Here is a 72089-nt window from a genome sequence, read left to right on the forward strand (position 1 = left end):
TTAACTAAAACCTGAATAATTGATATATTTTTCATGATAGGAGAAAACTAAACAACAAATAAACTTATTAATAAAAAATCAAATTTCTTCCACAGCCTTGAATCACTGTTTTTCTAACTTTCTCAATCTAATTTAAAAAATATTACAGAAGCAAAATATTTTAAAGATTGCTGGAAAACTTTCTATATTTTTGAAGTAAGTTGCTTTACATCAGGATTTTTTCAAATATTTTACAAAAGGCCATCTTGTACAATATTAAAAAAAAGCATACCCCTATGTTCTTTTTTGCTCATCATCATCAACTCCTGAATATCTTGCTTCAAACTATTATCTTTTTAAAGTTTCAAATTATGGCCTTATGGCTCCCCCTCCCCTCTTTTGCAGCTTATGACCCCCTAAATTTCTTAAAATTTTCCACAATATCTACTAAAAGTTTCATAACTACCCTTAAATACGCCCTAGACATTTTTTTACTCTTCATCATCAACTAAAGAATATCTAGTGTAAGTTTCAAATTATGTTTTTGAGGCCCCCTTTTGACCCCTTTGTTGCTCACGGCCTCATAATATCTGAAATGGCCTCCAAGGCCATATGTGCCTTATTGGGAAACCCTGCTTTACATGCATGAAAGGAGATAAATTTTAAGTAAATTTTTTAAAGTTAAAAGGAAATTAGCTGTAAAAAATTTCTCCTTCATTTGTTTTTGTTATTAATTTTTAATAAAACTGACCATTATTTTATTAGTTAAGTAGTTGTATTGTTTCATAAAATATATCCTATAATATGTACTAGAAGCTTTTAAATAAAGGACAACAATAGTTAAATAAACTGATATATATATTGCAATACTATTGTTTATTGTCTAACACACATTAGACTGAGGGAGTTTGAAGATAATTGCTTAAAAACTCTTAGAAAACATGTTTTTAATAAAACAGTTTTGTTTATAATGTTAGTATCCTTTTTTTTAATGCCACTATTAAACTTACCAACTTTGACCTATATCAAACAGTTTTTTAAATTCTTTATAGCAGTAAAAAACAACTTTAAGCTTGGTAAAAAAACTAAAAATTAAGAACAAGTTGTAAAAAACTATCATATCCAATTATGGTCTTAACAAGTCATTAGAAGGAAGTCTATATAAAATTCAACATTGTACTGTTAAGTTTAGACATGTATAGATAGCTTAAAACTTTTGTAATAGTTTTTGTGTTTGTTAAGTTCAATTTAATATATTTATAAAATTAAATATACTACCTGTTTAACAATTTTAAACTTAACTGTTTACATACATTTACATTTTTAATTTAATATATTTGTATTATAAGTAGTTTTAATTTATTACTTTTACAATACGTAAGTAAATTACTCTCACAAACTGAGCAACTTTTTATTTGTAAAAATCATAAATTGAGTTGACCACAAAATTTTCTTTACATATAGGCTAGTTTCAAGCTTATATAAGTTTATAGCTAGTTAAAATTTTGCTTAAAAAGCTAAGGTTGTCTCAAGTTACTTTTGGGTGCTAATTTGATTAAATTCATACTGTCTTCTCCAACACTGTTTTTTCCTTTTCTGCTAGCTTATACTTTTTGGTTTGCTTTAAGAAACATAATTAGATTAGAAAAATGGTTTTATATGTATTTTACAACTTATGTGAAATTAAACCAAAAAAAAGTTAATTTAATGATTTGTGCTCATTAATTTGAAGTAATATGTATAAGAACATAAGCTCTTATACACACTTGATTAAACACTGAAGTCAAGGTGAACGCTCAGTTTAAACATTTACACTACTTATCTATTAGTATAAAAAATATTTGGCTGTAACTTGAAACTTTATCAAAAGCTTATAATATTAAAACAGTTGTTATGAAAAAAATTTGTCAATATAACTAAACCATATTCAATGGTAAGAATATGGTTTTAAGCTAATATGCATTATGTGAACAGCTTTTTATTCAATCAAAGTTATATATATTTTTTGAATGACTGAAAATCGCAAGTAATCAAAAGTCTTATCACAGTACTGATTTTTTTATTATAAAAAATATTTTTTTAAAGTTTTATGTCAATGTATAAATTCAGTTGAAATAAAAACAAAATAGTGCTCATAACAAAATAATATAATTTATATAGACTTTTAATTTTTTTAATTACATTTAAATCTATCAATAAATTAGTTAAAACAACTTGAATAAATTTTAAGCCATTAGTTTAGTTGTTTTTTAGTATGTATTAGATAAAATAATTTGTGTAGTGAAAGATATGTTTAGTAAGGTTCCCTAATTTAAAGCTTGTTATGGTCTACTTGCCAAGCTCAAAAAGTTTTATGCAAATCTTTATTTTTGAGTTTAAGTGCTTTTATTAAACTTAATACTAGTTTTAATGAAAGTATATCTTTCTACAAAAAGGCTGAAAAGTTCTTTCACATTGTGAAACTTTAGATTGTGGTCTTGTTACAAAAAAAACTTGAGTGACTATACTGATTGTGCGTCCCAATGTCAAAAACAAAAACATCATTTAAATCGCAGGTTTCATGTAATAGTTTGTACAATAGTTTGTTCACATATGTACTCAAACTATTTACATATTTTTTTTAACAACAGTAATCCTGATATTTTAACTTAAATTACTTAATTTGATTAGCTAGCTTATATGAAGGTTATTAAAAACCTATTTGTAAATTTATTCAAGTTTCTTTTTACTAAAAAAGTTATTAGTTTTGTATTTTTAATTAACACATACTATTATATTTTACTTTTAGGAAATTAAAATAACCTGTTTCTAGTGAAATATTAATTGTTTAATAAAAAAGTTAATTAATTTGTAAATATTTTTATTTCAGGGCCAACTTATTTAAATTTAATTTAGTGTTTTGATTATATAATTTTTTTTTTTGTGAAAGTTGGAATAGAATGATTGACATGATTGGCTCTACTTTTAATGACCAGGTTTGTAGTTTAAGAAAGAAAAAGTTAAACTTTAAATTAAAATTATAACTAAAGAATTTTATTATGGTGAAACTTGTCATAATGCTTAGTGTATAAGTGTTTGCATGTCTTACTCAAAACTAATTTTTACCATAGTTAAACTTGATTGTTATTGTTATAACTCATATTGAGTTTTAAATGATTCATTTAATTTTATTTCATGAATAGCATTTAATTGGTTATGCCCATGTAAGAAAGTTGAATAAGGTAGTTGTTAATCAAATTAAGTTGAAAAAAGAAAGGTATTAGTGACACAATTTATATGTATGTTAATTACACTTTTTTTAAAGCTTTTGATTTTAGTGTATTCACATACAGAGTTATTCGTACAGTTTAAGTAAAGATGATCTTTTGGTATTTTAAAAATTTCTGGATATATTTCACAAGTCTTCTATTTCAATTATTGCTCTTTTTTCAATTTTATTTTAGATGACATTGAAAAATGGTATATATACATTGTAGCCATAAAACCTGGAATTTGACAATTTAGGTAAAAAAAATACTGGAAAAAAAAAATTTAACACTTGGGATATTAAACAAAAAACAATAAAAAGCTTGGAAAAACCTAAAATTTATCCAATTTATTCATTGAAAGTAAGGAATTTTTTTTCTTTTAAAAACTTGGATGAAAATTAAAAAAACATGGATTTGTTTTCTCAGAAAACCTTTGCCAACCTTGTATTTATAATTTAATTTCAATGTTTTTTTATGACTTTTAACCTTTAATGTTTAACTACTTGGCTTTGTTGTTAAGGGGGTTACAACTATACTAATAAAAGTTTTCATGATCGGCTTTCTTTTAATTGGTTTTTTTCTAACTTATTAAAAATAGATAATATTCATGTTTATTTGTTTGAACTAATTTTTTTGTAGTATTTGAAATTTAAAAAGGTTTAAATCTTTTTTAAAGTTACTTAAACTTTCAATTTTGTTCAGGGTAACCAAATAACCTGGCATCTTAGAAAAACTTGAAAATTAACATTTTAGGCTAAAAAAAACCTAGAAAAATCTGGAATATCAAGCAAAAATCACTATAACCCTTGTAACTTGAAAGAAATTTTACATGTAAACTTATTAAATTTAGATTAGGTATAAAAGTTGTCATAAAGAAAATAAAGTGATCAAAAGTTTTATTTATAAAAAAATATATATTGTGAGTAACTTGACAGTATCTTTTTAATGTATTATATAAGGCAGCTCTTTACTTTAAAATGATTTTAAACTAAAAATAGACCAAAAAACTTATTCTTTTAAAACCTGTAAGAAAGTCAGAAAACATAGAGAAAATTTACTTAAAAACCTTTAGCAACCCTGCATATAGCTTAAATCTTTTTTTTTTTCAAAGCAAATTGACATCCTTGATAAGTAATTAAATTTATCTGACTTTTTTTTGTAGTTTTTGGCATTTCAAACGTTATCAGCCGGCTGGAACGATTGCGAAGTCACACTTGCTGCCTACTCATTGTTACAAAAGAGTAATTTATTTCAAGTGAGTTGAATGTAAATAAAAAGTATTTTAAAGTATATAAATAAAATTTCAAAGTTATAGCATACTGGTTTTTACACAACAGTAAAATATATTACTTAAACATAGGATAATTTATTTTAAATACAAAAAATCTAATGAATGTAGCACTTTTGTTTTAACATAAAAGTAAAGTATTTAAATTTAGTTTAAATAACACAAAACAAAAAGTTATTAATAATACTTTATAAATTCACAATTGCAGCAATTTGTTTGTATAAAACACACTTATAAAGAAAACATTGTTTGTGTATTATTTGGCATCAATTTAATAAATTTAGAAGCATAATACAAAATCCATCTGTAAGATATTTTTTGCTGTTAAGTTTTGATTATACTTGTAGTAAGCAAATTTGACTATAGTTTTGACTCAACAAGTATAAACTTTTTCCATTTTTACATGATAAGTAAACACCAAAATTTTCCTTGTACTAATATTTTTACTGTTTACGCGGTCACACACATGTAAATTGCTTCATGTCAGTTGATTTTTCAGGTGAAGTTCATGATAAACTGCCTGCAGCACAGCTTCAAATGCAACAGCAACCACGGGGAGGTTGAGAGGTGCGAAAAGGAAGCTAACGATATCGGTTGGTTGTATGATAAATTTTTTTTTCAAGATGTGTTTTCAGTTGGAAACGTTAATATGTGGAAATAAAGTTTACACCTTTGTGTACCTTTTATAGATATAAGTATGCTTGTTGGTATAAAATATTATACTTGTAGTAATATAAAGTGCTACTTTGTTATTTAGTATAAAACCTACATCTAAAAAAATTACTCAACTAAAAATTTTGATATCATGTATAAAGACTTGAGGCATGAAACCATTTCTGTAGAGTACTTATGGTTTTTAGATAAAAATTTTATAAAACCACATAATAGAGTTGTGCTAAAACACATAAACATTTCTTAGGTTGATGAAAAAATGTTAAATACCATAGTTAATAAATGTTAAGAAATAGTTGTTCAGTATGTCTTAAGAAAAACATTGAAACACATAACTAACATTTACTTATTCGATTCTACTCGTGAGATAAACAATGATGATAAATATTTTTACTCCTTTATTTACAACCCGTCTGTAACAACATACTTTTCTCACCTTGTCATGTGATGTGCATATTTCTTTACTCGTTCACTAACACAGCTTTGTCTTTGTAGACTTCATGGAACGGGCGGTGAGCGGCGAGACGAAATACAACATCACCCCGGAGTTCCTGATGAAGAGGCTGTTGCTCCTCAAGCCCGCCAGCGAGCGAGTGAAGATGATACTGTTGCAGTTGTTTCCAAAACATCTCAACAGGGTCGACACCATCGGAGAGGTGAAGTTTTACAATTGGTTGTGAATAGTCAGGCATTGCTAAAAGGGTCTTTACTACTTTAGTATGGAATGATAAGTATGTATGTTACAAAGTTTTAAAGTGTGAAGATAAAATAAAAGAGAAAATTATATTCACATAGTTTATAATAAAAAGTTTTGCATGAAATGAAAATCTCACTTATAACTTTTAATTTTCACAGATGAGGGAATTGTTATCTTACGGGTTGATTCACCCTGCCATCACTCCGCCTGAGAGAAAGCAGATCGAACAGTGGGCCAATAAAATCAGCAACATTGCGCTCAAAGGCAACAATGATGGTGAGTGAATCAAACTTTTATGTAACTTATGGTATTTTTGATATAATTTAAGTCAAAATTAAACTTACTAAAGTAGATTATGAGAACTGCCCTTTAAACCAAACAAAACTGTGTACCAAAAAAATTTATTTTTACTACCTAAAACTGTCCTACTTTAAAATATTTTAATTTTTACTTATCTTGATCAACAAAACTATTTTCTTCCACAGCGACGGTCGTAGCAGCGGCGATCGATCACAACAATCAAAACGGTCAGTTCACAAACAACATGAACATGAACAACATGAACGCTGGTAACATGACCAACATGAATGCTGGTAACATGAGCGCTATCAATGGCAACAATATGAATGGCATGAACGCTGGTAACATGAGTAATATAAATGGCACCAACATGAATGGAAACATGAATGGTATGATGAATGGTAACATGAATAGCATGATGAACACCAACTGGAACAACACTGCGCCGGCAGGATCCATGATAACCCAGCTCGAAAACGATGGTTCGTTTGACTCTTGATTTGTCGTATGCAATTAGTTGGAAGAGTTATGTATCTGACTTTATAAAATTCTTGAAGTTTATTTTGTTTTGTTTTAACTTATTTGGAATTTAGAAAAAATAATTTAGAAGGTGATAGCATAAATTATTGTGGTCAAGTATTAGTTTTAAATTCAACTAAAAGAGAAGAACTAATATTATTTATTATTGTTTCTGCTAAAAACTGTACTACATTAGCACATTTTAGTTATAGTACAAGCTTTGATTACCATTTCAGCAATGATAATAACATGTGTATTTTTTTTGTACTTTCTCGCACCAAAACAGCCCTGTTACAATCGACAGCCTTCCTGCAAGGCATGAGCAACACGCTGGGGGCCACCAACAACCTGAGGAACTTCAACGGCACCTTCAACAACCAAGCCAACAGCTACAACCAGCAGTTGCTCGGCAACAACCTGATGATGCAGCCTGGCAACGGCATGGTGATGGGTGGCAACGTCGGGGGGTTGAACGGGAACATGGGGCTGTTGCGTGGCAACGACTTGATGGGCGGCAACTTGAACAACCAGCTCAACTTGCAAGTTAGTTGAGAATCTGTTTTTATTTATTTTTAAACAAAGAAATGAAATGGACTGTTTATGATATAGAAAAAAATAAATGCTCTTAGTTTGGGCAGCTTAGATTATATTTTTTATATAGAAAAGTTGGTGGTCTGCATATTGTTTTCTTTTTCATAAAAGTTATTTTAAAGTATCGAATTAAATTACACAACAATAGGAACTTTTTCAATATACTGTAAGAATTCTGCTGCCTAAAACTAAGAGCTTAAAGTCATTTATGAACTTAACCAAAAATTAATTCAAAAAATAACAAAATCTTTTTGTATACTTGTAAGATGGGTTTGATGGGTTGCAACCTGAATAATCCACGTTTTTGGGAGGTTAGTAAAGTTAGATGTATTTGTGATTTTGTATCATTAAGTATGAAAAAAAATGTTTATATTTATATCAATTAACACCTTTGATAGAGGTAGATATAAGATCTCAATTTCTAATAACTCAATATTTTTTTTTGAATATTAAAGTTTTCAATAACCAAAAAACTAAATTATTTAAATTATCCTCAACAACATCCAGTTAACTTTTAATTTAATTGCTTATTTATTCTATGTATATAAACTGAGAGTCTTAACAGACTTTGTAAAAAGCAGTGTTTGATTCTCCTGGCAGTAGTATTTTAGTTGAAAAAAATAATTAAAACCCTACTGCTGGAAATTTATATAACATTTTAACGCTGCTTTTCACCAATTCTGGTTTAAATGAGATTCTGGTCAAAACTCCATGTATAATTAAAACCACCAAACAATAACCAAATGCAATTTGTACGAACCGTAAGAACTACTTCCGCTTCCACCAGAACGAGTTCACCGTGACGTCGTCTTCCCAGCAACTCTCGAACGTTGTGACCAGCACCAGCGCCGGTCAGCAGCAAAAGGACGCCAAGAAGGAGAAGAAGAGGGAACCGGAGAAGTCCGAAGAGAGGACCGTGACGTCACAAAAGACCGTTACGTCACAGATGAAGATGACGTCGCAGCAAATGAAGCTGAACGAGAACCTGAAGGCGTGCAAGAACAAGAACATGGGGACCCAGAACAGTCAGTTTTTGTTGAATGTTAATATTATTCACTTAAATGTTCTACTATTTATTGTATATTAAAGGAGTAAATACTTTATAAGGTAACATACATTATACCTTTTATATCTTTAAGAACATGAGAACCAAGATCAGTTGGTTTTTGTTGAACGTTTGTTTTTGAAAAATAATGTATTTTTTGCAATTAATACCTATTTATTTCATAAAACATGTTCATAATTTAAAAGTGTGAAATAGTTTATTGTTATGTTTTCAAAAAAAATCTTAAATACTTTGTTGTGTTTATTAATAGTATTAATTAATTATAGTTACTAAAAATAAGTTATATTTAAATATCATTAACACTTTTATGTCATTATAAAAATGTTACTTTTTTATCTTACAATAAGTTAAGTTATTTTAGTTATGAAGTTTAAAGTTTTAAATATATTCTTTCGTTTCAAAGTCCATCGTAGTTAATTTTTTAAACTTGTAAAATTTTACCATTGTAAAATAGCTTCGTTGTATACCAAGTATGTTGCTTGTAAAATTTATGAAAAAACTAAAACTTTTTTTATTAAAACATACAAAAAGTTTAATAAATCAAAATTAGCAACTTTTGTTGTTAAACAATATCATGCTGAACGAAAATAAACATCAACAGAACAATATCGAACATTGTCGTCGGGTGTAAACTTGAAAATGTCGAGTTTATTTGCATTCAAGCTCATATTTGCCATGCGAAAACACACACGCTGGCTTTCATTTGCTCGAAATTCAATTCGGTTGCGCTTTTGTTTGCCCAACAGGGTTTACTATACTGTGTGTGTGTGTGTGTGTGTGGGATATGATTGAACAGAAACCATTCGCACGCTGCGGTCGAAATTTCCCATTGTGAATTTTGTAGTATTGAAATTAAAAGTCGTTATGATATTTGTTACAGTTGTCTCCAAAGTGTTTGTTTAAGACATTGGTTTGTAGTTTTTAAACTAAAGTGTTAAAAGTTAGCTGATTTCAACCTCCACTTTTTTTTAAACAAGTTAAAAATATGTCAGTATTTATACAACAACTTCAATTTGTACACAACTCAATTTTAGAAACTTCAGACATGAACTGAACTTTTTGCCTGAAGTTTGTAAAATTGAGTTGTGGAAACAAATAAAATTTAATTTCTACACAACAACCATCATTAAAAGCCAGACTGCCAACGAAAAATAACAATATTGTGCTTAAAAGTGTAGGAGTTGTACATGATCAATCAAAGAAAGGTAGCTGTAACTTTGGTACTAAAACAATTGATAGAGCTTCATATAGCTTTAACAATAAAAAAATATACTTGAGAAAAACCTATGTTTTGGCAAAATATTGACGATTAGCCTAACATACTTTTAGCAAACTCGTAACTCAGTGTCTGACATCTGTGTCCTTTGATTACTTCAAAAATATTTACACGAGTGTCTCAGTGAAGCAAAATAGACTGCCCTATTGATCAAGTCTGATTTGGTCTAAAAATTTAATTATCAAGCCATGATAAAATTAATGGCAGCATTTTTTTCAGACGCTAAAAGAAACTGTTGCTCTGTCTTGTTAATTTTGTAGTTGAACCTCTATCTAATAGCATAAAAAATAAAAGTTAAAGTAATGACGGCACAACAGACGTTTGTGACGTCGTTATCTTAACAGACATTGATCAAATTTTGTAACATTGTCTGAATTTTATGTGTGTTGATCAGCCAATAATGTTTATACGAGCGAAATGGATTAAGCTCATCTGTTATGAGTCACTTATTGACGCTGTGTGTAATCGCGTCTCCTTTTTAAATCAAATCTTTTAACGAGTTTGCAAATCACAAAAAAACTGTGTCTGCTTATAAATGATTTGAAGCGTTGAGTTCAATATTCAGTTTTAATACGCTAGTTAGTCTTGAATGTGTAAACATTATCTTGATTTTATGAAGCAAAATGCTTATTAAATTTTGTTAGGTTATAAATATATACAATTTGTTATTATGTTTTACAGTCACCTTAGTTGCATGGTTATTTATCTCGTTCCTAAATGAATTAATTTTTAATTTTGCATCCAATTTCACACAGGTCTGTTCAATGAAGTGCAGGCGTGGCTGAAATCTCTGAGGCTGCACAAGTATTCCGACTTGTTCGCCGACCTCACCTACGACGAGATGATGTCGCTGACCGCCAAACAGCTAGATGAAAAGGTTTGATACAATTGCATTTAAAATATTGTGAAACATTTTGATAAAATATTTAATTTTAGCTTATATGTTTGCTGATAATTCAAGTTTTAGAAAGCCTGTTTTTAATAGTAATAAACGATAGTTTTGGAATGGTGGGATGCGTTATAAATATTATGAATTAGATTAGTAAGAAAAAAAAAATCAGTTTTATTAAGTGTGTGAAAAATTACACTGAATTATGTTTTAAAAGTTTGAATTCTTTAAAAAAGTTCTCCAAAAATGTATATTAAGTCTTACAGCTGGAAAAGCTAGGAAACATTTATTTTAAACCGCAGTTGCAAATTCCAATTGACAAAATGGTAATTAGAACAAAAGTTTATTGAAGGTCAATGAACTTTTCTTTCTGGAATGGGATTTAACAGTTTTCAGAATTCTACATGTAAAGATAGAAGTTGTATTTATAATTGGCCTTGTAAAGTGTCAAAAGTTTTACGGTTTGGCACGCGGCGCAACATTGTTAATTAACCAATTATATTGTTGGACAAATGTCACCACATTGGCATAAAACAAGTTACATAAAGTGCACAAGTTTTTGTGAGAGAAGGCGACGTTTAGCTGATTAAGTCAACCTTAATTATGTGATTATGGAGTACATTTTTTTATGCAGGAAGGCAACGTTATGCTAACTAAATTAACATTAGCTTCTGATTAGAGATTACATTTTTTTGTTTAGTTAACATTTTAAATGTTATACCTTAGTCTAGCAGTATTTAAAGCCTTAACAGTAAATTATAAACTTTTAACAGGTTAGGTTTTGTTATATGTCTTGTTTGCATGTTTAAACCATGAAAACTGGGTTAAACTAATTTTTTCTACAAATTTTTATTTTCAATTTAAAAAAAAGTGCGTTACAACACCGAACAATAAAAAAACAAATTAAAAAAACCGTCAAAGTTTTCCACCGAAAAACAAACAAAGCAGACCACCGAACTTCAAATAAGTGTCAGAAAATTTTCTTTTGTGCTTCACCGTTTTTGTGCGAAATGTGTTTGAGAACCACACACACATAATGCGAATGTGTTTGTTATTACCAAAACACAGTGCAGACCACATGTGTGTGAGGTTGAAAAATAAAAATAACATTTGACATCTGATTGTTAGAAATAACTTGTATTTGCACTTAAAATAAGCTTTTGTGAGAATGGATTGAGGTCCAAAATAAATATGTACGCGGTGAGTGTTTCTGTTCACTGAAACATCGTTCGTTTGATTTTTGATATTAATCTATTGAATTTAAATAAAAGTTTTGCTTTATAAATATATTTCCAATATTTCTATAGAGTACACAATAATGTTTAAAACAATATCATGGCTACTCAAGAATTTTATTTAACCTAAGATAATAAAAAAGTTGTTTATGTTCAAATGTTTTTTGGTATTTACATAAAAAATAAGCTCATCGTTTTGCTTAAGTCTATAAAAATACATAATATTTTGAATATAGATCAATAAATTTTCATTTAAGAGATTGTTGGTGATATAACTCCATCTTAACCTAAGCATGAATTTATTTTGAGTGAAATGTTTTGTAAACACCAGTATTATATTATATGTCAGACCTAAATATAGGTTGTCTTGTTTATAATAAAAACATGTTTTTTTTTGCAATAACATGCAATGATGTTTGAAATCATTGTATATGTAATAGTTTTATTGTAAAATTAAAAGTTGTTCAGTTGGATAAAATTAAGTAAAAACAAATATTTCACTACAACTATTTGATTAAAATTGTTTACATTGTAAAAAGATTATTTAAATGATAAAATTAAAGCTTTATATTCAAAAAATAAGTAAATATTAATAGAAATTCGTTAAGTGACAACCGACATCTAAATGTAGCATGTTTTTTAAACAAAATTTGTGCCATATAATAAGATTTTACCAAAGCTTTGTAAATCTATTCTAGTCTTTTAATAAAATCGTAGCTCGATTGTGAATAAATTAAGTAAACATTAGCAACAATACAAAGCTATTTATAGTATTAAAATAATAAACAACACATTTCAACCACAATCATATTTACAAATGCTCTGATAGACGTATAAGTTCCAAGTTTATTCTTAGTTTTAATTTTCCGATATGATAATAAACAAACTGAGAATGACAATACGACTGTGGAAATATAATAACACAAAGAACACATGCCAAATTGTAACATATGTCCTTTTATTTGAATTAAATTATATTCCTTATGCTACAATTGAATGCCGTTGTTTGATGATTGATGCTTTGGAAGTGTGTTTTGTATCAGTACTTATGAAATTGTATGTATGTGTGTGTTGAACATTATTTCCTATACTGTTATTTCGAAAATAAATTTAAGTTTGAATAACAGAGCTTTGTGAGTTTTTTACTTAAAATGAGTTGTTTTTATATTATTAAGCTCTTTAAATGTCTTACTTTAATAGTTTTTATTTGTAAATAAAGTAGAGTTTTACCTCATAGTTTTTGAACAATATAGATATTTTAAAAGTGATAATCTGGCATTGGCATTCAGTTTGTTGATGAGCATTCCTACTCGTTAGAATTATCTTTATTACGCACAAGTCTTCAATACAATCGGTGTTTTTGCGGTTGACTGTTATAATAATGATATTGGCATTGTTTTAGTTTGTTTTCCAAGGCGCTACACGTGGTTTTCTGATAATTTGTGCTTATTATAAATGTGTCTGTTTTGAAAATTGTACTATACTTGATATTTAACTTACTGATATATATTATAGTGTTTTAGTTTATAAATATAGTGAAAGTGAATCTCAGTTTGTATGGTGCTATCTTATTAAAAGTATATCATTAAATTCAATACAGCTTATTTCTATGATTTTTCAACACACCAAATAAGTATTGTCATAATTTTCCACGTTTCGAATACAAAGGGCCATGCTGTAACAACAATTCAGTTGTCAATACAAGAATGATTGATGGCGCATAAGTGTGTTCGAAATCCATTAATATTCAAAATTGTGTTGCAAGTCCAATAAGTTTGTTCAAAATCTATTAGTATTGTCCAATGATATGATTGTGTTTTTTATTAACTGGTTTTTGTTTAAACGCGCTTCATATTTACATGGCTTTTTATTGTTTTTTTTGAAAGATGTACAAAATAAGATCTTAGTATTCTTTGTACATATTCTAAGATTTGTTTAGAAAACTATAAAATGTTAGTCATTAAGTTTTTATAAAGTAACATACACACATGTAAATAAACCAGTAAATTTTTTGTAAAATAAACCACAAATACTCAGAATTGAATTTTAAACCTTATTCAAAATAAATCCTTTATGACAAGTCTTTAGATGAAGAATAAAAAAAAGATTTAGTACATTATGAATTATGATGTCAAACGTTTGAATATACACTCTATTCAACGTTGAGTATTTAGGCACTTAATCTCTTTTATAAAGTTTTACTAACACAACATACTTACTATGTCTAACAAACTACATGGAGATTAACTGTGTTTAATATTAATACTTTTCAAGAATTTATTATGACAATCTAAGCTTCTATGATTAATCTAACTACTTCTAATGTCTTTTTGACATCTTATTCTTATTTCTAATCCCAGGTAAATATTATGGAAAGAAGGATTAAACAAAGATATCTTCAAAATCCATAATGAATTCTTAAAACGTAGAATCAATATATCTGTCAAATTGAATTCGTTGTATAAATTTAATATTTAAAACAAAGTCTATAGTAATCCAAATGGCCACAACTTATTTCTTTATATCTAACGGAATCAATAAAACTGACAGTTTTTATTTTTATAACTGAATTGTTTAATCCATATGTCTTTTGCTTAATGCAAGATGACTTAAAAAAGTTGACAAAACTGCTAATTGATGGGTATGTGCTGCTTAAATAAGCTTATGTGGTATTTGATGTATAATTCTTATTGATTTTGGAAAAGCTATTAAGCCTAATGAAGTATTTTTCCTGTAACTACAGGGTTTTATAGTAGTCTTTGGAGGTTGAGTGTCAGTTTTAAGCTTGTAATAGCTATTGAATTTTATTGAAAGCCTATGCTTGTCAAACTTTATAAAATATTTTTGCTTTATTAGTTTTCTCAATTGCTGACGTCAAAGTATAAGTAAAGCCATAAAATTTCAAATAACCAAGTTTGAGTCAACTTTGTAATGATAAACTCATTCCATAGTTTGATATTAACATTGTTAAAAAAGCACTTACTGTCATCTGCATCAAGAACTAATGCGTTTCGAATCAATACATTTGCCGATATACGTCCCATCAACTTTCCAGTATTGGCATTTCGACATCTTTTAAGTGCATTAATTTTTTATATAAAGTCTTAATTGAAATCTAATCTCCACTTTCCGCTTGCCCATTGTCTGCAACTGCAGTTGTTTGTTTTGATCGTTTTAATGGAATCTTTCAAAAAAAATATCAAACACGCTTTCAGATATTAAAAGAAGCTTCTCATTGCTGGATTAGGAAAAGTAAATTGTTTGGTTAAAGACAATTACCGTCTTAATTCGTTGTGATTGTAGTTTATTGAAAACTTTTGTTGAATATAGAAGTAAAATCAATATTTTGATGTCTTTTAAAACAACGTTTTTTTGCTCATGTAAAATTTTGTAAAGAAGCAATTAAGCCATTTGTCGTTGTTTAATGAAATCCTTCGACATGTAAAGTTGACATTCCATATACACCATTTAAAACAGGGTAATGGTCATAATGCTAATTAGTACTTACACTTGCTAAGCAATTGAACTTTTTGTATTACTTGAAATAATTTTTTCTGAGTTTAGTATCGTTTTGTCACAGGTTAACTTAAGAATTTTTTCAATAAATTAGAAACTACTAATATTGGTAAAAATGTATTTTTATATTTAAATATTCTGTTAATGTATTGTAATTAAAATTATCAATCTAATAATGTTTCATTGGACTGAGTATAGAATTTTCATTTGATTTTATCAATATTTTTTTTCCATTAAAGAAAACCTTATTGTTTATCTAAATTATTTAAATTACTAAAAATCCAAAAGGTCAAATTTAAACTAAATTAAAATCAATCTGATATTAAGAAATATTTGTATTGATTTTGGTTGTCTTTTTCCTTGAGATTTAAAAATCCATTAGTTTAACTTTTAAAAGTTCATTATTTTATTATTCAACAAAAAGAAAAGATAACATTGAATCGAACCGTTTTACAACATATTTGATTTTTTGCAAGAATATGTATTTAAGTAGTTTATATTTCTCACACAATTTTTTACCTACACAATAGATCAACACATTTTTTATTAAATAATTTTTTTAGAGCATAAAAAATATAATTTGAACTAACAACTCCATTAGTTGCTCTAAAGATGATTGAAAAATCATTAAAACACAATTTTAAATCAAATAACACACATAAAATACGTACATTGAATGATAAAACTTTTCTTATTGTTAGTTGAAAAACTACTTTATTTAATTTCAATTTCAATTAGTAAATCCATTAGCAAAAAATTTTTCCCCACCAACCTACATGCAACTTCTGTTCAAACACAAATTTAATTTCTCACATTTTCAATTCTGCGCAAACAAACACTAAAGGCTCGTAGTAGAAATTCTCAGAAATTCGTAGTATTTCTTGTTGTTTCGTAGTAAGTTCTCGGAAAGTTTGCTCTCGCATGATTAATGTGCTTGAATGCGAAGTGTTAGAAATGAAGCTGTGCAGATTTAAACTACTTGTGAACACTTTAGAAAGTTTAAATCACTTAACCTTTCGGGCAACTAAAAATAAAACTTTTGAGTGAAGTAGATTTTAAATTTATTTCTATTTGGTTTTCATGTGTTGTTAGAAATATATCTAAATTTCAAAAAGGTAATCAAACAGTTATGAAAATTACAAATGAAAGATTGAGTAGAAAAAAAAAACTTATTAAAGAATACAGTTTACAGTGCATCATCATCCTATACGGGTTTTAGTTGATTTAAAATTTTTACAGCAAAAAAAAAAATAATTATTTTGTTCTAATTTAAATCCTCAAATAACAACCATGTCTTTCCAAACATTTATAAATTTTTCCTTATAGCGTCATAGACGTCACATGTGTTTTCAGCGACTTTTAAAAGTGTTCATCACATTTTTACGCGCAGCCGCGATCGTATTTAAATTGTAAAACTGAAAGCGAAATATGTTATTAAAATGCTGAACTCCAACGTGAAATTATGTTTGGTGTTTGGCATTTCACGAATGTACAAAGCTGAAGTACTTTTGAACTTTTGAACAGAAAGGTCATAACAGCAAAATCAACAAGTTTGTTTTCATTTAATATAGTTTATTGTACTTTTTATTGAATGTACTTACATGTTTAAGTGGCGTGGTAATTTAACTTTTAACCTTTCGGTGCTGAGAATTCCAAAAAATTTATAATGTTATAAGTATTTCTAAGGTAGGCTGCTTAAAAAAAAATGTAATTTTTAGTTTTGTGTTGAAAAAGAAATTGAGCAGTATAGTAATAGTTGAAAGCTAGTTAATTCAAATGCACCACTTTTTAAGTTACATAGATAACACCGTTATACTGTTTAAATCAGGGTTTCCCAAACTTTTTTGCAAATGGCCCCCTTTGAAGAAATTGAAAAAGAAATGGCCCCCTTCAACAAGATTACTCATAAACTACAATAAAAAACACAGAAGACCTTTTTTTTTCTCTTCATCTGCAACTCAAGAATATCTAGTGTAAGTTTCAAGTTATGGCCTCATGGCCCCCCCCTGTGGCCCCTTTGCTGCTCGTGGCCCCCTGAGTATCTGTCATGGCCTTCTAGGGGGCCACTTGGCCCACTTTGGGAAACCATGGTTTAAATAGAAAAGTTCAAGCATTTATAAAATTAAAAAAAAAAAACAGCCTAAAAATTCAGAAGGAAAACGAATTTTTCGACAAGATGATTTTATCATGAAAGTTCTTAAACGAGTACGTCATACTTTGTTTTATATTACGTAAAAAAGCTGCACATGTCTTATATAATTTTCCCCAAACAGAGAGTTACCCAGAGGGCGAGGTACAAGATAATCCTTTCAATTGAAATCTAAGAAATTAAATACTGAACATATCTTATTGAATGTAACACAAATTTAAAGACTGCAAACTAAATAAATTTTAACAGAGAGTAACGCAGGGAGCTAGGGACAACTAATCCTGTTCAAAAGAAATTTAAAATAACCAAAAATGTTTTATATCATTCAATTTACATATTATAAATACACCATGTGAAAGGCTTCTTAAAAACTACTTCCTTTTCGTTTAATTTAACCTAAAAATAAAATCCCTTTGCAGAGAGTGACGCAGGGGGCGAGGGGTAAGATAACTCTTTCGATCAAGATTTTCAAATTAAAACAAGTTAAATACTGTACATAATTACTATTTAATGTACCAAGTAAAAAAAAACTAAAAGCTAAAAATAAAATCCCCTTTGCAGAGAGTGACGCGGGGGGCGAGGGACAAGATAATCAAGGCGATCGAGCGGTTGCGCGCCCGCTACGACGACCTGATCGAGATCGAGCGGGAGGTGCGGGACGCCAAGGACCTGAAGGAGAGCCTCGAGAAGATCAAGGCGCGGCTGCACACGCCCGTCAAGCACTACCAGAGCGGCCGGATATTCGAGGAGTGCGAGGAGGACGGCGACCTCGATAACAAGCGGATAAGCGAGGACGACCTGCCCTCGCTGTTCACCAGGGTTTTGAGTGAAGGTTTGTAAATTATATATATATATATATACAAATATATATTAATTTACTTTTTAAGGTTTATAATGATTAATTAAAATTTTCGGAACGTTTAAAGCTTTTTATACTTGATTGAAACCAAAATGTCAACCAGGGTTTTATGTAATGGTTAGTATATGAAAATTTGCTGTTGTATCTAAGTTTATTTGTCAATATATACTGAGTAAATGTTTGTGGTGTTTTGACTGTATTGCATAGTTGAAATGTTGAAACTTTTTTTAAAGTGTAAGTTTGTTTGAGACCCACGTGTTGACTAGAGTCCTCAGTAAAGGTTGTTATGGGATTGCTTGTTTGATTTTTTTTGAATTAAATTTATTTTCAACATAGTTTTAGAATTTGTTTCAAGTTGTTGTTGTATAAATTTAAGCCACTAACGATTTCTGTAAATTATTTATAGAATTATAGTTTGCTCATATTAAAAATAATCTGTGATAAGTTTCTTTATGAGAATACAGTTGTCCACTTTAGAAACGGTTAAATTTTCTTTCTAATAGAACTAAAGCTTAACAGCGTTTAAAATACCTGCACGTGTAAATTTGTGCGCAAGTATTTATTAAAGTTCAACTTACAACATTAATGGTACAGACCTGTCTTTTTTTGGTTGGCATTCTAAACAAATGTTTGTGTAATTTAATATTTTCAGCGTAATTAAATTTGTCGGTTAACCCAACATTCTTACAACCCTCAAAACTGACCGTAATAGTTTGTTTTAATTAAATTAACCACCGACTTAATCTGCCAAAAGTTTTTTTTTTCCAAAGCAAAGAAATATTAAAATACTTCAAATGTTTAAGTTTGATTTTTGTTGAAAATGTAAAAAATTAATCTGTTATCCTAAAAATGAATGAAAAAGTTAGAAATATGGTCTCTAAATTAGATTACCAAAAACACTTTACTTTATAAAAGTTAAAGAAACTACATTTCTTATCATCTATATTCAAATCCCATGATTAATTTTGTTTGGTTTTGAAAAAATTTAAAAAAATCAATATAGTAAAACAAAAGTAAAAAAAAAAAAGTTAAAAAATTAAAAAAAGATTAAATATATGGTCACCAAACTAAATGACTAGGAAAGCAATAATTTTTAAATTGAAGAAAACACATTCGTTATCACCTATACATTTGTATTTATGGCTAGCAAAGTGTTTTTGCAGATAAATGCTTCGCAGCTTGAAAAACAAAAACAACAAGTTGTCATTAACGGTTGTAAAAACACAATTGTCTAAGTGTGTTTAAAAAAGCATAAACTGAATTAGTGGTCATTTAATTCACAAGTAGTTTGTGTAAACTAATTAGTTTTCAATTGAATACGAGTATATGTATTTGAATAAATGAAGACTTTTAAAAAAGAATTAGTAACTTATTTGGTTAATTTTTGTTTTTAATTAGTTGTTTCAACATAGATAGTTTGTTATAAACAATTAAGTCTAGTATAAGCTGTTGTTAGATTGATTAATTATAAATTAACAAATATCAAGTGAACTAAATCTATTTAGTTTTACAAATACATTTACTTATAAATTAGTTTTTAATAATTTTGTATATTTGATAAACTTAAATTAACATATTTTTAACAATAAATGGTAAACTTTTGAAAACAAACTTATTAAATAAAATCAATGATTATTTAGTTGTTGCATTAAATACTTAGTTGTTTTAAAAGTTAAGTTGGTTGTTTTAGCTAACTAGTTTTTATATAAACTTAAATCAACTGAATTAGATAGAAGTTATATGTCAAACAACATATAATAATTGTTGTGCTTTTGAGTTGAAGGCTAATTTTAAACTTATTTTCTACATACTTAATAAAAAGGAGTGTTTAATCAACATCATAACTTATAAGATTTTTTAACAAAAACGCTTGTTTGTTATCAAAATAACGTATAAATTAGTATGGTAAATGCCAATAAATAACCGTTATTGCAACTTTAGTTTGCAACAACTTATAACTACTCCTATCAAAAATAATTCCATATGAAACCTTTCCACTTAATGAGGTTTTGAATATCAAGCCGTAACTTCTTTAATTTCAATTGAAACATAGCACCTGCTAATTGTGGTTGGAAAAACAAGTTGCAATTGTATAAGTTGATTTTTCGGCTTGGTCAACAGACCTTGTTACGATTTCGTTGAAGCGTGTAATGTAATTTCAAATTAACTTTTTGTTTGTGAATGTAATTAATATCTCTTTAATGCAATTGAATTTTTCTCTCTTACCAACTTGGTAATTAGTGGACTTTGATTTTGGTTTAAAAAAATAAATGTACTAAATTTTTTGTCGGTCTATTTATAATGATAATTTATGAGCACTAATAAAAAGGTTATATCAGTTTAAGTGCACATTTAATTAGTAATTTTTTTATATTACTAAATACTTCATTTTTACAAATTTGATCTTTATCTACTTTATTTATAAACTAAAAGTTTATATCATGAAGATTTGATTTTTTCTTGACAATAAATAAAAAGCAAAAATAATGTGTACAAGCTATTAAGCAATAAACATATTTAAATAGTAAAAACGTTTAGTTTTGGTATAAAATAGTTGCATTGTGAAACATTGAGCTCTTATTATCAAGCACCGAGCTTCAATAACTTCAAGTTTCACTGAATCTTGTAAACTTGATTTAGTTTGACCTCTCAAACCAGCCTAAACGACTTTGTAGTTACCTCGACAAAAAAAAAACTCATTTAGTTTTGAAAAAGAAAAACAAATTTTAAGTACAATCTTGAAAAGCGGTTGATGCTGTTTTTGTGCGCATTTTTCTCACATTTCTGTTTACTTGGCTAAACGCAACATGTGTTAGTAATGCAATATATGTAATAATGTTAATAATTGCTATTAAATTTTTTACAGCATGCAAACAAATGATGCAGATGAAATATGATGAAGAAAATTGTGTTCTTTACATAAAACTGCTCGACAGATGCATTGGTCATCCGGTTAGTTTTATTATTTACTTGTTATTTAATTGAGTTAGTTTTTATATATGTTTACATAAAACTGCTTGATAAATGCATTGAACGTCCAGTTACTTTTATTGTTAATTTATTGGACATTTAGGTCTTAAACAGTTTACTTTTTCAATAGTTCAAAATAAAGTGATCATGTTTTTCGTCTTTAACTTTACTTTGTAATTGCAAAATGACAATGAAAAAGATATCTAGACTTTTTTCAAATATATGAATGTAAATATACGAAGGTACAGTAAAAACAATTTATAACATGTGCTTGTGTCATCGTTTATAAAGCAAACTACTAATAAAAAACTTTTAACATGAATGAAAGTGTATTTATATATAAGTTACTCTTTTCGACAAACTGAAAATAGTTTTAAATTAACTTGTAAAAGCTTCACGCGACAAGTAAATACAAAATATACAATTGCAGTCGTTCACCGAGAACCAGAAGCGAAAGTTGAGGTTGATGAAGAACCAGACCAACGCGCTGCAAAACGAGTTCAAGATGAACAACAAGAACAGAATGCAAATCAAGTTCGTTCATGTTATTGTTGTTTCGTTTGAGTACTTTGATAAGAAAATTAACCACAGGTAAGATACACTAAAATAAGGAAATTAAATGAAATATGAAGTTATTTAAGAAAAAATCAAAGGAAAAAAAAAATTAAACGGTAACATTCCGATACCAACTGACTGAAAATGATTGAATATGTGATCATATATTTTAAATAATGAAAATGTAATCAAATTTTTTTTTGGTCTCATAGAAAGGGAAAAGGGTTTTTGAGTTTATCAAAACATATGTTAGTCTGCAGTAGCTATCAGGTAAATATAGGTCGATTTTATAATTAAACGCATCATATGCACAAACGTCAATCTAGTGCAAAAATAAAATTTACATCTACAACTTTAAATTCCCAGTGGATATTAAAATTAGTGCGCCAATGGGTTTGCGTGAACTGCCAACATTCGAATTAAATTTAATTTGCGTGTCAGCATCAACAGTTGAGTTTTTATTTTCATATCAAAAGTTATCTGAATTTTAAAATAGTTAAGCATTTAAACTTAAAATCTTGAAAAATGTAGAAATATGCTTGAAAATTACAAACAAGTTATCGTACTCTGACGAAACTAATTGGTACTAATTGCTAAAACCCAAAACAACGATATATGAAAGTTTTAATAAATGCTGAGAGTAATTAAAAAAAGTTTCAGTAATTAAATTAACACAATAACCTTTCAAAAACCACAGTTTAATTAAAAAAAACATGTTCAATATTTCAACCATAAGTTTTTAATTTAATGTTTTGATTACCATAATTACTCTTTATTTTTTTAACTTATTTCTTGAAAGTGTTTTTTTTATATAAAATGAAATTACTTAATTACTCATCGCCATTTAAAAGAACTCTGTAAGTGTTCCAGCTCTTTAAGATTTAAAAATACTTACGAGGTATAAATATTACTTGTCAGGTTTTAAGTAAAAAGATAATGAATTTAAGTAACTGACACCTAATATGAACATATCAAAAAACTGTACATCAAACATTAAAAATATTTTAGAACCCGTTCAAAGTTACTTAACACACTTCACTACACATAAGTTACATAACAAACTAGCATAACACCCACAAAAGTTCGAATTTCATTTTCATCAACACATTTCATTGTTCGAAAAGTCATCAGGTACGTAACAGTGGCAAATTTGAATATGATAAACATTTTTAAAGCCTAAATGATAGTTTGTCATTACAAGAGCGTTGCAAAGCTAAAAAATAAAAACAAACTTGATGTAATTATGCATACGAGAATATATCAGCACTTAAAAAAAAACATGAAAGTTTGAATAATTGCCATGCAACCGTCAGCACACAATTGGATGCATTGTCGGCTTTCATTACAAATTACTTTTGTTTTCGGCAAAAATACATTAGGTAATCTTTTTTTCACACATTGCCAATCAAACACGGCTAATTTGAACACTTCGATAAATCTTTTTAACAGTTCTCAAGTTATCAACACTTGGTACAAATGCAACGCGTGGTTTTCGGAAGCGGTGCTTGTTGAAAATTGAGAGCATTTTCGAACCGATCAAGCTTGGTTTCTCTTTGCAACAAAAAATTACTGAAAATAGTAATGGTAATGGTTTCTGACAATCGTCCGTCAGTTCACACTGATAAATCAAAACACCTATGAGCTTTTTTTTCAAAGCTAGTTCAGCTTATCTAGACAACATACATCAATCACGGTTTGTCATAAACTACCAGCGTTTTACTGATAAGTTAAATGAGTAGTTTTATAAATATGTTAACGCTGTTGGTTGTTTCAAATTGAAACATAGCTGGATATTGATAACCTTTCTAAAAATAAGTTTTGAAAGTGCTTTTATAGTTTGCTTTAACTTGATGTTCCGTCATGATAGTCAAGCCTTTTATTACCTACAAATAAATACTGAACATTTTATACTGAATCAGAGAATTTTTAGCTGAATTGTCAAATAGTTGACGGGCAGTTATGACAAATTTTTAAATGCTTAGTATGCCAGTTGAAATAAGTTGTTATATTTTTGAACATTCAGCAAAATATTGTAACAATTTAATTGTAACTATTGAACAGTTGACAAGTAACCGATGAAAATATTAACAGTGTGTCAATTGTTTGATCACTTTAAAACACAACTGATTAAGTTTTTAGTCAATTGTTTGAAACGAAAACAACTTGTTCAACTCGTTTAAAAGCATGATTTGAATAATGTTAGAAAATGATTAATGGCCCAGTGAAACTTATCCAATAGTTTTTGAGTAATCACATTTTCTAACATGCATGACTATTGACCCTAGATAACAGTAGTTGTTAAATGTTCAGCATAGCATTAATTCAGTTGACAATCGATTGTTGAAAATATTAACAACATGTCAGTTTTTCAGTATTGCACAGTTGACAAGGTTTCTAACCTTATCTAGTTGTTGAAAACCACAGTTGAAACAATGTTAGCAAGTTGTTAGCAGCGAAATTGTTTGAGTAATCATATTTACTGACATGTGTGATTACATTGTGGTATGGTAGCCGACATGTTGCTAATGCATTGTCAATTGTTTGAAACTTTGACATTCTCGTCAGCATTTAAAATTTGCATACATCAGCTTCAAATTCTTACTTGATTGATTACCTAATGTATTAACTTTGTTGAGTTTGTTTTAAGCAGAAAAGTTAATAAATATTTTTTTGAAAATATACAGTTTTGGTGACTTTTTAAGTGTTTTAATAAGATGACAACAACTTAAAATAAAGTTTTATAACTTTTTTGATTTTGCTAAAATTACAACAGGTTTTAAATTTTGTTTGGTTAATTACAGCGAATTAAACAAATGGGGTTGTCTGTCAAGAGTTTTATAAAAACTATATAAACAATTAAACATGATGGTTTCAAAAAACTCTATTTTAAATAATCATTTTTTTGTTTTAAAACAACAAGTCACCCATTGAAACAGTTACAAACAATAACAAAAAGTTAATTGGCACACTTTAACCATTCTTCGCACAACACAATCGAGCCCATTGTTTGAAACTTAAAAGGTGACATAATGCTTCAACTTTTTCGCCGAATGAGCTTTTAGTTTTTACAAATTGCCACCTTCGGATCGAACCAAACTGCCTGCACTAAAACAAACGGTATAATTTTGTAATGAAGTGGTTTTTTCAAATTTAAAAGAATGTCTCTGGCTTGATGGAAAGCAAGTCGAAAATAAGTTTTGATGTTCGAATAAACAACTTATGTTGGCACTCAATAAAACACAGCATAAAGAATTGGGGTACTTTTGACATCGGAACAGTTTTCGCCATTGTTAGAAATGTCACTTTTGGAATGTGTTCATTATCGCAAGTGGGTTCATTGTCATTTTCACTTCTTGACAAATTGCTTACTCTCAGTAGCAGCAAATTGCTCTTGTTATACCTTTTAAAAGTCAGAATATTTTCTTACAAAGAGCAATAAATTAAAGTGGAAAAAAATAAACAAACAGTTTATTTGATAAGAGACGTTAAAAAACATCAGTATATACGCATTTCATAATTTTATTAGTTATTCTTTTATAATATACTTTCAAATTTTATTCAATAATATAGTAATTTAGAGCTACATAAAGTTTATAAAAAGCTTATTTGTAAATTTCTATTGAACATAATATATTTCACACACATATTCTTCATAATACAACTCTTAAAAAAATCAGCATCCAAAACGCTCACAATTACAAACATTTTTCTTCGTCTTTCATACAAATTGCCACTTTTTAACATTAGAAAAATTGCTCCCCCCTCTTTTGTAACGAGCACTTGAAAATTTCGGCAAAAATTTTGCGAAAGTGTCGAAAACAGCTACTTATTTCTGCTTTACAGATAGTTTCAGCAGATTTAAAGTATGTTGAAATAAGCTTTTTTTTCGTATCGGTCTTTAAATTGCAAACGTTTTGCAAAGCAGCTCAGCCTTTTCGGCCACTTAAAAGCATTAGCGTTGATGGAGGAGAACTTGTAAAAGTTTGAAAAATGCCGGGTTGTCTTGACCTAACTTATTGTGTTTTTATTTATTAAAGTAATGAATTTGTTTCTGAAAGTTGGAAAAACAATGTGATGCGCATTAAAGTGACTCTTGCAAAAAAAAATTATTAATTTTTAGAGTCTTCAATTTAGAAAGGCAATTGTTTCATGTAAGATTTGTTCAAATGTATGTCAACTATTGCTCAAACAAATACTTTCTCAAATTAAATGATTCACTTGAGAAACATTCCACAAAGTGCAAACTTTAATATCATCAAGTTGAAAACCAGTAATTGCATAAGCGTGCCGAAGCTAATTCTCAAAAGTGACTCATTGATCGAAAATTTCATTCAAACTGATAAAAAACACTCGAATCGAACGCAATTTAAGTGTTTTCTCGAAAGAAAAGATAAAAACTTTTATCAATTCAAATAAGCCGCAAAAGCTCGTAAAATACCGAGAAGTTATTTAAAAAGCAGAGGAGAAAATATTTAATTGGCTGAAAGTTTTTTGTTTGTTTCAAACTTTAAAGTCATATTGCCAATAAAAGTGTTTTGAGTGCCGGCTAAAATGAGAAAAGTTATTGTTTCAATTTTTGTTTTGGAATTTGAAACAATTAAACTTTTATTGTTAAGAAACTTTTCGTTTGAGTGTTTTTTAATTGGATGAAATTTTACAATTTTAGAAATGATCTTACAAGTTATAGTAAAAAAATGCTGAAGTGTTCCTTAAGTAGTGTTTTAGTACCAATTGAAAATCAAGCTCGACTATGGAGGAACAGATAAACTCACAATAAAAATACCGGTTAAAATTTTTTACCGTTTCTTAATGTCGCAACATTTAATTGTCTTTATTGAGAAACTTTCAACTGTGTAATTGCCAAGCGACGTTTGTTTTCCTTCAAAGTTTTGCTTCAGTTCGTGTCGAATAAACGTGAACGAATTAAAAATAAATAACCTTTGCGACAAACGGTCCGCTTGAAAATAATAGCAACATAATTGCAAAATAAATATGTTTTCGGCCACTTTGCTTTGATGTGCGTTAAGGGAACACTATTTTTAAATGTTAAAAAAATATGATTTATATTTTTTACTTGGGTATCAATACACAACTGTCTTAATGGGTGATTAACAAGTATAAAAGGAAATTTGAAGAAAATAACAAGTTTTTAGACGTCACTTTTTCTTTGAAGCTGGAATACACAGTTTCTCTTCTAATTTTAATCTTATGTAATTTGTTTTTGTTTGTTTAGTTGTTCTACGGTTTGGCTTTCAATACACAAAAATGTGTTTTCGCAGGAACTTTCATTCAGGTGTTGAAAAGTGTAATTTTTTGGTCGACCCAGCTATTTCGCCCTCGAAAACATCAATTCAAAACTTTGTTTGTTTTTGGCTCCGCATTTTCTTTTTACATTCAAAACGCGCGAACAAAGCATTTTTTCCACAAAAAAACATCCCAAAGAAATCACGAAAGGTTAAATCAGACGCGGCGAGCCGTGAGAATTCCGAAGATGTTTCCGTGAAAAACATTTAAAAAAATATAGGATAAAAATTGACGTCAAGATATTTCCACGCTTTCCCATCAGAATTCCCTGCCGGAGCGTCGCCTGAAATATTGTCAGCTGAATTTCCACGGCTTCGACTTTTCCGCTCCCCGCGCGCACCTCTCTTTCTTCGTGCTTCGGTTTGTTTGCACTTTGAAACTTTTCGGTTTATCTCGAAGCGTATTGGGTTCACTTTAACTCAATTGTAACATCCGCGTTTAAAATTTGTCCAAATAATTCTTCTTAGTTGTTGTGTTGAATTTGACAATTTTATTTTGAACGTAAAGTTATCTTTCCTCTACGCTAAATATAGCTAAATATATACGAAAATCTCAAAATGAGAAAAGTATATATGTAATGTATGTAAAAGTAATGTAAACCCCGTAGAACATTTTAAAATAACTCTCATGCAAATTTGAAAACCACAAAAAGTAATTTAAGGTTTCTTTTGTGCGAAACAAAACTGCTAAAAACTTGAAACTTTTTCACACACACACACAACTTTTTTCTTCTGCTTTTCAATCTTTTGTTTGCCAACTTTTAAAACTGAGTTTGTGGTCAGTTTCGAGTGCTCACAGCGGCTTTTTCACTGCAACGAGTTCTTTCTCTGCATAAAAAAAAATTAAACAGCTCTTTCTGAAATTTCAATGGTAAAGTCTTTACACGTATAGTTTTATTTAAAAAAAAATTTAAACCCATGTGTTTCAGCACATTTTCAATAATTTAATATCTAATAACATTAAATTTAAATTCAACTTGAATTATGGAAAAAGTTTAACAACTTCCTTCACTCTTTTTTTGTGACAATCTCTTTTTGAAAGGAAAACAATAGCGGGCTGTCAAACGGGTTGAAAAGCACAATGATGCTTATTAATAATAAATAAAACTCGTTAATAACGAATAAAGTTTAAAACTTTTATTCATCCGGATAAGGCTTTTCGGCATGACGTTTTCCTTCTGCGGGTTTGGATTGACATTAATATTAAAAGTTTTATTCAGCCACTTCGGAGTTTAAAACTTGAAAATTTAATATATTCAGATTACGTCTGCCTGTCAATTGCTTGAAAAATATTTGGCAATGTATAATTTTACTTAATTTTTTTTTTAAGTAAAATAATTTTAAGACCACAGGTAGTAAGTTTGTCAGTTAAATATTTAAATTCTTAAATTTGGAGCAAAGTATTAAAGTATTTTAAAAATGACAACTTAAATATTTTTGTTTCAGTCAAAAATAAAGTTTTCCGTTTACTCAAGTCTATAACAAATTACGTTATCAAAAAAATTAACCATTCTACTAACTTACAAGCTTTAAGTTTTATGAGGGAAAGTTTATGGGTTTAATTGTCGATAAACTCCTTTTATTTACAACAAAAATTAAAACGTCCGCTTAGGCAGACATTAATTTTACAGCCTGATAAAAAATAATAAATTTTACCAAGAATTCGCTTAAAAATTTGTATGGTAAAGCTTTCATTTTGAGTAAATGTTTTTGGATGCTGTAGATATCTTGTAGCTAGTGAAAGCAATAGGATATCTTAACCATAATCCAAATGTTCTTTTAACAATTTTTTTATCACTCTCAAAAGTCTCATTTATAAACTTAAATCATTTTCATATCCCCAACAAGATGATAACGCGTACTTTAGGTTTTTTATTTTCAAAGTTTACAAGACAGCACGGAAATTGCTCGCAAGGAGATACGTTTAAGTTTACCTGTGACCTTTCAAAAATGGTACATGTGACATTTCGACTTTTCTGGCGTTTAAAATATTCAGTGTCGGCTGATACCGACGTAATTCACCACTTCAATTCGGGTATTATGTTCTAAGTTACCTGTTTTCCTGCTTAACTTAAAGTTTTCAGTTTCTTTTGGTGTTATGTTTAGAGTTACTAATAAGTTTCCCAATTTTGCTTAATAGCAGAAAATTTTAGTAAATTACTCTTAAGAGCTGGAAAGATATTCAGTTTTAATGTTTTTAAGAGGCACTGACAAATCTTATAGCTACAGGTAAAATGCTGCTACTTAACAGTTACCTGACTAACTTTTAAGTACAAGGCCACTTAGAGTAACCATAATATTCAGTTACTTTAGCTTTGAGAACAATTTTCTTGCTATTTTTACAAGTATCAAGTGTACTACTTCCGTTGAGTGTTTATAATAACAAAAAATATGTGGTTTTTATTACTTAAATTTAACAGTTAAGTTACAGAAGGGTTTCAACAGTATCTAATGTGTCATAGTTTTGTATAAAATTTGTTTACTTGTAAATGGTTTTTCTTCAGTTTTGTACAAGTTTGATAATTTTTCTTGTTTAGCTAACTTGAAACACTAAGAAAAAAAGAATATACCTTTTATTGTTAGTTGACATCATAAAAAGCTTAATTGAGTTTTTAGAAAAAAAGTTACTTATGAGAATAAAACTTCCCTAAAAACATGAAGGATAAGTAAACGGCTTTTATTGTAAAAAATAATATTTGATTGATTAATATGATCTTTCCAAAAAAAAACATGAAAATAATTTCATGTTATGATGCAACCCATGTTTAGAGATTCGAGTTATGTAAATAAAATAAACAATAAACAAGTATACTTTCACATGGGAAATTTATCAACACAAACAAGAAATAAAATCATTTCTCGCTCTAAACAAATTATATAAGCAAATATATATTTGAATTTGATGTAATGATTCCAATAACATTAAAAAAAAATTTTTAATAAACTTAACATTAATTTCAATTTCACATTGGGTGGAAATTGATTAACTGAAATATATTGAAAACTAAAGCACATCACATAAACTCTTATTTAGTTTCAATTAAAAGAGAAAGTAATGATCCTAATTTTAAACAAATACAAACAGTAAGAAGGGGATACCGAATCCTGTGCAAAGGAGCAAGTTGGAAACACTTCAGGACAGCCAGATTAATGAAGCTTATATGATGAGAAATACACTGCCCATGAAACAGAGAGGTTTATATTTATTTTATTTATTTCGTAGTACATAGTTTATTATATTTTAAATTTATATACTTATTTCATGGTGAGAAATACTCTGGTTACAAAACAGAATGGTTTTAATGAGTATTTGTTACAATAAAATTTAAATCAGAACTCAGTTTGGTTGCAAGTTTTATTTTTATGTATAACAATGGTGTTAGGTCCGGTACATTTGTTAAAGTAGTTATTTTACAAAGTAAAAAATATTTTAATTTGGATATCTATGAGATATAAATAGTTAATTTAGTTAAAAGCTTATCTTTAACGTTTATAAGGTAATTTATTTTTAACGTTTATAAAACTAGTGAAAAACATAAAATAATGTAGACAATTCGTATTTTTTTTGTTTATTTTCTACAACTTTTTAAGACAGACTACAAACTCAGTTTAATTTTTATTACGTATAATAACTCGCACACTTAATTCAGTGAGTTCCACCAAATGAAAAAAGTCATAACAGTGTTGATATAAATTAAAATTTGATGATGTAATTTATTGGCAGCCTAGGGCGTATTCAATTTTACGGTATCTTTCTGGTAACAACAGCATAAATTGTTTCAGATACAACTCATTTTCCTATCTGGCTTTTTGCATCATATTTATAAATAGAATGTAACAAAAATCATACTCTATCACTGTTTATTAAAAGAATTATTAACTGTTTTAAAGTATTTGTTTATTTTAATTACAGAGTAAATATCATTTAGAAGTAAGTATAAATGATTAATAGTTTGCTTAATTGAACCATTGATACTTTTTTGCTGAACTAATCACCTCTTAGACTTTTTAGAAAAGAATTTACTACTTATGTGATCATTAGTGAAACTATTTCCACCCACTCATTAGCGGCAACATATGTAACTTAAAAAATTAAATGTGTTTGCCATATGCTTTCATGCTACATCTTCTCTTGCACAAATGTCTTTTCTCAAAATTTTTTTTCTTTTATGACGTTTGTCATTTATACATGTTGTATCTCTCTGAAAAGATGACGAAAAGATAAATGTAAAATTGCTGTTGTAAATGCTGTTAGATGTACTAATCTAAATATTTGATCAGGATAATGAAAAATAAAACATTATTTTAATAATAAACTCAAGTAGTTTTATTTATTTATTATTTAGTATGTCTTTTATATGAGATTTTTAAGCTTGTAATTATTATTTGTATACAATTTTTGGTGTATACTAATCAGATTTAATTTCTTTGATACAATATTTTACTTTAAACCTCAAACAAAAGATTACGGTGAATAAATATACTGTTTTTGGATAAACAGTCCCATATGATCGTTTAAATCTTCAACATTAGAGTGTATTTATGAAACCAACATGTAAAATTTATCAAATTCCAAAATACTTGATGTTTGTTTTGAACACAAACACGATAAGTTTTTGCGGAAACATAATTACTTAGCGTGGAACCTTAGCATAGAAAACTGTCAATATTATAGCAAGAACATAATTAGTCTTGTGATTTTAAAACACTATAAATGTTTTGGGTTTGTATTTCATTGAAAAACCACTTGAATTGGATAGAAATAATAAAAATTTGTATGAAATATATTTTATAGTTCTAATTAAAAAACTATTGTTATTATAGTATCTTATGATTATTGAGCTTTTGAAAATATAATTGTACACGAAACTAGGGATTTCCATCATTATTATTTTTATCAAAAAAATTGTTGATTTGAGTTTATGCTTGATTACTCACAAATTGTCTGGTAATTAATACGAACTACAATTAAGTAATCAAACATAAAAGTTGAACTGAAAACAAATTATTTTTTGAAACTAAAATATAGTAGTAAATATAACTAATTAATTATCTCTATGTTTCGTATTTGACATGATCGTGACTTGAATTTTTTTTTAAACCCTACATTTGCCAGGTTTAAATTTACATTTTAGTTATACATGTAACGAAAAGCCTATTTTATTGCGTTTATTTATTTTACAACTTTGAAATTAGTTTTGTTTAAGTTTGCGTTCAATTTTAATTGTTAAGGAATTAGGTCAAGCCCTAAATATGTCTTGAATTTATATTAACAAATAAAATAAAATTGGGGTTTGTATATCAGTTCAATTGTGTTTAGCATAAAAATGAGGCTTAAAATCAATAAAAAGTCTCTGTTGAAAGCAAGAAAAGTAGTATAAAAATATTTGAATAAAAAACTGTCAATTTTCTAACAAGAATATAATTAGTCTTGTGCTTTTCAAAACCCCATAATTGTTTTGGGTTTGCATTTAATTGAAAAACCACTTGAACTGAATAAAAATAGTAAAAATTTGTATTAAACATATTTTACAGTTCTAATTAAAAAAACTATTGTAATTATAGTATCATATGATTATCGAGCTTTTGAAAATATAATTGTACATGAAAACAGGGGTTTAACCATTACTATTCTATTTAGAAAAAGTGTAGATTTGAGTTAATACCTAATTTCTTACAAATTGTCTGGTGTACAAGATGAATACAATTAAGTAATATTACATAAAAGTTGAACTGATAACACATTGTTTTTCTAAAATGAAAATGTAGCTGTTAATAAAAACAAACTGTTTAATTATCTCTATGTTTCTTGTTTGATTTGATCGTGACTTGAAAAAAATTAAGTAACACTTACCAGGTTAAAGTTTATATTCTAATGATGCATATAACGAAAAACCCGTTTTATCGCATTTGTTTACTTTTTAAACTTATAAATTAGTTTTGTATAAGTTTGCGTTAGACTACAATTGTTGAGGAATTAGGTCAAGCCCTAAATTTGTCTTGCATTTCTTTTAAAAGATAAAATAAATATAAGTTTTACTGGGGTTTGTATATCAGTTCAATTGTGTTTAGCATAAAAATGAAGCTTAAAATCACCAGGATATATTTGTTGAAAGCATGAAAAGTAGTATAAAATTGTTTTAAATTATACTTAATCTACCGTCAATTGCGGCTGCTCGGAATGATAAGTAGTTTTTTTTAAAGATTGCTCCCAAATGTAATTGTTAAAGAATTAAATTAATCTCTAAACTTCTACTTGATTTAACCTTATTTAAAAAAAATCGCTGTCATACACAGTTTTTTTTTACAAGTTAACAGCATACAAAGTTATAATTAGAACAATATATCTCAATGCTTTTTTTAACTTATAATATCACAAAAGGATATGTTTTAATCTTTAAATTTGATTTTAATTGGAACGTGCCTTATTTTAGCGAAATTTTAAAGCAGTGCCACCAATTAAGTGCGCACAATTACAGCCGAGATTTGGAGCAATTTGTATCGTTCTAGTTTAAACATATATAGTTTTAAACTTGTTGGTTTCCACTTGTGCCAGTTTTAAAAGCATTCAGGTTAATCTTTAAATTGGCGAATGTAATTGCAGTCTACATACATATAATTGCCCAAGTTCAAGTATTTTAATTGAGGAAGCGTTCTATTCATAAATGTTAAAAAGTTATTAGACTAAAGGAGCTTTAATTAATTTTGAAGTGCTTAACAAATAATTAAAAGATTAGGATATTTAAAAAAATTATACAGAAACTAACACTACAATCTGTGAATTATTTTGTAATGTAAAAAAAAACTAGTATACTTTTTGTTACAATCTTGACATATATATATACATATTTAACTACGAACATAATACTATTAAATATGTTACCCGATAACACTTCATCACAAAACACCTCGTATATTCTCAAAACTTCTATACATAGTACAACTCTACATACACATAAATACAACTACTTTTTCATAAGTACGGCAAAAATATGTTTTATGTATGCTCTATATGCATACGTACATAAGTCTAATCTAATTACTCTCATATGTACATGGGAGCATAATACATCTATACAAATTATCTAACAGTGTAAGTATGTACATTTTTAAACATACCCAAACATGCACAGGCAACAACATGGGGTTCAACTCGAACATGCGAACGCCATACCCTTAAACACATTAGCATAATAATACTTTGTTCATCAAAAGACCTCTCATATGCTATAAAAACTTTTATATATAATATGGCTCTGTATATACAGAAATCTAACCGATACCTAGTATGCACAGGCAACAATGTGGGTTTCAAATCAAAGATGGGAATATAAAAGTTCTATAAATCTTTAAACATAATATCCAACCAACTTCTCAATGCACAGGCAACAACATGGGGTTCAACTCGAACATGCGAAGCGACATGCTGAGGTCGAACACGATGCCGACGCAGATGAAGGGCGGAATGTCGGGTCAGATGGTCGGGGGTTTGCAGGAGCAGCAGCAGAAGATGTACAACAGCGGCAGTAACTTGTACGACGGAAGAAACATGGGGTTGGTGTTTGAACTAAGTTGTACATAGTGTGGGTAAGCAACAACGTGTTTCTGTATGTTGATCGGAGTTAAAATTTTATTAAAACTTGTATGGGTAATAGAATAATCTTAAGTTGTTTGCTAGCACATTTGCATACTTTTGATTTGATGTATGTATTATGAATGAGTTATGTAATTTTATTTTATATTGTAATGATATGCTTTTGATCTCCCTTTTCAAAAGGCCTAAAAGTTGCTGGCTTTAGAAACTTAACTGTTTGTATAATACAATAATTGAAAATAAAAGTTTTTAATATTTCACTTCAGATTTGACATGGATGACAGTATGTTGGGAGGCAACAACTTCCTTGGCAACCACCACAACAACTACGGTAACTATGGTAACATGCAGCACGGTAACGGGGGCATGTACCGAAACACCGCGCCCAATTTCATGAGGCAACAGCAGCAACAAGTCGGAAGGCAGCAAAATGAAAACAACTTCAGTGTTAGTTTCGCATAAAGTTTCTTGTCAAATGTGTTGATTGTAGGTATATATTTGAAATTTATTTATATGTATGGTTTTTTTAAACAGCCGCAAAAGATTTAGCTGATCAGTGCAATAATAAAAACTCTTAATTTTCAAGAGATCTAAGATATTTTCCTATAACCGCTTTTCACAAAACTTACATAAGAATTTAAAAAATAAGCTATTTAAAAATGAACGGATATTAATATATTCTTATTTTCTCTTATTCCAGCAATTGTCAAATATCTGGAAGGTGCGAGGATCGAACACGATGGAGGGAGGTAGCACAGGCAACAACAGCCAGAACTCGAGCGGGAACAACACGACGAGTAGCAGCAACTCGCAGCACATCAATTCAATGTTGAACGGCGTCGACAGGAGAAGCCACTCGTTGGACACCAGGCTGCATAAGGGGTTTGTTGAGAAAGTGATAATACGTAGAAGGTTAAAAAATGTTCATGTTGATTGTGTATAACAGGGTTGCCACTTTGCCTGGAAACGGCAAAAAAAAAAACCAGAGATTTTACTTAACTTAAATAATTTTAATTGATGTATAAGTAGATATACTAGATTACATTAGGAGGTTAGATGCAAAATTTGTATGTAAATAAGAATTATGATAGATTGTAAAAAGGGTTTGTTTGAAAGTTGTGTTAATTAATAAGTGAATTTATTAGACTGAATAAGGGCATGTGTTCTATAGAAATAGTATAAATAAAGAGAGCAAGTTGTATAGTTGTGCCTATTTAATAATATTTTCGAGATGATTTGAAATTAATCTTATATGATAATCTTAGCGTAATATCTATCAAACAGTCTGAATAAGTTAAAACAGAACAATTCATATTATAAATCATGATATATTTGTACCAGAATCAACTAACTATATACAAAGTTATATAAATACTTTTAATTAATCAGATTCAACCACGGCGGGAACGGAACATTCGACGATTGCGACGTGAATGGGGGAAATTCCCAAATAAACAACCAATTGGACGCGTTGTGCCAGAGCGTGGCCGATCATGCATTGAGTGGTAAGTGATAGAATAATATATATATATATATATATATGAATACATAAAATTTGAAAAAAATATGTATATTAAAATCAAAGTGTTAGTAAATGTGCTGGCTAGCTTGTGGTGTTTAATTTAATTTGAATGCTTTGTAAACGGTAGAAATAGTTTTGTACATTTCTAGTTATAATACGAAATCTACACTTTTTTTTTTTTGCCCAATAACAAGTTTTGCGTGTTTATTAACTTATATTTATGAGGTATATGTTTTACTCAATACTTAAATAGTTATTACTTCTTAAGTTAAATTGTTTATAATTAGTATCAAGTATTTCTTAAAATAAAAAAAATGTTTGTTTTCATACATTAAATTTCGCCTTAAAACTTACTAATGATTTAATGTAAATATTTTTATTTAAAAAAGTTATAATTTTTTTTTATTTATTTGTTAAATCAGATGACAGAGGTTTCAATCCGAGAATCGAAAGACCGCAAAAATTTCAAAATTATAGGATAAATCGCAATAACACTTTGCTGTAAACGATTAATTGATACAAACAATTTCAAGTGTTAACTAACGCAGCTTTTTAATTGGCTGATTTTGCAAACTAATTTTGCTTGCTTCATGTACACATATATGTTGTTTGAAGTTGTTATCCTTGTATGATTATGCCATGGTTTAATTTAGAGTGTTGTGTTATTTCATTTAGTGTTGATTATGTTATAATTTTCTAGATAAACAAACAGTTAGAAAATAACACGATAAAATAATTTTAAAGAGTTTGCTGCTTTAATTGAACTAAAATGCCAAAGGTTACTTACAAAAGTTGTTTTTTAATTTAAGAAATATACCTTATTTTAAGTAATTAAAAGGTGCTGGACGCTTCATTTTAAGAATCTAAAAGCCTATAAATTTTTAATTAGTTCGTTTATTTCTTTTTGTTTGTCTATCACCAATCGATTTTTGATTAAACTAGATTATTTTGATTTATTTTCTTTAATTTTTCATAATCGGTTTTTGATTAAATTAGTTTTCTTTATCAGTTCCATAAGTTTTTTATGGTTTATATTGATTTATATTCTTTCCAATTACCGAGTTTATTTTTTTACATTTCATTCTAGATAGTTTTTATGGATTTTCTAAGAGCTTTTTATAAGTTTTAAGAGTTGCCTACTTCAAAAGTCTGTTTTGCAAACCGAAAAATGTTTGTGAAATTTAGTTTTATTTATGTGTGAAGTTTAAATTTCATTGCAAATGTTGCTTTTTGATTAGTTAATGCGTTAGAATAAATTTCATATTACTTGTATCAGTGTGTATAATTTGCTAGAAAAACAATCAATTTAGTTTAATGATTTGCATGTTACAAATTGTAGTGATTTTTAAGCTGCTTAACAACAAATCTAGCATGTAAATCAACTGTTTTGTTAGATTGACTGTTGCATTTAGGTTTTATTTTATAATTAAACTATAATATTATAACAGTTAAGTATTTAATAATTATCTTATGTTAAATAATTATTTAATGTTTTAACTGGCTTTAACAACTTTGTTTGGACTAAAGCTATTTAATACACTTAAGTATCTTGAAAATTTAAAAATTTCCAACAAATAATCTGGTATCACTTTTTACTTAGTTCTAAAAATCCATATATTTTAAAATAGTGATTTATTGTGCATCAATATAGGAATATTAAATTAATTAAAAAGATTATTTCGAAATAAAAATGTTTTTTTTTTGTCAATTTGTTCATATCAAATACTTGTTTTAACACAGGTATGAATTTAAAATCGGTTATTTGTTAGGTCAGAAAATGCTACTTTAGCTTTAAACTTTTTCTCAAACATTGCCAATAACCTACATTTTTATCTTGATAGGGAAAAGCAGTCAAATATTTACAGCGCCAACAACCAAATAAAAAGTCATTTAAGTTGATGGTCTTTATAAAAGTAGTAAAACAAACATATCTACCTAAGTGTTGCAACTAACCTACATTTTTAATGAAAAATTTCAAGTGGGCAAATATTTACCGAGTAAACAGGCAAATAAAAAGTCACTTAGTCAAAAGCAACATCAAGTTTTATTAGGCAAGTCAAATAATAAAACCAACTTAAAAATTAAAAAGCTAACGTCCTCCCTCAATAATTTAGTACACAGTTTTTTGCGTCTGTTTAGTTTTCCAGTACGTCTTAACTTTTTAGGGCAGAATTTTAAAAAGAAAATTTCAAGGATACTTTAAAAACCGAACAAATATTTGCCAACAAACAAATCGCACGGGAAATTTCTAGTATGCAAATTTCCCATTGTGTGGAATGAAAATTAATAGGCTCAAAAATTTCGTTGTTCAATGGGCTCTCTCGCGTCATAATGGCCTTCGAAATTACGTCATAATGATACAGGGCTCGGATATGTCAACAACTTTGTTAATGTCATTACCCTTAAGGAAATACTAACAAAACCCTTTAGTTTTTACAATTAATTGTTTACTTTAAATTAAATTTTTTTAAGCGTTTAGTTTGAAAGAAAGTTAAGTTTGTGCCTATATTCGCGTGGGTTCTAAACATGCATAACAAATAAAGCTTAATAATGAAAAACAATGAGAATAATGTTTTCACATAAACTTTTAAACGTATTTTTCTTGCAACTTATAAATTGAGTATCAACTTGAAAGTAATAAATTTTAGGAAACACTATTCATTGACATATAAAGCTTCGTTTTGACATAAATAAAAGAAAATGTTAAAGTATTATATTTATTTTTTACAAATTCCAAACCTTAAAATTAAACAAAATATTGTCAAGATTAACTTCCAAAATGTTAAGAATTCTTGTTTTACAATTTTTAAAACCACCGATTTAAGCTTTTTAATCTTGTTTTCTTAGTATAAGCAGTTTGGTTAAATAAATTTTGTGTTAGCTTTTTTTAAGCTGATTAAAAGATTAGGGTTTTAATTTGATAATAAAACTTGATTTATAAAAATAAGTTTTGTAGTTATTACAAGGTACTATAAACTAAAGTGAAATTTGTTTCATAATTTATAAAAAGTTTGGTAAACTAGGTTGAACTACTTTTCTCTTCAATGTTAGCTGAGATAAAGAATAGTAAGTTATCATTTACTTTGGGAGTACAAAATTTAAAATAGATTAAACTAACATTATTACTTTAAACTATTAACAAAAAATTAAGATCATTTAACGTCATACTTTCAGCCTAAGCTGTTTTTTTTTCTAGTGTTAGGGTTTATAAACAATAATTGTTACTAAAAATTGTATTTTTAACTTATTTTATATGTTTTAACACTGGTTCTAATTACATAAAAAATTACACAAAAGAATGGTAGCCTTTAAAAGCAAACCTAACTAACAAACAAAAAATTACTTCACTTATATTTTTGCGCAAAAAGACTACAAATTCACCTTTTCATTCAAACTTTAATAGTTCCAATAAAACAATCCTTTACTTCAATTTAACATCCCAAGAGGAATAATAATAAAATTATTTTTACTAAAAAAAACGTACTTTAGGAAAATCGAACTACCAAGCCCCTTTAACACGTCACAATGAGACTTTTTATAACGTCACCACAGTCACCGCGAACACGTCATAATGGGCCGACTCAATTGGTTGTGACGCAACAACGAAAAGTTCACGGGTGGCTGCGCGCGCAGGCTGCACGCTCCGTGAACAACGTAAACAAAAAAAATTTGTTGACACGATAGGAAGTTTGTGATTTTTTTTCGAAACTTTCGGTTGTAAATGTCAAAGGCTTAATTTAAAAAAAAATAACAAACTAACACTGCGTTTAAACGGAGTTTGAAAAAGAAAAAAACAATAAAATTTAATAAATGTACTAGAGTAATATATACTAAATAGTTTACAGTAAAAATTAAAAAAGTTATTTTGTTTTATTCTAGTTCGTTATGTACTTTTTAAAACAGAAATGTCAATACAATAACTGATGATTTCCTAAACCTACTATATTACTTATACTAAACACCATACTAATGTTTTTTTAACTAAAATACACATCAACTTAAACCGAGCTCAAGTCATTTGTAATTTTAAGAAAAAAAAACTTTGGCAGTGTAATATTTTTAAAGCACACACTGACTGTACTCTTTTGGAATTAATTGTTAAATAATGTATGAAATTAGATGCTTTGTGTACTTAAACTTATAAAAAACAAAATCCCAAAGTAAGCTTGAGTCTAAAAGTTAAAGGTTGACTAAATAAAACTTAATTTTTATAAGTACTCGATTCAGGTTTTGATGAAACTAACAATAACTTTTGCAACCAGCAAACTTTTTGCCAGTAATTAGGAAGTGCAAACATTTTGAACTCAACGAACTTTCAATTATACTCAGCTGCTGTGTATTGAATACTAACTTTATAAATCTCTAACTTGATTGATAGGAAAGTGCTTTATTTTGCTGCCAAGTTTTCTTTTATCTTATGTGCATGTTTTAAATATAACTTTGGTAGTTTGTTGCATTGATACTATAATTACAACAGTACTTTTTTTTATACAAATAACTTATGTACTGACTTTTAAAGAAACCATAAATTAGTTTGTAATCTATTTCAATCAATTATTTTATCATTTCAGATTTTCCCGGAACTCTCTAAACGTATCCAAACAGACACTAAATTAAAAAGTATCTCACAAAATAAATTCGACTTAAACGAGGCAAATACATGGACATTTCAACAGTAACATTTATTAGTTTCACTTAACTTCAAAGCATTCAACTCATTAAAATGACTTTTTTATTTTGGTCTCTGATAAAGTGTTTCTGAGAAACATGTTTGCCTTTGAAATGTTTTCATCGTGCTCTATTTTTAATTAAAAAGTATGTTTAGGTTTTTTTTATTTAAACCTGACTTAGACAACTGTCAAAAGCTGTTTGATACTAATTCATATAACAATCTGTAAACTGACTGATTTGTTAAAAATCTTTTTGAAGTAGGTTTTTCTAATGAATTTATAATTTAGATACTTTGTTAAGTCAGATTAAGAGTGTTAACGTTGCGTTAATTGTATAAAAAATAAGAAAGAGTTTAAGTAAAAGTAGTTTTTGATTGCAAAATAAGAAGACAATTTATAATTTTCGAATTATTTTTTATACAAATTTAGCAACTTTGAATGATACTATAGTTTTGTTAGTTGCTTATTTTCTTTTTTCAACATTTCTCACTTGGTTTTCATAATTTCTTACACTTTTTACATATCTAATTATCTTATACGTATTCACATTAGTATATACGTTATTAAAAGCATTTACTTCTCAAAAATGTTAATACGTTAAGACTCAAACTTTTACTTTCAGTTTTACTTTGCTAATTTTTAACTGTTTTGAAAAACACTAAAAAAGCTAAAACGAGTTTATACATTTAAAATAAAAAAACAAATATACCTCCTAACAAAGTTAAAATACGATTAACTATATTACCTAGAACATTTTATTGTTTTTACATTAGTTTTTTATACAAGTGTTACAGCAAGATGCAAGCATCTTTTTTTTCAACATAGAAAATTTTACAAATTTATTTTATCAAGTTTTACAAACGTTTTTACAACTTGCGCGGTCGAGAATTTGTTTTTTACAAAAGTGTTATTTTTTGTGGTTTTTATTTTAATTTCGCCTGATCAGATACCGCAAGCGGTTTTTATTTTTTACTACTTTTTTATTAGTAACTCGTGCCTATATTAATTTTAAATTATGTTTTACTTTTGTGCTTCCTTTGTATTCAACTAACTCAGCTGATTGGTAAATATATGCGTTTTTTCTTATGATTTTTTTTCACAAAGTTAAAGTTAATATTCTAAAACGGCTGTGCCAAGTCAAAAGATGTTTTGAGAAGTAGAAAATGTTTGTTGTCTTTTGTTAAATGTTTTATTTCAGTCGTTAAACTAAAAACTACAGTCTAAAAAATCACCATTATGACTCTTTTATTATGAATAAAACTTCAGAAATGTAGAAAGTCAATATTTCAATCTTAATTGATAGTTTAAAAAGTAAATATAATTTTAGATTTTATCTACAAAATTTTTTCAATTTTCAAGCTCGATATGTTGAAATTTAATTCTAAAAGAAAGCGGTTTTAAAAAAAATATTGGTAAACAACTTGAATTTTTTTTAAACGTTTAACTGGGCTTATTTACAAAAGTTAAGAAACAAAACTTACTTTTGAATCTCTCATTTTAATGCTTTTAACTATCTCGTATTTGTTGTAATTTAGATCGAAATGTTTGCATTTATATTGAATTTTATATTGAAATTTATTAACTTCGCTGAGCGATTGAAAATATAGTCCCCACTTTTAAAAGTATTTCGGTGCGTTCAAGTTATGTTATTAAAACATTTTGTTTGGTTATTTATTTTAGATAAAGTTTACTTTTTGAACTGAGATTCACTAAAATATTACTTACACTTTTTTTCTTAATTTCAGTGCTGGGACTTATTTTCTTTGAACTTTACTGTTTAATTTGTCATTTAACAATAAAAAAATCTCTTAACTCTTATTTATTTCGTTATCACAATAAATTCAATGCTATACTTGTCTGTTTATTGTATATAACTATTAAATAAACTTTAATGTAAAATGATTAAAAAAAAGTAAAAAAAAAGTTTAGAGGTCAGGAGAGTAATTAAGTAATTGATTCTGTGTGAAAAAAAAAATCGAAACTTCTTAGCACTTTTTTTTTTGAAGAACAAACAAAGAGAAAGGCTTGGAAACACAAATCACATCAAAAGATTTTCCCCTTTTTGCTTAAACGCCTCTGAGTTTCCTTATTCCCTAGCTCAACAACGCCTCAAGTGACAGAAATTTGAATATCGTCACGCATCGATGCTTACAAACTTTCATTTGAGTTTCGGCCGCTTTTATTGTCTGCTTTCAAGAAAAGTTTTCTGCCCAAATTGAGTTTTTATTAAAGTTGAGATCAAAGGCGGCGATTGAACGTAATGACATGTTATGTGAGTGTTAACATTTAAAATAAGAATTTTAATTTACCAATATCAGTCGGTTTTATTGCTAAAAAACTCTAAAATCTCGAAAACCAGGTCAATAATAGTTCTGATGTATTTTATTTAAACTATTTCTCTTAACTTACCTCAACTTTTTAAACGCTATAATTGGTAAAACATTTTAAATTTTTATTCAAATTTTTTATTGAAACTTTTAATAACTATCATGTTATACTTATCAATACAAATTTCGGTCAATAATACTAAATAATTTACTGCTAAAAGATAAAAGCTAGGTCTTAAAAATAAGTTTGATTATATTAATTTAGTTTATTTTCTGGTTTTCATTTTAGGTTTAAAGAGTTTTAACAGGATGTTTACTAACGATTAGTATGATACTAATTTAATTTTCACTTCCATCAATGAAAAGGTTTTTTATTGTAATACTATTGTTTTATATTATACTTATTCAACCTTTAGTAAAGAAGGAAAGTAAATTAATCATTTTGCATCTAATTAAGAATTTTTTTTTAAATTTTATATTACTTTTTATTTTTTATTCATTGTTAATTAATTTTACTTGTTAATTTTTTATTGTTACATTATATAAACTTTATATTTACTTTAATTTTAAGTTTCTAATATTACATTATATACGAAATATATTTTAAATTACATTCTAAATGCAGTTTTTTTATGTTATAGGACACAATTTAAACCGAAAAAAGGTTGAAGTTTTTTTCAAATACAATATTCTTATAAAAAGAAATATATTTTGGCACAACTGATAACTAATTTAACAATATAATAAGACAAATACAAAAAACTAAATGTTTGTTAGATTTTAAATGCGAGTGACTTTGGTTTTGATCCTTGGTTTGTTTTTATAAACAATTTAGCTTATCTGTTGTCGTTGATAAAAACCAGTTTGTATTTATTTTTCTCATTATTTAAAGTAAAACTTTGTTTTTTTAGTGTTTTTAAACACTGAAAACATTTTAGGTGTTGTTTGCATAAAGTCTAGCTTATTAGAAAATCTATAAGTGTTAATTTTATTGTCGAAAGTAACTCAAGTTAATTAAAGCTCAAATTAAGCTGAGTTTTTCATTAACAGATATACAACAGAAATAAAAAATTGGTATTTTAGAATTGAAAATACATGATTGCTTTCTTCAGTTAATTTACTTGACAAAAAAATAGTGGTTCAAAGACCTACATTAAGTCTTAATAATAAATCTACCATGATAAAAAAGTTTCTCATTTTCAAACTACTATAACAAACAGTAAAATATGTTTGGTAAAGTGAAAAAGATTACCACCACAACTACTCAAAGCAGTAAGCTACTAACTAGATGCATCATTTTATTATTTAAATGAACAGATTGCAACTTGTATATAAAAAATATGCATTTGAACAATATTAACTTTTAATGAACTATAACTTACAAATGGAGAATTTTTTAATACTGTGTTTTGAAGCTCACTGACTTTTGTTGTGGAATAGTTTCATAAAGTTTTCTAAAGAACAGAAAAATTGAGTTTTTGAAAAAACTAAATGTTGTCAATTAAACGAAATAAAACATTTTCTTTGTATTAAACAAACACTTATTGTATGTTTACTTCTTAGCCACAAACGATAGCTAAGCCTTCTTAGACGAGTCGTTTGCATTTTTTAAAGTTTTCTTTGTTATTCATTTTTAAAATCGGTTTTGTTATGTTTGATGAAACATGTCTTGTATACGATGTAAAATATGCTTTGTGAATTTACGTATCAGCGTAGCCTGGTTGCAGAAATAAGGTAACATTTAATTATTTTATTTTGTAAAAGGAAGGCTTAAGAAACGTTTAGATTAATAAATTAAAATTAAACAAGTTTGTCAATAAATTTGAAACTAGTTTGATAAATCCCACAGTCTTATTCTTTTAATAGCACTTCATTTATTCATTCATTTAAAACTTTCATTCTTATTTTCAAACGCTTGACGACGCTAAAGATCTCACTAATAATTTGAACACAATTCGCGCCTTCAAGAGTTGTTGATGTGTGTTGTGCAAATAAAAATTGAGAAAAGGTATGAAACCTATCTTGTTTACTTTTTGAACTGAGATTCACTAAAATATTACATACACTTTTACCTTACTAATTAAGGTTTAATATGTTAGAAGTTATGAAACCAAGTCTTGAAAGTAAAGTATGACTTTGTAAACTCTACGTGTTTGGTACAGTAAAGTAACAAAAGTCTTAGTAAGCACCCATATAATGCAGAAATAAATAATGATAATACTCAATCAAACATTTTAAAACGTCAAAAACACTTCAACCATCGGAAATTTTTAGTACAACAAGTATTTGATACAGTGAAAAATTTTAAGCTTATACAAGTTATATGCGCTTTTTAAAGCGATTAATTAGTTAGTAATCAAATAGGCGCGTTTAATAACTCTGAGCAAAATTTATATTGATCTTTAGAAAAATAAAAGTTATAAATTTTTGTTTATTCCTTTATGGCGTACAACAATTTTTAACCACCAGTATTCATTTTTAATTAATTCAATTTATGTATAATGTAATGCACTAGGGTTTTTACTACTAATATAAATGTTGTTAAAGCACTAACGAGCTGTAAACTATATGGTTTGTATTTTCTGTAAAACACAATTGTCAATAAAACGAATTGGAGAGACAATACAAATAAGTAAAAAAAATGTCGGTAACATAAACTAGTATACTATTTGAAAGTATTTAGGTACAGAAACTAAAAAAAATATATTTTAGAATTTTAGATGCTTTTTTTTTGTTTTTAGTACAGTTGTTGTATGTTTTAAAGACATTTACGTTTTTAGCCATATTTATCAGAAATTTTTTAAATATTTTATCATTGAAAATTAAAACAAACTTTTATATTTAGAAGCGCTTTGCTAATAAAGTTTCGAAAATAACTTGAAACAGCAACATCTGCAAAAACAAATTTGAGATAAATATTATTTTCATAAAAAAAAAGATATTAATAAATGCATACTCAATGTTATGAAGAACTACTTTACATCAAGAAACTATATCTGTATATTTGTATAGGACCACATTGGTTTTGAAGTTTTATACACAAAACAATAAAAACATTAATCAACAATATACAACTTATTTCGTAGTGACCAGTTATGACAACATTAATATATACTTTAATTAAACTGTTTAAACAAAATTTTCAAACTAAAAATTCCATTATTAATGAAATCTAGTAAACTAACATAAATAAGTAAGTGAAGATACTTTGAAGTTAATGAAAAATGTAACGTAACTTGGTACATACTATAATATAAAAATCACTTAATAATATAGCAACTTATATTGTTTAGAACAATTCTTACTGCTAAAATTGTTTGTCTATATTTTTTGTGCGATACGTCTGTTTAATGACAATTTGTGATTAGTATGCTTGTTTTTTTAATGTTTAACTCAATTCAAATTTATTTAAAACTTATAACATGTTTTCAACAGTTAATATTTTTATTAGTAGAAACAGAAAAAATGTTTAAAAGTAATCAAGATTATTAAATCTTTTTTATTAATCGCTTTTTAGAACAAAATAGAAAATTGTAACATTATTTTAATTATGATAATAGTATTTCTCGTTCTATCATTTAAACTATCATTAGTAAAGTTTAAAAACTTCAATTAAAAGTTGAAGCAAATAGCTGTACTTTACAATGCATTCGATAAAGTTAAATAATTATTTTTACAAAACAACGTTAAAAGCAAACAGGTTTAGTTAGTTTTAAAACGTCTAACAAAAAAAAAACTATAATAAAGAAATGTCAATATGTTCAAATTGTTATTAAAACATTAACTACAACAAAACAGTCAAAACTATGTTTTACATCGTTATGGTATCTTCGCTTCGTGTGAAACTGTTTAAATACTAACTGAAGGTTTTGCTTTAAGTTTTTTGTTTACATAAACTTAAAACCAAGTTTTTTTGTTAAATTAAAAACATAAATATGTTGTAATCCCTAGCAAATCACAAGGATGATAAGCTAGCTTAGAATTTCAAAATAGTTTCATCTGCGTTTCAAGGTTGAACGAAAAACGTACACGTTGTTTAAATATTATTGTACATCATCATAATACTTTAAAACTAATGTTGTGTTTTTTATGATTTTAAAGCCAAGTTTTTTCTAAAAATATTTTTGTAATTTTTACATGAAGCTGAACTTAAATTAGTTTAAAATTTAAACTTTTTGAAAAATACAGAATAGAAGATTATAAGTTACAGTAATTAACTTATAAAAAGTTTGTAAAACCTCTTAATAGAAAAATCTTTTATAAACACTAGGTTATGCAGTACTGTTAATTTTTTTTAAATATTTTAAAACTTTTGTGGCTACCCTAAACAGTTCATTATACTTTTTTTTTCAAGTTAAGCTGTCAAACAGTTTTACTTGTTGAAGTGGAAACAGTTGTCAAAGAAAAAATTAACTGCTCGGTGGCGCTATCAATTAATATTAAGGAAATTAACTATTGATAGATTTTTAAAACTTTTAATACATTATTATAACTGACTCTATGGGGTAGCTGTCTAAATTGCATGAGGGGAAAATTTGCACGAGTACACAAAACTGCATGAAGATACTCTTGCACGAGCAGACAATTTTGCACGGTTTTAATTTATTTTTAAATTTTTTTAAATTTAAGTATTATTTTTTTTTTAATTTAGTTTTTATGTTTTTACTATCACTGTTACCCCTAACCCTTACCCTCGGTCGGTAGCTTTTTTTTTATTAAAAATTTTATTAGTTATTTTTCATTTTTTTACCATCACTGTTATCCCTAACCCTTACCCACGGTCAGTAACTTTTTTTAATTAAACTATCATTTTTTGTTTTTTTATGTTTATTTTTAATTTTATTTTTGTATTTTTTTACATTCCTGCAAAAATGTAACTCGTGCAAAATTGACCCTTGGTGCAAAATCGTCTTCAAGCAATTTAGTAACCTCGTGCAATTTTGTCTTCGTCAATTTCGACCTGTTCCCGACTCTATGTAGTATAAGAAAAGTACGACCCTAAAGCTATTAATTTAAAATTTCGTAGAATATAAATTAAACAGAAAACTGTAAAAATTAGAATGTGAAAATTTACACAAGTTTTTGGCATTTAACTAAGTTTATTAATTTTTGAGTAATTATAAAGTGTATTTAAAAATATTAAAAAAAGAAAGTTATAATATAAATTAGTTTTAAATGCTATTCTTAAACGTTTGAATGATTAAACTAAAATAGGTATTTTTAAATTTTTATTGTCACAAGTACTAGTTTCTCAAAAATTATATAATTTTTACTCGAAATATACTCTGCCTAAATTGATAAAAAATCTCAAACTTTTAGATAATCTAAGTATTGATAAAATATTAAATTAAGTTTTATTTAGTACAACAGCTGTCGTTTCAACTTTATAAGTTAGTTTTCTGTTTCTTAGGGAATAATTTTTAGCTTATGTGCAATGTGCATAATACAAGGCTACTATGACCAATTTTTAAAGCACATAAGCTATATATACTAACAAAACAAATATTTTTATAATATTAGGTTTTAAACTTCTACGGGATTTTTAAGATTTAAAATAAAGGTGGGTAACGTACAGCCCGCGGATAAAAAAGCCCGACAATGCTTTTAAGTTTAGTAGAAATCTTTTTCGCAAAAAGTAAAAATGCGGCATTCGATCATGTTAAACTGACCCGTTAAACCAAATTTAGAAACGTACACTAGATTTTATGGAATTTAAAATGACAAGCAAAAAGCAACGGTCTTAATCACAGTTTATGATATATGCAAAACTTACACAGATATAGTAAAAAACGTACTTTGGAATTAATATGTTTTCAAAATTAGTTGCATGATTCAGTAAATTTTATGAATTTAGTGAGATTGAAATGTTTCTAGCTGCTAAGGACTTAATTTTCCCACATCTGGTCCGCCGACTAAAAAATTTACCCACCCTAAATAAACCGACGCAGTGATTGCGAATATTTTCAATCATAAATAACAACTTTCAAAAAAGATTTACCAATCAATTTCCATAGAAGTATATGAAAACTCAATAAACGTTTTTTAAACAAACCTTATATGTTTGTTTCATATTTCTTTCAGGTTAATCTAATAAAAAAGAAATGTTTAATTTAGAAAAAAATTAAGGTGTTTATATGATTTTTGAAGAAGTTTTACCATGTAATAGTTTATAATAACTTTTAAGTTAGTTTTATATATTCTTTGAATTTATAGCGAATACAAATAAAAATATTTTTAACTAATTTAAACATCTTATATACTATTTTTATGTAAGTATCACTCTAAGCAATTATTTAAAGATTTTTGAACTAAAATTGAAAATTGTACTTACATTTAAAAAGAATAAAATAGTTTAGTTAAGTGACTGTTTTAAAATAAAAACAATTGCTGTTATTGCTTAATAAATTAAAAAAAAACAATACACTAAAAAATAATCTAATCAGCTGAAAACTTTATTTAATTTGGAAGAATGTTTATTTAATTTAATAATAGATAGAAAACTCTTAAAATAAATATTATTGTAAACCAAGTTTATAAAAACTTAAAGTACAATTTATAACACTACATAGTAATAACTTATCATAAATATTCTAGTATATTTTTCAAAAACCTGAAGCATAAACTCAAAAAATATATTTAAACTTGCTTGCACAATTATCAAATGATTTTATAACGCAAAACAGTAATTAAGTTAACCGCTTATACTGATTTAACATATTGTTCAACTTAAATTATTAAATATTTTACAAAAATCCAATTAGTTTAAGACACATTACTTCATTAACTAATGACAGATTCTATATAATTTCCACCAAATTATTAAATTAGCGTTTATTCGTATATATTATACAAAAACAAACTACTATAATTTAAAAAAAATAATTATAGTTAACAGAAAAAATTATTAAAAAATATATGCAGTAATGATCTAATTGATTAAAATTTAAAACAATAAAATTTGGGCGTAAATATCTATCTGAACACCACAAAAAGACTTATTCGGTAATTCAGGAAAATTTGCAGCAGAAAACCTGATTTATAACATATCGGCACACGCTTACCATTCAAGCTGAAAAACTGGAACTTCTGAATATTTTCCAGATCAAATTTTATATAATCTTTGATTAATTCCGATGTTCTTTCGTGTTGTCAATCAAACTAATTGGATGAAGTTTCAACGTTTATATTGAACTTGTTTTAACTATAAAATAGGTTACAGAGGGTCAAAAAACTGCATTTAGCATGTTAATGAACTGATTTTTTTCTCATAATTTTAAATTCTACTAAAAAATATTCACGTTACGTTTTTATTTTTGTTTGATGTAGAACAAACTAAACTTTGCTGTTTATTTTTAAAAACTATTAATTTTCATTAAAGGAAATATTTTTTAGCTAAATTTTTATTTTGAAGTTGTTTAGGGTTAATTTGCATGTGTCTTACATGTTTCAGTTTTCTTTTTAAAACTGCATATAGATTAAAGTTGTGTATAACATAGTTTCAGTTTGAAAACCTTTTAAATTTAGATAAAAGCTAAAGTTTCACTTTTTTAGTGTTTTTCATCAAAAAAATGTTACATACAAATCTTAATTAGTTTTACATTTTTTCTATATATATTATAAAAATGCCATAAATATCATCATACTTTGAGGTTTATAATTATAAATAACTTACGTAATTGTAGATTATAACGAGAAACATGACGCATAAACAAAAATGTTATATATATATTTATATAACTAAATTAGTTTATTTGTATTTTTAGTTTCGACAATTTAGCAATGTCTTGTGGGTAAAACTACATTGTTCACAAAAGTTACTATGCTATTTAGAATATAATTCAGAAAATGTAAATCCCAACTGTTTTGATTTGCGTCGTTTTAAACTGATAATTTTAACTTACAACTGAAAAATACTGATGTTAAAATAAACATTGTTTCTAATTAATTCTTTGATCATTGTGGCATGTCACATAACTATTCAACCAAAAATTTAGTGTAAAAGAAAATAAGATTGTGGTAGTATAATTTTAAACATATAAAAAAGGGTGTGTATACGTAACCACTAATACAAAAATAATACTTATGTCTACAAAAACATTTGTTCATATTTTCAATCAACTTTGCTAAAAGAATTTTACCTAATTGATTGTAAATAGTAGTAATAAATCTACACTACAACTTTAATTAAATTGAATAAAATATTTTATAAAAATCTGAATAATTTATTTTGTGTAACTAATTATATATATAATCAATAATGACTACTTATATAATAAAGTTATCTTAACAGTATTTTAATGATAAAATTTAGTTTATTTCAAGAGATTTTTTTTTTAATTTTTACAATTTGTTGTTTTGAAATAGTATCTATTTTTTGTTTATGAGTATGAAAACTTTATGATTTTTCACAAACTTTTTTTTATTTTAAGAATACTTTGATAAAATACTGTGTATAAATAACTTTTATGCTACAAATTTCAAAACCTATACTTTGTTAAACAGCTAGGAATATCATTAGTAGTTAAACAAAAAAGGCAGCGAACTTTTTTTACTTATGTATGTTAAATTTTTTGCCACTAAGCTTTAGATAATCGTTTTTGTTATTGTAAGAAAAGTATTATATTAATAAAAGCCTAAAACTTACTTTAAAACGAAAATATTCAAAGTGTATGTAGTTATCAATAAACTATGATAATAATTTTCAATTATCAAACTATAAATTAAAAAACATGTTTTTTAGAGTTAGAGTACTTTTTACTTTAAAAATACTGAAAAAATATTGTAGTTCTCAAACAAAACTTTGTTTTCTATAATTATCTTTCTTCGTAGAAGTTTCTTTTAAATATTTAAACCTTTTTCTATAACCCTTAATAAACTAAATCAGACAAAGGTATTATGTTTTTTATTATAGATAAGGTATTACAGGTGGCTAAAAACTATTGGTTGTGTAAAAATAAAATAAAAACCAGAAAATGCGTCAGATTAGGTTTATTTTTATAAAATTAAAAATTCATTTGTACATTATTATCGTGATAAGAATCGTTTTAGTGTATTTATTCATAATATCCTTTTCAATTTCTTTATTAATTTTATGTGAAAACACTTAAAAAAGTACAATCGTATGTTGTTTTTTGCATGTAAATATTGTAATAGTTTTGTATTATTGATTACCAAAAAACTGTAGTTAATTTTGAATTTTATAGACATAACGGCTTTTGAACTTTTATTAATACACATATTTTTAACAAACTATAGCTAATGCTTTTGTTCTCAATGTTCTATATTTTTAAGAATATTCGATGTCTTTTAATCGTACAAAACATTTTTTCATACCTCTTCCTGATAATTTCAAACTTTTATAAGTACAGGTTATTACAATAACTACGGCTTATAAATACATTTTTTAAGATGTATTAAACTACTTATAAATTAATTATTAAATACCTTTCAAAATACGTTTTCAAAGTTTTTAAATATGTGATTATTTAAATAATTTTACTCAAGTGGTAACAAAATTAAAGTGTTTTTATTTTTCTCCGAATCTTTTACTGTTTGTAATAAGAAAATTTACAATGCATAATATTTTATAAACTATTTATTGTACAGAGTAATTAAACGCTAGCTTATATAATTTCTATTTCGTAGTACATGATATCAAAATTTTCTACATAAATCCATAGATTAAAGGTGCATAATAACATTTTTTATTATAGATTTTACTGATAAAATTAAATAAAATTCAATACTAAGACACTAAAAAAAAAAGAGATTTATTTAATTTTGCTATAATTTAGTTATGAATGTTTATTTTAGTATTTATTTAATATTTGTTAGTTGGTTAAAAAATATGGTTTTGTAAGTAAGTTTTTACATTAAAATTATAAATTTTAAATTATTTTTTTAAGATTCATTTATGAGACCAAAATCAGTGTACCTTATAGTAACAAATTCTAAAGTTGTTAAAATTTTTATTTACTTAACACAAACAAGCCTCTGTTTTATAGTAATTAAATTACAGTGACTCATTTTGTTGTGTTTTAAAACAAGTTTCGTTTTTAATGTAAATAATAACCATTTCTAAAATGATACTAAACAAGGCTAGATACAAAAGTATTTTTGTTTAATTTAGAATAGAATTGATTTTTTATATTAAAAGATATCACAAGCAGAAATAGTCATTGTCTAAATATTTATTACTAGTCCTAAATATACTGATAGTAAACTACGAATGATATGCATAAGTTGTTTCTTTACTTTTTGAATATATTTACTGTACCAATAGTTAACACTACTTTCAGTAGAAGTTCTATTTATCTATGAAAGAATTTTGCGAAACAAAAAATATGTTGTGAAATGATGTTCAATTATTATAAAAACTTTATAGTTCATTAAAACTAGGCACAATAGTTTATCAAATAGCCGTTTCTTTAAAACAAGTTTTAGTTTGTAGTAAGAAATATATGACCATTAAATTTAGTTAGCCATTTAGTTACATTTTATACATTGTTTAGCTTACATTAAAAAACAAAAAGAAAACAGATACTAATAACAATAAATTTTAAAACTTTTTGTACGTTTTAAAACTGGTTAATTTACTTAAATATACCTTTTAGTTCACTATAATGATATTTTAGTAAAATAAAAAAAGAAATTATTATTATGACGATGCAATTTAAAAATTTTAAATCGTCTAGTTTTTATTTTGTACTTTAGATCAGTGGTTTTCACGGTAATTTAAATCTGTGTGTACTGTACTGGAATAAAAACAAATCTGAGAAACCCAGGCTCAAAACCCCTTTAAAAACATGCCGAGGAATTTTCCTTTTTACTCTCAATTGTAAAATCTAGAAAGTCTAGGGCAAGTTTCAAAGTAAGTTTAATGCACAATAAAATATTCGCACGTCCAAGAATAAATTTTGTGCACACTAGTGTGCATGGTTGCACTGCACAACGTGATTACAAGTATATTTAAGTGTGCGTGTTTCCGTAAGTTAAACTAAAAAATTGTTAAGAACAAAACAGCGTGTTTCAACGTCTTAGTTTTAGTTCCAAGACTTTTATTAATAACGCCATACACTCAGCATTACAAACTAAATGCTTATAAGTATAATTCTCTTTAAATGTTTGATATAGTATAATTGTAGTGTGTAAAATTTTTTTTTTAGTATTTACCAGAATGAAAGAATTAAAACTATTTTTAGCATATATACAGTGTATTTTCAAAACAGACAATCTATTTTGAGTTTTAGTTTCCGCTTTTTGTTAATAACATATACCTTTAATAGAAACTATTAATAGTTTTTTAATTAAAGTCTTGGTAACTTAAATATAGCTTACGGTAGAAAGAAAATTATTTATTTATACAAAATAAGAATTTGTATACGATAAATAAGTAATTAGCATCAAACTTAAATGTATTATTAAACCGAAACGTTAATCACAATCAATGTTTAGAATTGATTTAATATAAATTAAAAACTTTTAGATTACATATATTTTTAAAAATAACATTTTTTTGTTTTATTGTTTCTAAAAGTTCAACATAGAACATAAAAAAGCTCAAAATTCTTAACTAAAGTACACTTTCGTTTAAGAAGCTTTAAATCTATAATATTTTATTTTGGAAGAACTGAAAATATTTTAAAATTTCTATCAAAAACAACTTTTAGTTCAAATCCAATTTGTAGTTACTTAAGCAATCTAACGTCAATAGCTAAATAGCAAATGTTTTGAAGCTATGTTTATAAAATATTTTATAAGAATTTTTATATAGTATAATATAAAATTATTAAGTCGGTTTTAGTACTAAATAAACTACAACCAAAAATTATTGATCCAAGTTTAAAGTTTAGTTATTAAGATTTTATCAATTGTTTTTATGTTTATTTTTATACCAGTAAAATATTGTATTTATATTGTTTCTATTTTATTGTAACTTGTATGTATGCACAGATATATTCTGTTTACACATAAACAGACCTTTTTCTACATTTGATTTAGGTTGTTACTTGAACTAAAATCTTTCGTTGAATTTTTTTATTGGTTTAAAACCTTTTAAAGTTTCTATTATTAAAACTTTTAAGCACAGAAACAAATTATTAGTTTGAAAATTTATGATTGACAGTTTAATTTCATTTTAAAGCTAAAATACTGACACGTTAACTGGTTAAATTTAAAATAAAACTTTTTATAATTGCCAACAGTACAATTTTTCTATTAGATATTTTTGTTCTAAAAAAAACGTGCCCTATCGTAAATAATTCTGTTTACTTTCTAACTTAAACATTAAATTAGGCTTTAAAACAACTACTTTTTGATTTTAAAAAAGAGAAGCTTACCAAGAGACTTTAAATAAGATAACAGCGTTGAAAAGGGTTTACAGGTGTTACACTGATTTTATTCAGATTTTCGGCTATTAAAATCAGTAGATAACAAGATGCTATAATAAGATATAAAGCGTATAGATTATACATGGTAAACCTTATGGTTTAAAACAAAATATGAACAAAAACTTTTTCTGGTATATTATAAGTTTAATTTTAACGTAGACTTATTAGCATACTGTTTATATATTTTAAAGAAATATTATAATGTAATAATATGTAAAGTTCTTTAAAATAAGTTTAAAATTATTAGTGGCAACAAGCTAAATTGGTAAGTACAATAAACATAACTGTTGCCTAAAACAATTAAACTTAATATTTCTTTAGATAAGAAACAAAAAAAAAAAAACTTTAACAAAGCAACATTTTTTTGTTACTGTAAACAAACTTAACATAAAAGCTTTATCTTTGAGGTAGTACTACTTCTACTTTAAGTGTTAGTTTCGGAGTCAAGTTTATATTTACTGGTGCTAATCCTATCACCCGTACACGATCTTAACAACTGCTAGTAGCAACTGGTGGTGCTAGGTAAACTTTTTGTTTATGTTTCTAGAAGTAAGTTTCATAACAAATAAATTCCCGAAGTTAGTTAAGGTCATTGTAAAAATAAATTTCAGAAAACAGCTCTAAATAGTTAAATTACAAGATTAACATAAGCTTTATCTGTACTAAATAACTGCAATAGTCAATATACGTTTTAAAGTATGTTTGTCTTGTTTAACAACATTTATAATTTAAGCGATTTTTGTCCTTTCAAAACACTTTATAAATGAAAAGTTTACATATGCTTTAAAAATTAAAAACAAATGAGTTCTAAGTTTTGTAACACTATCTATTAGAAATTTATGTAGAATTAAAATAATATTAAAAATAAAGGTATAAAAATTTCTAAATCTTGAAACTGATATTAACACAATATATACTTTTTTTTTTGATATTTGTATATATATTTTTTTTTTGTAAAATTTCTTGATTTGCACAGTAATTACAGAAAAAAAATATAACTTTTTTTTTCCTTGTTGTTGTTTTTAACTTAAATAATATTTTTAAAAATGTTATAATTATTTTGTAAAATCTTTTTATTCAATCATTAAAACTAAAAAAAGACTTATAATACTTGTTTAATGAGACAGTTGTCTGTCCTTGAATTTTAATTTTGATAAACTGTTTTTATTTAACGCTTTGATGAGAAATTAGTCACACATAGTTATAAAACGTTTAAACAAAATTTATAATGCTACTTCTATCTAAACTAATAATAAACACACAATTTAAGTTTTATCTAAAATATGTTTTTAGTATTAAACTAGGTTTCAAGGTTAATTATCATCATAGCTATCTTAGCTGCAATATGTTTTGTCATCAAAAATTATTATGGTTTTTTAGCTATTAGTTGTGACTAAAAAAAAATATTAGATTTTTAAACATTTTAAGGAATTTTCTAAAACTTTTCACTTGAAATGATTTTTATTGTATTATAAAAATATTTAAAAAATACTAGTTTCATAAAAAATTAAAAACAAAAATATGACAAAATAAAACTAACGATTACAATAAACTAATAGTTTAAATACAGGACTAAAGTACAAAGTTTACTGTTAAAAACGTGCTTGATTTAATTTATAAATACAACAGAAAAATTGAATATAGCACAATTCACCAACCCTACTTAGATGATATCATAAATCCAAATTAAAAGTAGAAAATCTGATAACAAAGTGTATGTATTACACTGTTTTACGTTAGCTTTACTTGTTTTAAAATAATAATAAAGAAAAATTTGTCGTTCGAATTAATTTTTCGGTATTTTTGAATTTAAAATGAAAAAATAAGAGCTTGAATTGTTTTAACTTTAATATATATATGAATAAACGTAAATATTATTCAAGTACTTATAAAACGTTCAATTTTTCTGAATAAGTTACATAAGCTCTTCGAAATTATAATAATAGTATTTTTTGCTTTGTTAATTTTTTTTATAGTTCTATTTTTAGCTTTTTGCAAAAATACATACTTAAAAAACACCACAAATAATTTTGACTGTAAAACTTTGTAGCTACTAACTAATTTTTGACAAGTAAACTGAAATTATTTTAATGTTTTGACAATATAATTTTTCGTAAAGAAGTACCTAAATGTTTTTTAGCTGTTTAATAATAAAAATGAAAAATAACTATATTCAAGTTATGTTTAGATCAAAATAAAGTTATCTAAGTAAAATAATTTTAAAGTCTTGTATATGAAATTTGAAACATATAAAAGAAAAGTATAAAATTGTATACTACTAATTCGATAACTTTTTATAACTTAAAAGTATCATAAATACAAAAATGCTCTACAAAAAGCACTAGCTGAGTATAAGTTATTTAGATGCAGAGATCTAAACTGCACACAAATTTTAATTATGTACTAAACTTTTGCTTGCTTACTATTGTTCATCGTTGCAAAATAATTTTTTAAATGAGCAAATGCATTTTATTGATATACCTATGCAAAATTGATTGCCAATGCTTTGAAAATGATTGTGTTTAAGTCATTTACTTGGAATTATATTCTCGTTTAGATACAAATCTGTTTAATAGTTACAAGACTTACACACTTCTTTTTTTTAATAAGGCTGAAACAATAAAATTTTCTTTTATACAGTTAAGTAAAACTTTTACGGATGTAGCATAACATAAAGTGAATATTAATTTAGATAAGATATTTTAATTAACAATACATACCATAAGTAATTACACAATAAATTAGTTTTTTAATGGTTTTAAACTTTATGTGAGTGATACGTGATCAGTTTTATGTATAACAAGTTACAGATACCTTTTTACTGAGCAACTATTTTTTAAATTGCAAACTGTTTAGATTTAGGAAAGCAAAAAATAAAATAAAAAGACCAAATAGATTAAATTAGTATAACTAGAACAACATTTTCAACTGTTCAATGATTTTTTTTGTGCACTAGTACAGTAATTATTTGCAAACATATTCTAATTTTAAGTTTTACATTTACTTACTGCTGCATCTTTAATCACTGGGCCACTTAAAAACTTAAAACTTTATTATACCGAGTCATATACAGCTTAAAAACAACGCTTGTACTTTTTTAGATATTTTATGTTGTGCAATAGATGTTGTTTATAGTTTTCTAAAGCTGCTAGTAAAAAAATTATAAATAAAAATTAAATGATGTAGCTACTGCCATAAGGTACTTTGTTTTCAGTATCTAAAAATAATTCTATTTTTGTTTATCAAAACTGCAATTTAATTGTAAATCAAAATGTTTAAGTTCGTTTTGCGTAAATAAACTTTCAATGCATGCATAAAAATATATTAATATAGTACCTTGAAAGAAAACAAGTTGGAATCGCAGAAAGGAAACTTTTTATAGCAAAAAATAGATTTAGACAATTATTGTTTTTAAGTTATTAGTTTTTAGTTATTAAAAACCTATGTTTATTACTATCCTGGATTCAAGCGTTAAATAAGTTAAAAAGTAAAACATAAACTAAGACTTATAAAAGCTCTCGCACAAACTATAAGTAAATAATCGGATAAGTTTTAAAATGCTACTTAATTACTGTTTAATTATTTATTTAAAAGCTTCCAGATAAAAGTATCATACTTTAGCAGTTTGAGAAATATTTTATTGAGGTTTAATTCTATTTTTTTGTATACTAGAAACACTAATTAAGTAAAAACGACTACCCACGCAAAAATGTCACACACATAGTTTTAGATCAAAATCACTTTAATAAACTAATACTTATTTAACTTTATTAACTGTTATTATAATGCAAGGCGCATAAAACTGATTAAACTTCACGTAAAAGTGTAAAATCAAGTTCTAATTTAATAAATGAATTTATATATCAGCTGTTTAAAATTTGATTTTATGTTTATTGAACAGATAAGTAATTCTAAATAAAAAGCATTCACAGAATAGTAAATATTCTTAATAATATTTGTTCATTTATATTACCATTCAGATAAGTTTATAATTTTATGTGGTCACCGTAAAATTTTGTAAAGGTTATTAATAAAAAATACGGTCAAAACTTACAAAAAGATATTATCTAGAAAGAAACTAGTTACAGCTTAAACATAAGAAACTATATGGAGCATTATAGTTTATTATGATTGACATCTTTAAATTAGCCTAACAAATTATTGAAAAATGTAGTACTTTAATTTTTTTATTTTAAGACCATTTTAATTTTAGTTTAATTTAAGTGATGATAAAACCTTTAAACGTTTCAAAAATTTTATAACTTATTAAACATTTTGAGAAAACATAAGTTTGATTTTACCACAAGGTAGGTTGGTCTTTCTTAAGTATTTTTAAAAATCGATGGTTTAAAATAAACTACAAAGGATTTATTTCTTTTTTATAATGAATTAATGAATTTAAAAATACAATTGATGATTTTCTAAGCATTATGTTTATGACCTCTCATTATATAGACTTACTTTGAAATTATTATAGTTTAATAAATAATTAACGTCCAACATTTAAAAAAGAGTCAAATAACTTTAAAGAGTTCTAAGCAACAAAAAGAATTTTTTCAAAAAAATTATTTTTTGTTTTGCTTTAGATGTAGCAAAAAAATATTTAAATTTATATTGATAAATTTTTTGTTTAACCTTAAATTTTGTTTTGAAAATTTAATTTAAATTTAAAGAATTGACTTTTTTGAGGATAAAAGTTGTCATTGAATTTAGCTGAACGAAATCTGGTGTAGTATTTTAACTAAATAAGGAATACATTCAATAAAAAGAATTTTAAAAAATAATAAAGAATATAAATGATCAGGCAAGAAATGATCGTTTCTAACCCGATCACTTCTAACCCAATCATTTATAAACCGATCATTTCTAACCCGATCATTTCTAACCCATTCTACTTGTTTACTTTATTTTTATTTTTTAATCTGGATTTCATGCAAAACAAACTAGTCTTAATAACGTTATAAAATAATTTTTTTATTTTAGTCTCTTTAAAACATTATGATTTTAATGTGTTACGTAAAAAACATCGTTAGTATAAATTCTACTTTTAGTATTTTTTTAACATAAGTTTAGTTTATTTTTATTGCCTCATTTTTTGATATTACATCCTTCACATAATTTGATTTTTTTTATCATTTCATATTTTTTTGTTCTTTCCACTGCGGAACAGATGAACAGCGCAATATTTGAACATCCTTTTAATTGCACACCCTGTCAAAACTCTGACATAGTTCAAAACTTTAAAGTTTTGAAAAGATGTAAGCAAAGCAAACTCTACAGCCTGGAATCAATATTGATTGAGGAAGAACGACCTAATTTAAATACGCAAGTAGCACTAAATGGAAAAACAAAACTATTAACAATCTATTAATAAACATACCTTAGTTTTACTTGCTAAATCTCTAAACTTTGTATTTATTTGAACTTATTTATACGTCATAATTTAAAGTTACTTTTTAAGCTGTTCACTTACCAAAAACTTTTTTCAAATTTCATTTAAAATTTATCACTTTAGAATGAAACTCGTATAGTTTTGAAAAGCTTTGTGTAATAAAGTATAAAACAAAATGAATAATCTATTGATATTAAGTTCAAAGTAGTTTTAGAGCAAAAAAAGTCACTAATAATTAAACAGACATGTTTATATGTATAACAAGTCCGAGTACATCAAATATCGCCTAGGTAATGTTCTTTCAAAATAATTTCTATATCTTAATGTTTATATAATATACAAAATGTTTTAATTAAGACTTAAATTAGTACTTTAGTTGACATAGTTTCTTTAAAATTTACTTTATTATAAACAGTTGAAATAACGCAAGTAAAAACATTTAAAATACTGAAAAAACATTTTGAAAGAGAATAATAAATTAATTACAATTGATTTAAGTATAACTAAAAGCATAAGTTTATAAAAACTCCTTCAAGTTTTTTGTTTCCTTTAATTAACTATTTTTTCAGACGATTATTACACGCAATATATTTACTTTTTGTTCATTACAGTAAAGCCAGCTTGAAGTATTTTGACTTTATTCTCGGTGTTTTTTTGCACCTCTAAATTTTTATGAATGTCATGAGTTTTTTCTTCATTAGAAATTTAAACCTATATTAGAGTGTGACAATACAAACTAATGTTATTAATTTATTCTAATTTTTTAAGTTATGTAAATTAATCAAATTACATAACTTATACTTATATTTCATATATAATTATCGCTAAATAATCTTAAGTCTTTGTGTTTTTGGAAACTTGTGAAACAATAGTTTTTAAATATATCAAGAATTTTTAAAATAAGTTTCTACTATTAATCGTGAGAAACTGTTTTTGCATTTATAAATTTTGAAAACTTTTAAATATTCATAATATATATAGATATATTTTGCTCTATATACATCATATTTTGAAAAAAAAAACGCAAAATAATAATTTTTCGACAATACACTTTTATAGTTAAATTTACTATGTAATTTATCTTATTTAATCTTTAAATATAGTTTAACATCGGCTAAAAGAACGAAAATTAAATTGAAATTGTAGTAAATGACAGGTTCTAAATATTACAAAAACGTCTACCTCTACTTTTGATTTATTAAACAGTATACACTTTCGTTTTAAGAACTTAGAACTTAACAATGATAGTTTTAAATGAAGCCACCATACTAGTTACGATTAATAATTTTTTTTCGCTGTATTATTTCAAATTTCATATATAGTGATATTAACATTCTTAATAAGTTGTATTTTATACAAATTTGCCCTAAGTTTAAATGCAACTGGCCAATCTGGTCTCCATACTTAAAAAAATGTATATTAACCATATAGAATCTCTTTAAAGAAACAGTACATAGTAGTCTTTAACGACTGCAAAACTCATTATATTTCTTTCATTGACGACTATTAAAACTTAATAATTAATCTTTAGAATTCAAAAGACTTATACTTTTCCTAATGCTTTTTAAAACTTACTAGCTACAAGTAATTTGTAATTAATTTTTGAACCTTATCAAAATAATTAATTATTGCGAAAATAAATCAAAAAATTCATGCAGTCATAATTATCTTTCAGTTAAAATGTGGAATTAGCTTTCAACAAAACTAATTTTTGAAAAATAATTGAACAAGCTTGATTTAAGTCTACTAAATTGAGATAAGATATTTCATACTAGAAACTATCAGTAATTTTACAAGTTTTAAACTTATAAACCATTGATTTAATATGTAGAATTTGGTTCATGCTATAGTTTGACTTTATTAGCAGCGCCTTTCCCCTGTAAATAAAAAACCGTTTTTTAATAATTTCGATAGATATTTGTTTGACCTGTATTCTTAATATGCTCTTGACTTTAAATTTTAAATTAATGGTTAGTAAGTGCACTTAAACTTTTGATTTTTTTTTACAAATGTCTGACCTTAATTCCAATAGTGTTTATTTCAATTTTATCGACTATGCTTTGGGAATCGACAAAAAAATTTGTTAAAAAAACAATGAAATACCAAACGGTTGCACAAATGTTTAGAACCTAACTCTAAAAACCAGGATGTGTATATCCGGTTGGTGTTTGAACAAGAATAAATTTTATTCATCAACTTTTGTAGTTTGTTTGAATTCTGACTTTCTAGTATGTTCTAAAATAATTTTATAAAAGTAACCATGAACTTTATTTTAATGAAAAAGTGCGTGATTTAGACTATTTTGCTGATTGCTGCACTAAAATCATTATATTATGTGTTGCTGAATTTCGGATAGAAGGTTTTTTGTTAAAAAAAAATCTGAAGTTAATTCTGAATTGAAAAACTGTGTAGCTGCGTTTGGTATTATTGGAACTCACTGATCAATGAAAGATTTAAACTTGCTTAATAAGGAGTTAAAACCAAATTTGTTAAAAAGCTTCTCCTTCAAGTTATAAATAAGTTAACTAATATTATTATACTAAAGTATTGACTTCTTTTGCTGTTAATCTATAAATATTAGATAAAACCTGTAGTTTTTGATTTTAAGGTTTATAAGTTTTCGTATCTTTGTTAGGTGGCATTTAGTTTAAGTGGCCCAGATCTTGATGGCTGGGTCTAGCGTAGGGTAACAAATTTCCAATAGCAATAAATATCAAAAATTTAATTTCAACATAAGCTATATGAACATAAAACATATAAACATTTTAATCAAAACAAACTAAACTTCATGATAAAAAAATTATTTTGAGATTAGATTGTTTTTAAAATAAACCGTTACTTTGAAACAATAATAAACAAACATATTGATACAGATCAGGTTAATAATTGTCGGGTTAGACCAGGTTAGAAACGATCGGGTTAGAAATGATTGGGTCAAATCGGGTTAGAAATGATCGAGTTAGAAATAATCTTGTTAGAAGTGATAGGGTTAGAAGTTGTTGGGTTAGAAATGATTGTGTTAGAAATAATCGGGTTAGAAGTGATCTGGTTAGAAGTGATCGGGTTAGTAGTGATTGGGTTAGAAACGATCGGGTTAGGAATGATAGTGAGTTAGGAAGATAGTAAACCGTTTCTACCATTAGTTTAAATATCTGACTACAAAACAAAAGTTAAATATTTTAAACTTATCAGTTTATGAAAACGTAATTCTAATTTTTAGGCTAAATTTTTAATTTGAAATTGTACTTTGTTTAGTTAAAAATTTAAAAATTAGAAGCATATTAAATTACACATTTTATGTAATTTTATGTAATATATTAAATTTTTTCAACTTAGTAAGTAAAACAATTAAATATTTTAAAGTTCTCTAATTTATAACAATGTTTAATTTCAATTTAATCGCCTAAACAAAAACGAATAACTACAAAATATAAATGTGTTCTATAATATTGTAGTATTGTATTGTTCTTTAATATTGTAGTTAAGCATTTTTTTTAGTAATTTGTAATATCAAAAAAAGAATATTTATGTTTTGTTTATTATTTCTAATTTAAAAAATGTTAACTTAAATGTGGAACATTTGTCTAATTATACTTTTTGAAATATGTGCTGTTACAGTCTTTATATAAAATAAAACTTTAACAAGATCTTATCAGGTTTTAATAAAAATAATTGATTAGAAAAGGTTTTGTTAAATGCTTAAAAATGAGCAAACTTATTTTGAAGATAGTATATATCTGCGCAAAATTGATTATAGATGCTTTACAAATATACATGTTAAAGTAATCTTTAAACAATTATAAGCCAGTTTAGATACACATCTTTTGTAAAGTACAATTCGTATAAAATTAATGTCAAATTTATTTTAAATAAAACTAACTGCAAGGTTTAGTAAAATGTATATGAGCATACATCAATTTTCATTTGACGTAGTTGTGCTTATAAGTTCTAGAATGTATATATTACATTTTCATAAATAAGTTTGTAAATATTAATATTAAAAAGACCTTAAAATTGCAAATTGCTTTCAGAAAATGATTTATTACTTTAAATGTTTAAGTATACTTGTGGTGCATTAAATAGTTTTATGATTGATGTATTTGTAGTAGTTTTTAATAGTTTTATCGAGTTGTTTTTCTTGTAGCTTATAGCATAACTTAAATATTTCTTATAATAACAGTTTCAATTTTTTTTAAACTACTAAACAACAAATAAACGCTATTCATAAACTGTAGAGATTCATAAAATATGTTTTAGTATTTTAGAGTCTATCGTGTCATATCCTTTTTAATATCTTTCAATAACATCTTTAACTTTTTAAAATGGAATTTAAGTTTCAAATGTACTGTAAATTAGTTACAGTTTATTTGAAAAAATTTAAAAGTAAGTGTTAAAATCAAATTTACAAGTATAAACTTGTTTAAAGTAAACTTAAAACTTCTAAAAAGATTTTTTTGTAAGATATTGGTAATTTTTTATTTCTTAATTCTTTAAATAAATATACTATTTTATTTTTAGTAACACTAGTTATGGTTTTTTGATGAAATGTATTAATAAACAGTTATTGTTTTTAAAAATTTATTTTCATTGTTAAAGATAAGACAAACTTTCTATACAAGTGTTTAATAAATTAATAAACTTTAAAAAGTTTATATTTATAGTAAAAATTCAAAACAGCCGTAAATCCGGGGACAGAAAAATTCCAAATACCTAAATGCAAAATTTTAAAGCTTCGTTGTTTTATTTTTGTTGATGTTCATCTAAACTTAACTGCATAAAGTTTTTATAATGTGAGTTTATTTTAAACCGTTTAATGTTGTTTAAATAAATTTTTACTTCGACTAATTATTTACTGTAAATTTATTTAAAATAAAGTCTGATACTATTATAAGGCCTAAACTATTAAAAAACCGTTTAAAAGTTGCTATTAGCATCAACCTAAATAGTGCAACTAACATACTTGTTATATAAATTATTTTACCTTAAAGATTTCTTCAGATAAAAAAAAAAAAAACTCGAACACAGTAACAGCTTAAGTGTTGTTGTAAACAAGTTAAACATTAAAAGAAATTTTGAAGTGATATATCCACTTTACGTGTTAGTTACGGAGTCATTTTCTTTATTTACTTGCACTAATCCTATCACCCGTACATGATCTAAAAACTACTATTAGCAACTGGTGGTGCTAAGTAAATTTTTTGTTTACAATTATAGAAGTGAGTTTAACAATAAATAGAATCCAGAAGTTAGCTGAGGACATTGTTAGAAAAGTTTTAGTACCAACATTCAGTTATTAAGTCAAGTGTTAAACTCACTTAAGCTCAGTCTTTTCTCGATAGTTAAGAATAAAAGTTTTTAAGTATGTATATTTGATACTAGAAACCTAAACTATGTTAAATTCCGACCAACAAAATAATGAATAGACACTTATGTGTGTTTTCTTAACTTATTTATCACTTTTTTATATTGTCTTCTTAATTTTTATTTTTAAGTTTTTAACACCAATTTAACAAGTTATAACTTTTTTTAAAACTAATTCTCAAAAGTTTAAAGGTGAGAGGGAAACTGATTCAAATGCGTAACTAAATTTACCATAAAATAATTAGAGTTTGCTTATAGCTTAAAATTTTGTTACTTTTAAATTTCTTTACGATTTATTCACTTAAAGTCTATCTTGTTAAATCGTCTAATGTTAGACAAAGTTTTCAAAACTATACAGATGAATGTATTGCTACTGTTGGTGTTGTCTTAGTTAAATAATTATTAATTAGCTCATAAAACTACTGTGTAAGTATTATATACTTTATAGTTTAAACTGGAATGAATTTAGCTTAAAATTAACACTTTTAATTATTTTTTTTTCATAAGAACGGTCATTTTTAAAAATGTCCTTGAATTCTGATTTGACACATTATAATTACTTAACGGTTTAATAAGAAATTAGCTACACGTTGTTATAAAGCGTTTAAATAAAGTTTATTATACTTATTTTAAACAATCTAACAAAGTTACTAAGAAGAGAAGTTAAGCTGTTTTAATCAACAACATTTTAAAAGTGTTTTTCTAGATTTATCAAAACTAGTTATTATCACAATAATCTCTGTCATATTATAAATTAACCATGCAAAATTCTCATTATTTAAGTTTACTGTATAAACGCAAAGCTTTAACTTAAATATTTTTATAGCCTTTTTTATAAAGTTTTGTTATGAATTCAATCCTAAGTTAGTAATGACTATACTGGAAAAAATTGTTTTATTAACATTTTTTCCAAAGTATAAAGGTAAAAGTATTAAAAACACTAAATATAAAAGTTTAAAATATATTTTTTTCTGAAGTTGTTTAAAAATTGTATTTTAATTTTCTATGAATTATATATTTGAATAAAAATAGTATCGTGCTGGCTTCAAACGTAATTGTTTAGTTTATACTATAACAATAGGCAAGGTTATTAAGAAAACTAAACTAGAAATAAACAAACTGATTACAGGTTCTTAAGTTATAATGCTTTAAGTTTTTAATGCTTTATGACTTTTTTGTTTTCAATAAAGAAAAAACTTTATCAATATGAGTATGTAAATTAAGGTTGAAGTTTTACTTCGCTTTATTTTATTAGGAATAATTTATAGTAAATTAATTTATATACAAAATAAATGATACCAAAAAAGGTATCACAGGTTGTATTAATAAGTCAGTTTACTTTGCTGTTATTAAGTTTTTAAGTTAGGTTGATAATTTTTTTTGCTCTTTTCTCAACACAGTTTTTATTTAAAATCATTTCTGAAAAAAATCTGTACAACCTTAAAAATTGAAAACTTTTTTCTGAAACGTTTTGAGTTCAAAATAGTTTTGATTTTAGTTAGTAAAGTAGTTTTATCGATATATAATAAACGTAAATAAAAGTCTTGTTTGTTCAATTAAAATAAAAGTCTTGTTTGTTCCATAAAAAAAAATAAGGCTTTTGTAAACTAATACGCATGAGTTTATTAATCTAAGCAAAAATTAAATTTAATTTTTTTCATGTGTTGTCTATCTTATTTAAATCACAAGTCTTTTTATGTAAATATTTTTTTTCTATAAATAGAAAAAAATAAAACTCACAACACAACTTTTGTATTGCTCAAAAATAATTAAGCAGTGAGTAGCTCGGTATTGAAGATCTTTTTATATTCCAGGTCCTTTGAACATGTTTGTGAGCATAATTTCCATATTCCTGTCCAATAAATAAAATAAAATTAAAATATTTACTGAACAACTACATCATTATATTGTTTTAATAAAATTTTATCACTAACACTTAATTTTTCAACAAAGCAATATATCAGTTATATATATGTGTACATATTAACTGCACACGAATTTTTAAAAATATTATATTTTTTGTGCAATTAGCCGGTGGTTAACTTTTGAAATGTTTTGATTTAAGTGAGCAAGTGTTAATTATAGATAAGATATATCTAAAGATAATTGATCGCAAATGCTTTACAAATATATTTGTCGAAGCCATTTATTTGGAATTGTATTCTCGTTTAAGTATAAATCTATTAAAAAGTACATGATCTACACACTTTTAAATTTATTTTAGAAGCAAGATTGAAATATTTATATGAAAATTTTCTAGTTTGTATAGTAAAATTAAGAGTTTAAGACTGTATTATATATTGTGATTGCTCTCTTATCTCAGACCTTCTAAAATTCTATAAAGGGTAAGATCTTTTATTTAACAATATGTATCATAAGCAGGGGCGTCGCGTGGGGTGTTGCACTGCCGCAACTGCACCACCTTGAAATTTTTTAAGAAAAAAAAAAGTATCTATAACGTTTCGTTATTTTTTAGAACGAAATCTCTTTTAAAACTCCAATTTTGAAAACGACCATTTTGCCCACTTCACTGCCGCAAATTCTTAGCTGACTGCCGCAAATGAACTCAAAAAAGCAAATTTTTTTTTTTAAGATTTACCGCAAAATCAATATCTTGCGGTAAGTAAGTTAAGTTGAAAATTCCCTAAAACAGAACTTGCTTAAGTATCATCTACAAGCTATTGTAAACATAAATTGAAAACAAAGCTAAGCTACTGCAAAGTGCAAAGGATTAAACTTAAGTTTATATACCCACATGATATTTTAAATTTAAGAGTTCACTTCTATTAAAACGAAACAATAAAAGAACAAAACTTGTCATAAATTACATATTTTGAAAAAAATAGAAAAAAAACCTAAATCACCAAAGTCTTAAAAGTTTTATTTTTTATTTTAATCTGCATACATAAACTTAACTATAACTGATTATTGTTATCATAAAGTTAATAAAATGTTTAATTAAATTATATTTAAATGTAGAATTTGAATTCTGAAAAGAAAATGTTAAGAAGTTTATTATAAACTTCTAGTTTACTCATACAGAAAAATAATTCAGATTTATATTAAATAGAAATTAGTATTATTGAAACAGTCAAATATTTAAATAAAGTAAATAGACCTAACTTAGAAACTTTGATTACTTAGAGTAGTTTAACATTTTAGGAAAATCTAGTCTACTTTATATGACTTTCGGTTTAATTTTTTCATAAACAAAGCAAAAATTTTAGATAAAATTGTTGAAACATGGTTGCCTTGCCTCATAATCAGGATAACTTAGAAATTAAAAAAAAACTCAAGATGACCCAAGATAAATTAAAACAGGCCAAATTAGAAAAATGTTCAGGCTGATTAAAGCAGTTTTAGTTTTTTACTCTGAAAATAACAAGCTTATTTAAAATTAAAAATGTAAGTGTTTTACCCTATGGCCACATGAAAACTAACTAACCATTTTTTTACTGCTATAATGGTTACATATTTATAATTTATCTTTAAATTTATTGAAAAGTCAACAGCCTCACCAACCAAACTTAAAAAAGTTGAGCTCCTGATAAAAATACTGTCATCAATATGAAAAACAAGTTAAATTTAAATAAATAAAACATACCCTTAAAGAACTATTGAATTTTTAACCTCCAACAAAAAAATATTAAATTTAGGAAAAAAATTAATAAAAATCTTAATGTTTGTAAAAAAAATTGTGCAAAATAGTGAGGGGTGTATAGGCTCTTTTTTTTTATGTTGTTCTTATTTTAACTTTTTCAGAAAGCTAATAGTTACTCTTTAATAAACTTGAAATTTCCAATTAAACTTTTAGATACAACCGGTCAAAGCCAGAGAGTACAATGATTTATTATACAAGGAGCAAACCAAAACAGCAAAAAAAAAAAAACAATTTTACTGAAAACCTATATTCTCCATAATTTTTAAAGCAATTTTTATCAAACTTTTTCATCCTACTTTTTATAAAATTTTATACTTTTGTTGAAGAGAAGTTTTAAATTTTAAAGTATCAATATATATTTTTATATATACAAAAAAAATACTTTTGTTATAACTTTTTTTTCGTAGTGTTATGGATTTCTATTTTAGCAAATTGTTTTGTTTTATAAAAGAAACATCTAAAGAAACATTTTTAACCCTGTTTTAATTTGTGCCTCCCATAAGGAACCTTTTGTTGCCTTCGACTTTAGCCGGCTATATTTAAAAAAATGTTTTAATTTTTTTAAATCTGTAAAAAGCATCTTGTAGCTTAGTAACAACTACATAAAATAAGATCAAATTGTGAAAAAAGTGTTTCATCCCAACTCAAGGTCACTCAGGACAGTTTTTTGACTCAAAGAGTGGCAACCTTGTTTTTAGAGTGGCAACCTTGCTTTTTTTTTTTAATATTGAAACTGTTTATTAGTTTACTCTGTATAGCTAAAACAATTTTTTGTTGAACAAGGTAAATGCTATTTTTATAGCTTTTATAACTAGAACAAGATATATTTCATGCTTCTTTCATCAGTTGAATACTAAGCAATAAAAATAAAGTTTGAAATTTAACTTATATAGTGGAAATGCAATCAACGTAATTAATAATAATAAACTAAAGAGTAATTAACAATACATAAGTACTTATAATTACAATGCAACTAAAAAAATAATAATAAAACAGAGCAAAGCAACAACTTCTGCTCTGTTTTATTATTATTTTTTTAGTTGCATTGTAATTATAAGTACTTATGTATTGTTAATTACTCTTTGCTTTATTATTATTAATTACGTTGATTGCATTTCCACTATATAAGTTAAATTTCAAACTTTATTTTTATTGCTTAGTATTCAACTGATGAAAGAAGCATGAAATATATCTTGTTCTAAAAATTGAGTCGCATTTATACAGTTTGAAAGAAATTATTCTAATGTCAAATAATGTTTTATAACTAGGAAAATGCAGAAAAATACTAGTCAAGTAAATTGAACAGTTTCTAAGCTTAAATCATGCCAGTTATCAGAGTTAATAGAGGAAATTATGCCTGCAGTTAAAATTTTGTATAACATCATGCAATGCACAGACTTAACTGTTCAAAAAGTTAAACAACATTTGGAAACATTTCAAGCTGCAGTCAACAGTATAAGAAATTCAAGTAGTACAGAGAATGTTAAAAAAAGCCTTTCTTCTTCAGCAAAAGAAGTCTGTGATAGTGTCAGCTTCAACATCACTGAAAGGTTCAAGTTTTCAGGCTATTTAAGAATTTCGCAGTTATTTTTGGCAAAATATTTTACTGTTTATAAATCTTGTTTTCCTTTAAAGTTTATAGAAACAGTGAAGAAGTGTTATCCTGTAGTTGAATGTAAACAGTTAGAAAGAGAACTGTAAACATTTTATTCACGTACAGAAATGCATCAGGATGTTTTAGTGAAAATATTGTTATATCTTGAAGAACATAACCTGACTAAAATATTTAACGAGACTGCAAAGCTTCTTAGAATTTTGATAACTATTCCCATGACTAGTGTAGAAGCTGAAAGAACATTTTCATCTTTGAAAAGGATCAAAACATTTTTGAGAAACACCATGGGTCAGTCAAGGTTAAATTCTTTAAGTGTAAATTCAATTGCTAGGGACTTACTTAAAAACTGTACTAGTTTCAAGGAAGAGGTGATGGAGAAGTTTATCAACCAAAAGGAGAGAAGAATGAATTATAGTTACAAAGGTGAAAAGTAAGAGTTTAAGTAT

At 26.2% G+C, this 72089-nt stretch overlaps 1 protein-coding gene across 1 annotated transcript; it reads left to right on the forward strand.

Moving 5' to 3' along the window:
- The first annotated feature begins 2846 nt into the window (after positions 1-2846).
- LOC145833920 (uncharacterized) lies at positions 2847-42748 on the forward strand. Its single transcript, XM_082941190.1, has 18 exons — positions 2847-2954; positions 4390-4482; positions 5015-5108; positions 5683-5843; positions 6043-6160; positions 6370-6666; positions 7008-7246; positions 8082-8319; positions 10392-10513; positions 17987-18257; positions 21151-21236; positions 21685-21788; positions 30198-30307; positions 34498-34666; positions 34973-35153; positions 35407-35588; positions 36096-36211; positions 40800-42748. The coding sequence occupies exons 1-18, from the start codon at positions 2919-2921 to the stop codon at positions 40817-40819; spliced, it is 2637 nt and encodes an 878-aa protein (XP_082797316.1). The 5' UTR covers positions 2847-2918; the 3' UTR covers positions 40820-42748.
- The last annotated feature ends 29341 nt before the right edge of the window (positions 42749-72089 follow it).

This window comes from Thalia democratica, chromosome 4, assembly GCF_965202585.1.
Source record: "Thalia democratica chromosome 4, ktThaDemo2.hap1.1, whole genome shotgun sequence".
Taxonomy (NCBI): Eukaryota; Metazoa; Chordata; class Thaliacea; order Salpida; family Salpidae; genus Thalia; species Thalia democratica.

Coding starts and splice junctions, on each gene's coding strand:
- LOC145833920 (XM_082941190.1), top strand. CDS start 2,919: ATGATTGACATGATTGGCTCTACTTTTAATGACCAG. Junction 18,258..21,150: donor CACCAGGGTTTTGAGTGAAG/GTTTGTAAATTA, acceptor AATTTTTTACAG/CATGCAAACAAATGATGCAG. Junction 30,308..34,497: donor ACTGCCCATGAAACAGAGAG/GTTTATATTTAT, acceptor CTCAATGCACAG/GCAACAACATGGGGTTCAAC.